Source organism: Salmo salar, chromosome ssa16, assembly GCF_905237065.1.
Source record: "Salmo salar chromosome ssa16, Ssal_v3.1, whole genome shotgun sequence".
NCBI classification, from domain to species: domain Eukaryota; kingdom Metazoa; phylum Chordata; class Actinopteri; order Salmoniformes; family Salmonidae; genus Salmo; species Salmo salar.
Genome location: NC_059457.1, coordinates 81938198 through 82004385, shown reverse-complemented (window position 1 = coordinate 82004385; position 66188 = coordinate 81938198). Strand labels below are relative to the sequence as shown.

At 45.8% G+C, this 66188-nt stretch overlaps 4 protein-coding genes and 1 pseudogene across 15 annotated transcripts; 2 read left to right on the top strand and 3 right to left on the bottom strand.

Moving 5' to 3' along the window:
- The window catches only part of LOC106574889 (potassium voltage-gated channel subfamily H member 3-like), a 35737-nt pseudogene extending 18406 nt beyond the window's left edge, over positions 1 to 17331 (bottom strand).
- A 15074-nt stretch (positions 17332 to 32405) lies between these two features.
- On the top strand, positions 32406 to 35926 carry LOC106574888 (frizzled-5). 2 transcript variants are annotated; one of them, XM_014151020.2, is made up of 3 exons: positions 32406 to 32467; positions 32611 to 32739; positions 32934 to 35926. In XM_014151020.2, exon 3 carries the CDS (start codon positions 32950 to 32952, stop codon positions 34741 to 34743), a length of 1794 nt encoding a protein of 597 aa, XP_014006495.2. In that variant the 5' UTR covers positions 32406 to 32467; positions 32611 to 32739; positions 32934 to 32949; the 3' UTR covers positions 34744 to 35926. The 2 variants fall into 2 exon arrangements, with proteins under 2 accessions (XP_014006495.2, XP_045554080.1); XM_045698124.1 differs by having other exon boundaries at positions 32410 to 32739.
- A 293-nt stretch (positions 35927 to 36219) lies between these two features.
- LOC106574885 (cyclin-Y-like protein 1) lies at positions 36220 to 43984 on the bottom strand. 8 transcript variants are annotated; one of them, XM_014151016.2, is made up of 10 exons: positions 43166 to 43984; positions 42403 to 42477; positions 41107 to 41147; positions 40874 to 40971; positions 40744 to 40779; positions 39180 to 39231; positions 38967 to 39086; positions 38301 to 38467; positions 37344 to 37506; positions 36220 to 37016 (listed from the first exon to the last, which is right to left on the bottom strand). In XM_014151016.2, exons 1-10 carry the CDS (start codon positions 43326 to 43328, stop codon positions 36900 to 36902), a joined length of 1032 nt encoding a protein of 343 aa, XP_014006491.1. In that variant the 5' UTR covers positions 43329 to 43984; the 3' UTR covers positions 36220 to 36899. The 8 variants fall into 8 exon arrangements, with proteins under 8 accessions (XP_014006491.1, XP_045554081.1, XP_045554086.1 ...); XM_045698125.1 differs by lacking the exon at positions 38967 to 39086; XM_045698130.1 differs by lacking the exons at positions 40744 to 40779; positions 40874 to 40971; positions 41107 to 41147; positions 42403 to 42477; positions 43166 to 43984 and adding an exon at positions 40313 to 40339 and having other exon boundaries at positions 39180 to 39308.
- Positions 43985 to 43998: 14 nt separating this feature from the next.
- On the top strand, positions 43999 to 49783 carry LOC106574887 (protein N-lysine methyltransferase METTL21A). 2 transcript variants are annotated; one of them, XM_014151019.2, is made up of 3 exons: positions 43999 to 44416; positions 44634 to 44745; positions 48979 to 49783. In XM_014151019.2, exons 1-3 carry the CDS (start codon positions 44270 to 44272, stop codon positions 49377 to 49379), a joined length of 660 nt encoding a protein of 219 aa, XP_014006494.2. In that variant the 5' UTR covers positions 43999 to 44269; the 3' UTR covers positions 49380 to 49783. The 2 variants fall into 2 exon arrangements, with proteins under 2 accessions (XP_014006494.2, XP_045554089.1); XM_045698133.1 differs by lacking the exon at positions 43999 to 44416 and adding an exon at positions 44459 to 44566.
- Positions 49654 to 61361, bottom strand: LOC106574945 (cyclic AMP-responsive element-binding protein 1). 3 transcript variants are annotated; one of them, XM_014151080.2, is made up of 8 exons: positions 61128 to 61361; positions 59535 to 59660; positions 57563 to 57709; positions 54385 to 54488; positions 53244 to 53389; positions 52601 to 52783; positions 52248 to 52404; positions 49654 to 51982 (listed from the first exon to the last, which is right to left on the bottom strand). In XM_014151080.2, the coding sequence occupies exons 2-8, from the start codon at positions 59619 to 59621 to the stop codon at positions 51838 to 51840; spliced, it is 969 nt and encodes a 322-aa protein (XP_014006555.1). In that variant the 5' UTR covers positions 59622 to 59660; positions 61128 to 61361; the 3' UTR covers positions 49654 to 51837. The 3 variants fall into 3 exon arrangements, with proteins under 3 accessions (XP_014006555.1, XP_014006554.1, XP_014006556.1); XM_014151079.2 differs by having other exon boundaries at positions 60975 to 61292; XM_014151081.2 differs by having other exon boundaries at positions 60984 to 61292.
- Positions 61362 to 66188: the final 4827 nt, after the last annotated feature.

The following is a 66188-nucleotide window of genomic DNA, read 5'->3' as shown; positions in this document are numbered from 1 at the left end:
CCCTACTTATGAAATCATTGAAATAAAAAGACTGATGACCTATGCCTTAGTATTTAACAACTGTTGATTTTGACTTAGTATTCAGTGTTCATTTATCCTGTACATGCAGAGCCAGACAGCACTGTCTCTCTAGTCCCTGGAGTTGTACATGGTGCTGAAGTATGTTCTGTATGCAGACCCTGTCCATGGTGCTGAAGTATGTTCTGTATGCAGACCCTGTCCATGGTGCTGAAGTATGTGCTGTATGCAGACCCTGTCCATTTGTGCTGAAGTATGATCTTTATGCAGACCCTGTCCATGGTGCTGAAGTATGTTCTGTATGCAGACCCTGTCCATGGTGCTGAAGTATGTTCTGTATGCAGACCCTGTACATGGTGTTGAAGTATGTTCTGTATGCAGACCCTGTCCATTGTGCTGCAGTATGTTCTGTATGCAGACCCTGTCCATGGTGCTGAAGTATGTTCTGTATGCAGACCCTGTCCATGGTGCTGAACCCCATGCTCTCTATGATACCTGAATCTCACAGAGCTGTGATTATCATGTAGAGACAGACAGAGACAGAGACAGACACACACAGAGAGAGAGAGAGCGAGAGTGGTCTACTGTCTCTCCCATGTAATCTACCTTCCAATAAACCCCTCAGACACCCTGTCTGTATCTCAATTCTCTAGCCCTTTGACTAGTGTGCACTGTTCCTTGGTTTCAAATACTATTTGAAATCATTTAAAATACTTTGGCTGTGCTTGACTGAGCTTGCCAGGTGCAATGGAACCAATAGAATAGTCACAAAAGTGCAAACCCCATTCATCCGACACTCCAGCCAGGCTAAAGCAAATGCTCAAAGTAATTGAACGATTTCAAATACTATTTGAACCCATGTCTGATATCCTGGTGTCTGTGAGTCTGAAGTGATATTAAGGTACATGTAGCCTTGGGGTCATTGAGGACAGTATTGCAGACACACACACACACACACACACACACACACACACACACACACACACACACAGAACCAGCTAACTGACAGACAGAGGACCAGCTAACTGACAGACAGAGGACCAGCTAACTGACAGACAGAGGACCAGCTAACTGACAGACAGAGGACCAGCTAACTGACAGACAGAGGACCAGCTAACTGACAGACAGAGGGCCAGCTAACTGACAGACAGAGGACCAGCTAATGGAGAGACAGAGGACCAGCTAACTGACAGACAGAGGACCAGCTAATGGAGAGACAGAGGACCAGCTAACTGACAGACAGAGGACCAGCTAACTGACAGACAGAGGACCAGCTAACTGACAGACAGAGGACCAGCTAACTGACAGACAGAGGACCAGCTAACTGACAGACAGAGGACCAGCTAACTGACAGACAGAGGACCAGCTAATGGAGAGACAGAGGACCAGCTAACTGACAGACAGAGGACCAGCTAACTGACAGAGGACCAGCTAACTGACAGACAGAGGACCAGCTAACTGACAGACAGAGGACCAGCTAACTGACAGACAGAGGACCAGCTAACTGACAGACAGAGGACCAGCTAACTGACAGACAGAGGACCAGCTAACTGACAGACAGAGGACCAGCTAACTGACAGACAGAGGACCAGCTAACTGACAGACAGAGGACCAGCTAACTGACAGACAGAGGACCAGCTAACTGACAGACAGAGGACAAGTCAATATTGAATGAGAGAGAAACAGTTCCAAGGACAAGAGAATAGAAAGGGAGAGTGGGATGGAGTGATATGTATGGAAGAGCACAAACTGATCATTGTTTGTTACAAGGTCATGTTGCTGGCTATGTGATGCTAATATATAACTGTAGAAAATAGAAAACAGCTATCCAAAGTCTTGTGGTTGGATATTGTCATTCTGGAATCAAGGCTGGAGAAACAGCTCAACACTGCTGTAGTTACCATCTGTGTCTTTACATGTATGGAGTTACCATCAAGGAGTCACTGTGTTTTTACGTGTGGAGTTACCATCAAGGAGTCACTGTGTCTTTACATGTGTGGAGTTACCATCAAGGAGTCACTGTGTCTTTACATGTGTGGAGTTACCATCAAGGAGTCACTGTGTTTTTACATGTGTGGAGTTACCATCAAGGAGTCACGGTGTCTTTACATGTGTGGAGTTACCATCAAGGAGTCACTGTGTCTTTACATGTGTGGAGTTACCATCAAGGAGTCACTGTGTCTTTACATGTGTGGAGTTACCATCAAGGAGTCACGGTGTCTTTACATGTGTGGAGTTACCATCAAGGAGTCACTGTGTCTTTACATGTGTGGAGTTACCATCAAGGAGTCACTGTGTCTTTACATGTATGGAGTTACCATCAAGGAGTCACTGTGTCTTTACATGTGTGGAGTTACCATCAAGGAGTCACTGTGTCTTTACATGTATGGAGTTACCATCAAGGAGTCACTGTGTCTTTACATGTGTGGAGTTACCATTAAGGAGTCACTGTGTTTTTACATGTGTGGAGTTACCATCAAGGAGTCACGGTGTCTTTACATGTGTGGAGTTACCATCAAGGAGTCACTGTGTCTTTACATGTGTGGAGTTACCATCAAGGAGTCACGGTGTCTTTACATGTGTGGAGTTACCATCAAGGAGTCACTGTGTCTTTACATGTGTGGAGTTACCATCAAGGAGTCACTGTGTCTTTACATGTGTGGAGTTACCATCAAGGAGTCACTGTGTCTTTACATGTGTGGAGTTACCATCAAGGAGTCACTGTGTCTTTACATGTATGGAGTTACCATCAAGGAGTCACGGTGTCTTTACATGTGTGGAGTTACCATCAAGGAGTCACTGTGTCTTTACATGTGTGGAGTTACCATCAAGGAGTCACTGTGTCTTTACATGTGTGGAGTTACCATCAAGGAGTCACTGTGTCTTTACATGTGTGGAGTTACCATCAAGGAGTCACTGTGTCTTTACATGTGTGGAGTTACCATCAAGGAGTCACTGTGTCTTTGCATGTGTGGGAAGTTACTAACTATCCAATGTCCCAATAGCTCTTCATTATCATTGAACTCATAACTCAATAAAATACCATTTAATAGGGATTTAGTGTGTGCGTGCATGTGTGTGTGAGTGTGTGTGTTTATTTTGTTGCCAGGTTTACTCACCATTATCCCAGGAGCTCAGGCTGTTGCTCTCGATCTCCTTGCGTCCGATGAAGTACCAGACGCAGGCCATCCAGTGGGCCAGCAGGGCGAAAGTAGACATGAGCAGGGTGAGAACCACGGCGCTGTACTCAGAGTAACGCTCCAGCTTCTGGAGCAGCCTCAGGAGACGGAGTAACCGCACTGTCTTCAGCAGGTGGACCCCAAAGTACTGCACAGGGGAAGAGGAGGGGAGGGAGGGGACATGAAAGCAGAGGTCAGTGGTCATTGGTATTGACAGACTGTGTGTGATGTGTGTGTGTGTGTGCATAGGTGTGTGTGTGTTCTTGAAAGTTGGAAAGTTTGACAGTTGAGTGATGCCTTTAAGGTGTTGTTCTGAGAAATGTTCTTGGTTCGGGGATCGATGAGACAGCAGGAGGCTGGTATTGATACATCACTGGACACCATTAAAGCCTGGGGAGACTCGGTATGACTGACGGCTCAATACGTCTCACACAAACATGACCTATACTCACACACAGACAGACACACCCCAGTCCCTGGCTGGCTGCACCCCCATGTCTCTATGAAGCCCTTTGGCCAAAGAACAAAGTGATCAGTCACCATTCTGCGTGTGTGTTTCTATGTACAGTACCAGTAAAATGTTTGGACACACCTACTCATTCAAGTGTTTTTCTTTATTTTTACAATTTTCTACATTGTAGAATAATAGTGAAGACATCCAAACTATGAAATAGCACATATGGAATCATGTAGTAACCAAAAAAGGGTTAAACAAATCAAAATATATTTTATATTTGAGATTCTTCAAATAGCCACCCTTTGCCTTGATGGCAGCTTTGCACACTCTTGGCATTCTCTCAACCAGCTTCATGAGGTAGTCACCTGGAATGCATTCCAATTAACAGGTGTGTCTTGTTAAAAGTTAATTTGTGGAATTTATTTCCTTCTTAATGCGTTTGAGCAAATCAGTTGTTTTGTGACAAGGTAGGGGGGTATACAGAAGATAGCCCTATTGGGTAAAAGACCAAGTCCATATTATGGCAAGAACAGCTCAAATAAGCAAAGAGAAATGACAGTCCATCATTACTTTAAGACATGAAGGTCAGTCAATGCGGAAAATGTCAAGAACTTTTAAAGTTTCTTCAAGTGATGTTGCAAAAACCATCAAGCGCTATGATGAAACTGGCTCTCATGTGGACCGCCACAGGAAAGGAAGACCCAGAGTTCCCTCTGCTGCAGAGGATAAGTTTCATTAGAACCTCAGATTGTAGCCCAAATAAATTCTTCACAGAGTTCAAGTAACAGACACATCTCAACATCAACTGTTCAGAGGAGACTGCGTGAATCGGGCTTTCATGGTCGAATTGCTGCAAAGAAACCACTACTAAAGGACACCAATAAGAAGAAGAGACTTGCTTGGGCCAAACAACACAAGCAATGAACATTAGACCAATGGAAATCTGTCCTTTGGTCTCATGAGTCCAAATTTGAGAATTTTGGTTCAATCCGCCGTGTCTTTTTGAGATGCAGTGTAGGTGACCGGATGATCTCCCCATGTGCATTTCCCACTGTGAAGCATGGAGGAGGAGATGTGATGGTGTGGGGGTGCTTTGCTGGTGACACTGTCTGTGATTTATTTAGAATTCAAGGCACACTTAACCAGCATGGCTAACACAGCATTCTGCAGCGATACGCTATCCCATCTGGTTTGCGCATAGTCGGACTATCATTTGTTTTTCAATAGGACAATGACACAAAAAACACCTCCAGGCTGTGTAAGGGCTATTTGAGTGATGAAGTGCTGCATCAGATGACCTGGCCTCCACAATCACCTGATCTCAACCCAATTGAGATGGTTTGGGATGAGTTGGACCACAGAGTGAAGGAAAAGAAGCCAACAAGTGCTCAGCATATGTGGGAACTCCTTCAAGACTGTTGGAAAAGCATTCCTTATTAAGCTGTTTGAGAGAAGGCCGAGAGTGTGCAAAGCTGTCATCAAGTGAAAAGGGTGGCTCCTTTGAATAATCTAAAAAATATTTTAATTTGTTTAACACTTTTTTGGTTACTACATGGTTTCATATGTGTTATTTCATCGTTTTGACGTCTTCACTATTATTCTAAAATGTAGAAAATAGTAAAAATAAAGAAAAACCCTTGAATGAGTAGGTTTGTCCAAACTTTTGACTGGTACTGTATGTGTGTGTGTGTAAAGTATGTGTGCTTGTGTATGTATGTGTCTTCACATATGTCTGTGCATGCCTGCGTTGCGTGAACGTGCCGCACACCCACCACGCTGATATTGAAGGCGTAGAGCAGGTCAAAGGGCAGGGCGGCGATCAGGTCAACAAACAGCCAGGAGGTGGCGTAGTGTACAAAGATAGAGCGGGCTTCATAAACCACCTGACCAGTTGTACTCACATAGGTGGTGCGGAAGTTAAGTGCAATGTCTGTCACAGAAAACACATGGTGAGATAGAATAGGACAAAGGGGACATTTGATTGGACCAGCCAACACATAGAACACCAATAAATACCCAATAAAACCACAACAGAGGACACACAGACAGCAGTTAAAAAGGATCGCTCAATCATCATTCAACCCAGCAAGCAACATTTGACATGGGACGTCATAATGATGTTGTTCCTGGTCATAAATCGGTTGTAGAGATGTCAGATTACAACCAGGTTAAGACATTTATTTTCATGTCAACATCAATATGTCTGGGAAAGACGTAGAATTTTGGCTGTTATCTTGTCAGATAAATGGGATTACAACCATTAGAAAACCAGTGGAGGCTGCTGATGGGAGGACAGCTCATAATAATGGCTGGAACGGAGTCAATGGAATGGTATCAGACACATCAAAGACGTGGTTTCCAGGTGGTTGATACCATTCCACTGACTCCATTCCAGCCATTATTATGAGCCGTTCTCCCCTCAGCAGCCTCCACTGTTGAAAACATACTTTACTGTTTTTTAAAGGGACTAGGGTTGCAAAATTCAGGTAACTCCCAAAATTCACAGCTTTCTAGAAATCCCGGCTGGAAGATTCCTGGACACGGAAAGGAATAAGCAGGAAATCCGGAATCCTTCAACCAGGACCTCTGGAAGATCTGGGAATTTGGGGAAAGTTTGCTGAATTTTGCAACCCTAAACAGGACATCAAAAAGAATGTAAACAATCAGTATACAATTTAACCATGATGTGACATTGCAACCAGTTGTGCCTGCTGGGTAACAGAGGAAGCCTTTTGGTATTTATCTTAGTTATTATAACCATAATCCCTCACAGTTAACAGTTTGTAAACAAGAGGTGGAAATATAATCAGTCTGTTTAATCAAATACAGAAGTGCTCATTGATCTCCTCAAACAATTGGCTGGATGTTAATTAGATGAGGAAGTGCCTGGGATGTGGATTAATATTGGCTGTTATGATGATCGCGACGTGAATGATGCAATTGTTTATTAAATCAATGGGTGTGGGGCCGACTGAGGGGTTGAACCCATGTCTCCAGGGCCACAAGACTTTGTTAGCCTGCTGAGATAAGGCCTAGGCATTATCTCTGGGAGCTAACGGAAGTCTTCAGGTTAATCATCGCTCCGTTACAGGTGGGGTAAAATTCTTGGGTGTGGGAGGGGTAACATTCTGAGGTGGGACAGGGGTAACCTTCTGGGGTGGGGGTGGGGTAACATTCTGGGGTGGGGGAGGGGTAACATTCTGGGGTGGGGGTGGGGGTGGGGTAACATTCTGGGGTGGGGGAGGGGTAACATTCTGGGGTGGGGTAACATTCTGGGGTGAGGGTGGGGTAACATTCTGGGGTGGGGGTGTGGGATGGGTAACATTCTGGGGTGGGGGTGGGGTAACTTTATGGGGTGGGGGGTGGGGGAGGGGTAACATTATGGGGTGGGGGTGGGGTAACATTATGGGGTGGGGGTGGGGTAACATTATGGGGTGGGGGTGGGGGAGGGGTAACATTCTGGGGTGGGGGTGGGGTAACATTATGGGGTGGGGGTGGGGTAAGATTCTGGGGTGGGGGTGAGGTAACATTCTGGGGTGGGGGTGGGGGTGGGGTAACATTCTGGGGTGGGGTGGGGGAGGGGTAACATTCTGGGGTGGGGGAGGAGTAACATTCTGGAGTGGGGGTGAGGGTGGGGTAACATTCTGGGGTGGGGGTGAGGGTGGAGTAACATTCTGGGGTTGGGGGTGAGTGAGGGGTTTTTCACTCGTACCAATGATGAACAGAATCTCCACCAAGATGTCGCTGTAACTTGGGGGGTTGCGAGCCCCAGAGCCGCCCCCCTCGTCCCGCCCCTCCACCACGGTGAAGCAAACGTTATAGGGCACGGTGATGGCCACATAGAAAGTGGCCAGGAGGATCAGCCAATCCCAGCCCGCCTTGAAGGTCCCGTAGTGTAGCAGGATGAAGCGAGACTTTGGGGTGGCAGCCACCTTGTACTCAGGGATAGGGTTGGTGGTCGCCCCAAACATACTCTGGAGAATAAAATTACACATCATAACAACATGAAGGCAAACACCAAGACAATATCATAGAGGTAAATAAAAATGATATACTGAATGAATAAAGTCCATGTGGGATCTTGAGACAGATACAAAAAGAACCGGGATTGGATGGAAGGATCTGGAGAAGACGGCCCAGAACAAAAAGAACCGGTATATGATGGAAGGATCTGGAGAAGACGGCCCAGAACAAAAAGGACCGGTATAGGATGGAAGGATCTGGAGAAGACGGCCCAGAACAAAAAGAACCGGGATAGGATGGAAGGATCTGGAGAAGACGGCCCAGAACAAAAAGAACCGGTATAGGATGGAAGGATCTGGAGAAGACGGCCCAGAACAAAAAGAACCGTTATAGGATGGAAGGATCTGGAGAAGACGGCCCAGAACAAAAATAACCGGTATAGGATGGAAGGATCTGGAGAAGACGGCCAAGAAGAAAAATAACCGGTATAGGATGGAAGGATCTGGAGAAGACGGCCCAGAACAAAAAGAACCCGTATAGGATGGAAGGATCTGGAGAAGACGGCCCAGAACAAAAAGAACCAGGATAGGATGGAAGGATCTGGAGAAGACGGCCCAGAATAAAAAGAACCGTTATAGGATGGAAGGATCTGGAGAAGACGGCCCAGAACAAAAAGAACCGGGATAGGATGGAAGGATCTGGAGAAGACGGCCCAGAACAAAAATAACCGGTATAGGATGGAAGGATCTGGAGAAGACGGCACAGAACAAAAAGAACCGGGATAGGATGGAAGGATCTGGAGAAGACGGCCGAGAACAAAAATAACCGGTATAGGATGGAAGGATCTGGAGAAGACGGCCAAGAAGAAAAATAACCGGTATAGGATGGAAGGATCTGGAGAAGACGGCCCAGAACAAAAAGAACCCGTATAGGATGGAAGGATCTGGAGAAGACGGCCCAGAACAAAAAGAACCAGGATAGGATGGAAGGATCTGGAGAAGACGGCCCAGAACAAAAAGAACCGTTATAGGATGGAAGGATCTGGAGAAGACGGCCCAGAACAAAAAGAACCGTTATAGGATGGAAGGATCTGGAGAAGACGGCCCAGAATAAAAAGAACCGTTATAGGATGGAAGGATCTGGAGAAGACGGCCCAGAACAAAAAGAACCAGGATAGGATGGAAGGATCTGGAGAAGACGGCCCAGAATAAAAAGAACCGTTATTGGATGGAAAGATCTGGAGAAGACGGCCCAGAACAAAAAGAACCGGGATAGGATGGAAGGATCTGGAGAAGACGGCCAAGAAGAAAAATAACCGGTATAGGATGGAAGGATCTGGAGAAGACGGCCCAGAACAAAAAGAACCCGTATAGGATGGAAGGATCTGGAGAAGACGGCCCAGAACAAAAAGAACCAGGATAGGATGGAAGGATCTGGAGAAGACGGCCCAGAATAAAAAGAACCGTTATAGGATGGAAGGATCTGGAGAAGACGGCCCAGAACAAAAAGAACCGTTATAGGATGGAAGGATCTGGAGAAGACGGCCCAGAATAAAAAGAACCGTTATAGGATGGAAGGATCTGGAGAAGACGGCCCAGAACAAAAAGAACCAGGATAGGATGGAAGGATCTGGAGAAGACGGCCCAGAATAAAAAGAACCGTTATTGGATGGAAAGATCTGGAGAAGACGGCCCAGAACAAAAAGAACCGGGATAGGATGGAAGGATCTGGAGAAGACGGCCCAGAATAAAAAGAACCGTTATAGGATGGAAGGATCTGGAGAAGACGGCCCAGAACAAAAAGAACCGTTATAGGATGGAAGGATCTGGAGAAGACGGCCAAGAAAAAAAATAACCGGTATAGGATGGAAGGATCTGGAGAAGACGGCACAGAACAAAAAGAACTGGGATAGGATGGAAGGATCTGGAGAAGACTGCCAAGAACAGAAAGAACCCGTATAGGATGGAAGGATCTGGACAAGACGGCGCAGAATAAAAATAACCGGTATAGGATGGAAGGATCTGGAGAAGACGGCCCAGAACAAAAATAACCGGTATAAGATTGAAGGATCTGGAGAAGTGGGCCCAGAAGAAAAATAACCGGTATAGGATGGAAGGATCTGGAGAAGACGGCCCAGAACAAAAATAACCGGTATAGGATGGAAGGATCTGGAGAAGACGGCCCAGAACAAAAATAACCGGTATAGGATGGAAAGATCTGGAGAAGACGGCCCAGAACAGAGTGAGATGGACAGAAGCCCTGATGACCTCTGCTCCCAACGGAAGGATGGGCCTTTGTAATTAAGTAAGTCCATGACTGATAGAGGGTTTATCCTTACAAACAAGACTGATCCCAGAGCCATTGATTCTGTCTTAGTCACCAAACGGCCAGATAATAACCATAGGAGTTAGCTATACAGCACAAACAGATCTTGAACCACGGCTACTAACAAAAGGGTTATTATGATCCCATTCTAGCTCCAAGACGATGGCAGTTTGGAAAAAACTGATTTACTGGCACATTGAACCATATGGGGAGCCATAGTTTAAGAACTCTGTGGGTAGTGCTAAAAACAATGACGTCATTGTCTGAATTCCTACATCTTTATGCACCTTCGCCATTGAAATGTTGAGGAAGTGATTAGCCATAGGAGTGGTGGTTTGATGTTTATAGGTGCTTATATGGGCTGTATTGGACAATATAAGAGTGATGATAGGTTGAGATATGGCCTGTATTGGACAATATAAGAGTGTTGATAGGATGAGATATGGGATGTATTGGACAATATAAGAGTGATGATAGGATGAGATATCGGCTGTATTGGACAATATAAGAGTGTTGATAGGTTGAGATATGGGATGTATTGGACAATATAAGAGTGTTGATAGGATGAGATATGGGATGTATTGGACAATATAAGAGTGTTGATAGGATGAGATATGGGATGTATTGGACAATATAAGAGTGATGATAGGTTGAGATATGGGATGTATTGGAGAATATAAGAGTGATGATAGGATGGGATATGGGATGTATTGGAGAATATAAGAGGATGACGTGAGATGTATTGGGCAAACATGTTGCTAACTGGTTGATATTGGGACGTGTCGTGCGACGCAGAGCTCTAACAGACCCCCCATAATGCATCACTCTTTACAGTCCTATAATGTAATATATAATTCCAGTAGCTAACTGCAAAGATTTTTTTCTGTAATTGTCCATCCATGTGTTACAGTGTACTCACATTGTTGATCTTGAGCTTGCTCTTGTCCTGTTTCTGCAAGTGGCCAGACAACTGGTAGAGTACGGCCCGGCTACGCCGGCGGTTGTTGTCAAAGCCTGGGGGACGGGTGATCTTGTGCACCTCCAGACCTGTCTCCTCGTCTGGGGACAGGCAGGCCGAAGGGTGGGAGTGGAGGGAGACAAGATTCTTTTGATGTACTGTAACTAGCTTATTCATTGTTCATCAGGTAACTGCCAATGTATCTCTCTCCCTCTCCCTCCAACCCCTCTCTCCCATTTTCCCTTCAACTGAACCTCCCTCCCTCCCTCACCAGTGTCTGAGTCTTGTCCATGGTCCCCCTGGTCCTTCTGGTCCTTCTTGGTCTCCGTGATGTCCTTGTGGGAGACCAGGAACAGCACCACCTCCCCCTTCTCATTCTTGATGGGCACTATGTCCAGCAGACACCAGAACTGGTCTCCTGAGATACGGACAGACACACAGACAACCACAGGTCAGAGATAAGGAAAACATATAGGCTCTGTCTCAATGGCCTTGATCATCTGTCCTCTCCTTCATCTGCAATTATCTGAAAGAACTGACCAAGTGAAAACTAGACTAATGATTATGATGAAGGGGAAGAGATGCATTTGAGAAAGAGCCATAGAAACCCCTTGAGGGACCTGTGGAGGAAGTCTTACCAGACCACTGACTAATCTCTGTCAACTAGAACCAAGATGGTTCCCTTCCTTACCCCCCTTCTTGTACAGGATGCACTCAGTCTTAAATTCCTGCCGCTCGTCCAGAGCCTTTTGGATCTGAGTGGTTAGGCTCTCGCTGGTGTCCGAGCCGTACAGGAAGTGACACCTGCAGCTCTTTTGCATCAGCTCACCGCGGGCGAAGCCGGTCAGCTCGCAGAAGCCGTCCGAGCAGTAGACGATGGGGTAGAGCGACTGCACCTGGGCGTTACCCAGGACAAAGTTACTGTCTGAGAGAGAGAGAGAGAGAGAGAGAGAGAGAGAGAGAGAGAGAGAGAGAGAGAGAGAGAGAGAGAGAGAGAGAGAGAGAGAGAGAGAGAGAGAGAGAGAGAGAGAGAGAAAGATAGACGGGACGAGTTTCAAATGCTATTTGGGATAAAGAACATCAAAGAGACCTCCTTTGAACTTTGTATAAAAGTTGAATCATATTTTTCTCTGGATTACTTGCAAGACTTTGACTGAGTCTTTGTGATGGTAAGGGCGATGAGGGTGTTTTTGCCCCAAGCCGGGTCTCTGGCTGAGTATGACAGGGGGAACGAAAGAGCAAACCTAACAAATCCCATAGCTTGGCTTAAATTAAGGGCATCAGGGGCCAAAGGCAACAAACAGAACTGTGTTAATTCATGCATGAATGAAGTCAAGACATCAATTACATATAAATGCAGTTTCTGTTTGAGTCAAGGGTGGTAGGGGGATTTGAGTGGCTCTGCCTTGCGCTTGACGGAGATACGCCCTCTTGAATATTTCTATGGGTAATTTAGTTGTTTGATTAGAAGGCTTTATGGGCTCTACAGGAGAACAATTTACTCTGCAGGAGATGATTGAGTCCTTTACAGAAATAGGTCTGTAGGACTGGGGCACTCACTGTGAAGAATGTGTATAATATAGGGAGGGAGGGAGGGAGGGAGGAGAGGGAGGGAGAGGGAGGGAGGGAGGGAGGGAGGGAGGGAGGGAGGGAGGGAAAGAAAGAAATGGCCAAAAATGTAATGTTTTTAATCCCTGATGGGGATTGCTGCACAGCTGTGGTTCCCATCTCATCTCATCCATACTCAATGACTACCCCACCTCAGTAACCATGACAACATGTGATCCTAGACATGTCCATACTCAATGAGATGGACAGGACGCTGCAAGATAATCTGCTATAATCCATTCCTATCTCTGCACATGAATGGATTATCACAGATTATTTATGTGGTATCCATCTCATTTGCCTTGGACTTGAACACCAAGACCTAGAGATCTGTCAATCCAGGAGCCACCAACAGTAAGGTATCACAGGAAGAGAGGAGAGGAAGAGACTGTGCTGTGCTTATAGACAGCCATTCAGAAGCCCTGGTACACTGAGGCACGTGGCTCCTGATTTGATGTCAATGGATGGGATCATTATGCTTGATATTACAATGTTGCATCATCCAGGAGTTGGAAGCATGAGAGCGAGAGAGGGAGATGACATAAAGAATATATAGAGGTCCTGGATGGCAGGGAGCTCGGCCCCAGGGATGTACTGGGCTGTCCACACCACCCACTGTAGCGCTTTGCGGCTGAAGGCGGTGCATTTGCCATACCAAGCGGTGATGCAGCCAGTCAAGATGCTCTTGATGGTGCAGCTGTAGAACTTTTTGAGGATCCGAGGGCCCATGCCAAATCTTTTCAGCCTCCTGAGGAGGAAGAGGAGCTATCGTGCCCTCTTCACGACTGTGCGGGTGTGACTGGACCATGTAACGTCCTTAGTGATGTGTACGCCAAGGAACTTGAAGCTCTCGACCCGCTCCAGGCTTTGTCAATGTGGATGGGGGTGTGCTCTCCCCTCTTTCTCTTGTAGTCTACGATCAGCTCCTTGGTCTTACAGATGTTGAGGGACAGATTGTTGTCCTAGCACCACACTGACAGGTCTCTGAGTCTCTCTGTCTTACTCTCTCACACTCACTCTCTCCCTCGCTCTCCCTCTCTCTCCCTCTTATTCTGTTTTATCTCGCTGAGACAAACACAAACACAAACACACACACAGCCTCCTGGCTGCACATGTGAGGAATAGCAAGTACAACTTCAACCCTTCCCCAGCATGTGCAGTGTTGTGGAAAGCTGTCTCAGTGCTGCCATTACACTGGGCTTTGAAACGGTCCTGAGACTGTCTCAGTGCTGCCATTACACTGGGCTTTGAAACGGTCCTGAGACTGTCTCAGTGCTGCCATTACACTGGGCTTTGAAACGGTCCTGAGACTGTCTCAGTGCTGCCATTACACTGGGCTTTGAAACGGTCCTGAGACTGTCTCAGTGCTGCCATTACACTGGGCTTTGAAACGGTCCTGAGACTGTCTCAGTGCTGCCATTACACTGGGCTTTGAAACGGTCCTGAGACTGTCTCAGTGCTGCCATTACACTGGGCTTTGAAACGGTCCTGAGACTGTCTCAGTGCTGCCATTACACTGGGCTTTGAAACGGTCCTGAGACTGTCTCAGTGCTGCCATTACACTGGGCTTTGAAACGGTCCTGAGACTGTCTCAGTGCTGCCATTACACTGGGCTTTGAAACGGTCCTGAGACTGTCTCAGTGCTGCCATTACACTGGGCTTTGAAACGGTCCTGAGACTGTCTCAGTGCTGCCATTACACTGGGCTTTGAAACGGTCCTGAGACTGTCTCAGTGCTGCCATTACACTGGGCTTTGAAACGGTCCTGAGACTGTCTCAGTGCTGCCATTACACTGGGCTTTGAAACGGTCCTGAGACTGTCTCAGTGCTGCCATTACACTGGGCTTTGAAACCGTCCTGAGACTGTCTCAGTGCTGCCATTACGCTGGGCTTTGAAACCGTCCTGAGACTGTCATATTATGTCAGCACCTACCTACACCACCACCTCACCTGTCACACACTAATCACCCATAGACCAAAGGCCACACTTTGACACAAAGGAGTTATGGGAAATCAATCTCTCAATCTCACTGTTAGGCTGCTATATGGAGTTGATGGTGATGTTACCATGCCGTCATATAAGAGACTGCAAGGGAGGGGTACATATAGACACACACACACACACACACATACACACACACGCACACACAGACGCACACACACACCCTGTAATATTATGGAGTTTGAAAGCCATGGGGAAATCCAATGCACTCGACTTTGCTAATTAATTTACTGCAGTGGGCTAAACCAGGGTCACACAGAGTGTTTCTTGGTAGTCTTAAACACATCTACTTTGAAACAAAAGTATCCACCTCACACACATGGTTATGGGCTTAAAAATAGAAGACACCTTTACCATGTCACATATAGAGTTGAAATGTATTACATTTTGAGTTTGAGTTACAATATTACACTTTATATACACCACAGAAGACTGAAATATAACAAAACCATTTAACATAGAAACACCGTATTTCAGTCGTTTATAAAAAACAAACATTTATTGAATAATTATGAAATTATGAATAATGTGAATAATATTCCACCCATGAGGCCACTAGAGGGCGATTTGGTCACCTGACTGCAAGACAGGGCTACCTGGGAGACTGCATATCCCAGGTGATCTATCTTCAATACACCGCTAGTTCAGCTAGTCATCTATATGAATAGTTTTGGTAAGACACATTTATATGAGGATTAAGAGGATCTTGCCTCCTGGGATGTAATATATGGCCCTGTAGAACCAGGGGCGGAAATCCCGGGGGGGACGGGGGGGGACACGACCCCCCCATCCTGGGAAAAATATGATTTGTCCCCCCCAATATATCACTGAAACATAACTATGTAATTTAAATAATATTAATAATACGCAATGAAAGCAATTGTGCTGATTATAGACACTTAATAACGCGTTTTTAAGTTTCAAAAGATTGCGACCCCCCCCACCCTTTGCCTCACAATGGTTTGATCCACTGCCAGTTCCTTAGTTGGCAAGGTAACAGAGGGGTCGTATCTACTGTCTGAAAGGCACTCAATGAACGTAACTGACGTGAGGTTAATCCAGTCAATCGTGCACACACACTAGCTGAATATGCAGAGCTAGCGCGCAAATATTAACTATTAAGCTAGCTAGTACCTATTCCATTTATGTGGCCTCGTCAAAGATGGAATCTTTGCTATCGTCAATTTATTCCAAGATCAGCATGCAGATGATGTAAATTAGTGCTTCAAAGTCCCTGTGATAAGGTTAGCGATAAACTGAAGTCCAAACTGAACAGAACTACACTCTCTTCTACCATTGTCTTAAATATATTTAATGGTCTCGTTACAAAAGCTAAATTGTCGCAAGGCAACTTTTATTTATTTATTTTATTTCACCTTTATTTAACCCGGGTAGCAAAGATTATAGAAAACACCACTGAAACGGAATTGGTGCTCGCCAGCTTTGCAAATTCAGCTATTGTTGGAAGCCAGCCAATATGAAACAAACTATTAAAATTACAAAAGGTTGCAGCATATGTTTTGTAAATGGTGAACTCATACAGCTGTCAACTCTTGTCATTTTAATCCGTTTCACATTTGCTAGCTACCTTTTAGATCGAAGCCCAAATAGAATGATAAAAGATAAGATGATAGAAGCCCATCTCCTACTGTAAATAACCTACACACTGTGTGTGTGTGTAGCCAGCCAGCCAGCCAGGTAGAAAAATGGCAGAAAAATAAAAGACGGACATCAGAGTATTTTTCAGTACACCAAAACGCAAAGTAAGAACCCTAGTAGCCTAATATCTCAAAGACTAGTTGATAAAATGTTCATAAGAAAGAAATGAAATTCTAATGGAAATGTTTCACAATGATGTCATTAGGCAGAGCAGGCAACAGATGGCACACAGACAGCAGAGTTGGGGACAGATATGCAGGGACAGACTGGCAGAGACAGGGAGTCTCAGGTAAGTTTGTTGAGTCTTTGTTTTGCAACATTATGAAAGGTTCTCCATTTTTTTTACTTGTAAAATAGGAACATAATTGGAAAATGCCATGGATACCCCCACTCTCAACTTAAACTGGTGACTGAACTAAGGCAATGGTATTGCTGTTGTGATTAGTTGTGTAGTTTTGGGTACCGGTAGTTAGGAGTACGGCAAACACCTTATTTCTTTGGTTCCTCAATATACATTTACCATATTACAATGTAGGCTATGTGTTACAGCACTACTTTTGGTGTCCCCCTCAGGAATTGCTCTTGAGAAAATTTCATGTAATTGTCCCCTCCAAAGTTGATATCAGATTTTCGCCCCTGTGTAGAACTACAGTCATGTCAAATGAACATCGAAAAACGTCTAACTATGTGAATTAAGGAGAGCCCTGTCCTAGATAAACATCAACGCATCAGAACACCTCAGGTCCTTGAGACACGTTCTTATAATATAATGCTACATAAGGGTTGCATATTCTTATTTTATTTTTTTTACAATAAAATGTGTTTGAAAACATTTCCTAGACTTTACGCGCATAGCGTTTTGTGGGTATGCGCGTCACCTAGCTAAAAAGGCGCACGTGGAGTGGTTACTTACGGGTCCCATCAAAACGGTTTGCAATTGTGTCTAGGAAGGTGTTCTGTGGCGCCAGACGACCCCTCGTCGCTGGCGTCCTAGACCGTTGAGACCCTCTCCGGTCTCGGCGATTCGAGGCATCGGTCTCCGCTGCGACGAAACCGGGCAAAAATCTGGAAGCCCCAGGCGCGCCTCCGAGCCCCTGTAGGAGCGCGCCGATCCGAGATCCTCGGGGCTCCACTTTTAGACCGCGGGGTTGACCACTCAAATGGTCATAAACAAAGAGAAGATGGAAAGTAAAATCCGGTTGTTGTGGGTGGTTGAGAAATGATGAATGGTAGGCAATGCTTTGACTACATTTGTGAACTGGAACACACGAGGAATGTTAACGGCTGCAACGTGCGCATCGTGTTACATACCTAGCCTAGGGAGGCTTCTCTCTCTCTCTCTCTCTCTCTCTCTCTCTCTCTCTCTCTCTCTCTCTCTCTCTTCAGACACACAGGCAGGTATGAGGATAAGACCAATGAGCAGTGCAGTTCTCCATCAAAACACATGTGACTTTGAAGAAAGTTTCATTTACATTTTCACATTTAGTCGATTCTCTTATCTATCCAGAGCAAATTACAGTCAATTCATATACTATCATATACAATGAAAGGCTATGAAGGATTATCTGATTGTTTTTCCATGAGCATAAATCATTTCCAGACAACTGAATGTTCACGGCGTGTGATGTCTGCATTTCGTCATCTTATTATTTATTAGATGGAGTGGAGCGCCCTCTAGTGACTGTTGTTTGAAAGACCATAGGTCTCGATAGCGCTTTATCAAGCACTGGCTCTATTTACATCCAGATCGAGTCCATGTGCTGTGTATTTCCCGATAGAATGAATTGTGCCAAAAGCCTGTATTAAGCGGAAGGGTTCAATATCCCGCTTCATGTATGGCTCTCAAAAAGGAAGGGTTCAATATCCCGCTTCATGTATGGCTCTCAAAAAGGAAGCGTTCAATATCCCGCTTCATGTATGGCTATCAAAAAGGAAGGGTTCAATATCCTGCTTCATGTATGGCTATCAAAAAGGAAGGGTTCAATATCCCGCTTCATGTATGGCTCTCAAAAAGGTTCTAGTTCTATAAAGAACTGCAAAGAACCGTTATTGTTGTTGCACTGTACTATATTCGTTACACTTTACTTATATCAGATAATGCTAGTGAATAGTAGCATGTTTAAAATGTATATTTTGGAGATAATTTGTTATAAAATAAAACTAAGACTGTCTAACTGTCTGTCTGTCTGCTACTGGAGCTGTCGACAACTGATGGGGAATAAGAAGGGCAAGCCTGCCATCTAGTGGTGAAGATAAACTATACATGAATGATTCAACTAGCTGTAGAAGAAAACTATAAATGAATGATTCAACTATAAATAAAATACAACTGTAAATGGACAGCATAGTCAAATGACAGTCAGACTCAACTCATTTTACCTAAATTCCTCGCATTCAGCTCCCCGCCTCCTGCTTGAGCGTATAGGAGGAAGGGTTCCCTCCCTCCAGACCTTCTCCGATGCGTTTTGAGAAGGGTGCGAGGAGAGAGGACACAAAACGCGAGGGAATATTCATTGAGGAAGTGACTCAGTGATTCACAGTTTGATAAAAACGAGCTGTATAAAACCTGATAGACAACGAATTCAACTAACACTAGTTCGTCTTTCTTCATAAAAAAAAAAGTGAACTGCGCTAACAGATATGATTCAACTGAACAAGTGTTTAAAGTTGATTAGTTGAATATGATGAATTCTAAGTGGGTTGGAACAAGAGGAGCAGCTGACTACAGGACCGCCTCTGAGAGCAGTTCTTTCTGATCATTCTAAATAGCCAACAACTGACAGTTTTGGACTGGTAGATTATTGACCAGTGTGCTGCGTGTGCACCTTAATACCACACGGTGGAGCTGTTTGTTCATAGTCAGATCCATAGCCGTCACAGGGCATTGACAGCGGAAACTAGACGAGATAAGATAAGGTCTGTTGTGGAAGTCTGCCCCGCATCAAGAAATGGAAACACAGACGATTTAAAAAGCAAGAGAAAGGACTACATGAGACAATACGTGACAATATGTTTATATATGTAACTATTACAGTATTTAGTTATGCAAAATACAACATAACTGCAAACTGGCCCTCTGAAATATTTCTGTGTGTTAATTGACTTACTAGTAGATAACTTATACTCTTTCAACATATTAACAGTTGTGTTACACTGATACAATAAACATTCAGCACATCCTTACAAATCCCAAGGAGTGTGTGGTTGGCTTGTATTGTCTGTTACTCATGTGTGTGTGGTTGGCTTGTATTGTCTGTAACTCGTGTGTGTGGTTGGCTTGTATTGTCTGTTACTCATGTGTGTGTGGGTGTGTATTGTCTGTTACTCGTGTGTGTGTGTGTGTGTGTGTGTGTGTGCGCACCTTCAGTCAGGAACAGAGGAGGTTCCTGCACCTGTTTCTATGGAGACCCCTTCACAATTGGTGTACTCATCAAAACCAACCCAGAGGTGAGGTAGAGGAGCCTTTGTGCTGAAGAGCACAGAACATAAAAACACTGGACAGATGAAAGACTAGCCAGCCTACAAACAACACTAATGTAGACAGTGGAGATGGGCAGAATGAAAGACTAGGGGTAGCAGAGCGAGAGAGACAGAGAGAGAGAGACAGAGAGGTAGAGAGAGAAGAAGGTCTGGGAAGAGGGAGTAAGAAATGATAATAAGGTTAGTAGAAGGTAGGGGACTAAGGTAGGGAACACAGTGTCCAATTTCCCATCTTATTATATGTCCCAGTGTCCCACTTCATCCCGTTACTTCTTTTAACAACGCATTTACCTTCCTAAGCAACCTCAGTGTACACTACCCACCCCACCAACATCCCTCTCAACCTCTTGATTGTCATTGACTGTCAATACAAAAGAACCTTGTTTCAGCCCAATAGATTTGAATGTCATCCCCATTCACATGCATGTCCTCTACAGGCTCTACAGCTGGAGCCCCGGCAGCCGTTACAATACCAACAATACCCCAGGAGAGGAACTGAATTGGGGCCGAATCCCACCTATTAGCCCCTCATTAGAGACAGCTTTTCTTAAACACACCAAGACAATGAGAGTGGCGGGGGAGGGGTGGGGCGGGGGAGGGGCGAGATGATTATTGTATTGCTACTGTTTAGTTGTGTGTTTGTCTTCTCAAGCAGAAACCAGGGGGGCCAATGTTTCTCTTGGTGGTCAGTGAGACCACAGAAAAAAACATTCACTGTTGGAAAATGCTAGCCTCTCTCTCTCATGTCCTCTCTCATCCTGTCCTGTCATATCATCTCTTTCTCTCTCTCTCTTTCTCTCTCTCTCTCTCTCTCTCTCTCTCTCTCTCTCTCTCTCTCTCTCTCTCTCTCTTCAGACACACAGGCAGGTGTGACTTTGGAGAAAGTTTCATTTACATTTTCACATTTAGTCAATTCTCTTATCTTTCTAGAGCAAATTACAGTCAATTCATATACAATCAAATACAATGAAAGGCTATGAAGGCTTATCTGATTGTTATTCCATGATCATAAATCATTTCCAGATAGCTGAATATTCATAGTGTCTAGTGTATGTATTTCGTATTTTCTTTTTTATACTGAACAAAAATATTACCACAACATTTAACGTGTTGGTCCCATGTTCCATGAACTGAAATCCTCTCTCTCTCTCTCTCTCTCTCTCTCTCTCTCTCTCTCTCTCTCTCTCTCTCTCTCTCTCTCTCTCTCTCTCTCTCTCTCTCTCTCTCTCTCTCTCTCTCTCTCTCTCTCTCTCTCTCTCTCTCTCTCTCTCTCTCTCTCTCTCTCTCTGTCTCTTTCTCTCTCTCTCTCTCTCTCTCGATAACAATTCCCCAGGGAAAGAGAGAGGGAGAAAGGGGGAGAGTCCTGTGTGTCTAACACAGCCCCCACCCAGCCCCTCCACCCCCTGCCTGCAGCTGATTGGCAGTGACCATGTTTGCATTTAGGCCTCATTCAGGAGTGACCTGCTGCTCTTAATTACCACACTTGAGGAACTTGATGACACAGGAATTAGTAAAATGTCAAATTAGTACAACAACAACAAAACAAAGAGGGCCTTTCCCTGTCCTCCTCCTCCTCCTCCTCCTCCTCCTCCTCCTCCTCCTCCTCCTCCTCCCCCTGTCCTCCTCCCCTCTTCCTCCTCTCCTCCTCCCCCTATCCTCCTCTCCTCCTCCTCCTCCTCCCCCTGTCCTCCTCCCCTCTTCCTCCTCTCCTCCTCCCCCTGTCCTCCTCCCCTCTTCCTCCTCTCCTCCTCCCCCTATCCTCCTCTCCTCCTCCTCCTCCTCCCCCTGTCCTCCTCCCCTCTTCCTCCTCTCCTCCTCCCCCCTGTCCTCTTCCCCTCCTCCTCCTCTCCTTCTCCCCTGTCCTCCTCCTCTCCTCCTCCTCTCCTCCTCCCCCCTATCCTCCTCTCCTCCTCCTCCTCCCCCTGTCCTCCTCCCCTCTTCCTCCTCTCCTCCTCCCCCTGTCCTCTTCCCCTCCTCCTCCTCTCCTCCTCCCCTGTCCTCCTCCTCTCCTCCTCTCCTCCTCTCCCTGTCCTCTCCTCCTCTCCTCCTCCCCCTGTCCTCCTCCTCACCTCCTCACCTCCTCCCCCGTCCTTCTCCTCTCCTCCTGTCCTCCTCCCCCTGTCCTCCTCCCCCATGTCCTCCTCTGATCCCAGCATCAGGCAGGCCAGGTGAGTCCCCTTACTGAGGGGAGAGAGGCTGTAGGGGTTGTTGTCCTCCTCTCCTCCTCTGATCCCAGCATCAGGCAGGCCAGGTGAGTCCCCTTACTGAGGGGAGAGAGGCTGTAGGGGTTGTTGTCCTCCTCTCCTCCTCTGATCCCAGCATCAGGCAGGCCAGGTGAGTCCCCTTACTGAGGGGAGAGAGGCTGTAGGGGTTGTTGTCCTCCTCTCCTCCTCTGATCCCAGCATCAGGCAGGCCAGGTGAGTCCCCTTACTGAGGGGAGAGAGGCTGTAGGGGTTGTTGTCCTCCTCTCCTCCTCTGGTCCCAGCATCAGGCAGGCCAGGTGAGTCCCCTTACTGAGGGGAGAGAGGCTGTAGGGGTTGTTGTCCTCCTCTCCTCCTCTGATCCCAGCATCAGGCAGGCCAGGTGAGTCCCCTTACTGAGGGGAGAGAGGCTGTAGGGGTTGTTGTCCTCCTCTCCTCCTCTGATCCCAGCATCAGGCAGGCCAGGTGAGTCCCCTTACTGAGGGGAGAGAGGCTGTAGGGGTTGTTGCTGTTCTCTACTCAAGCTGAACCTTTGGGAAACTGATGACCGTTCCCATCTCTGTCAACATCTAATCACATCATTAGAAGCATTGAGAAAACAAATTAGAAGCACACATTTGCAACACCAAAAACACAGCGTTTTGTATGTGTGTGTGTGTGTGTGTGTGTGTGTGTGTGTCTGTTCATATGAGTGTGCATGTATGTTTATGTTCAAAGAAATATAAACCTTTTCAGATGTTATCAAAAGCAAACATTTCAGTGGTGAATCTATGCAGCTGATCAAACCATTTGTACAACACTATTGTCTAATGTTCCTGATGCCTTGCGTCTAATGGATGTCCCTGTACACATACAAACATGCATGTGATGTGGAACCTTTTACATAAATAACGGGATGCCGGATTTTAAGGCCTCATCAAAGATGAATTCAAAGGGTTCTTATTCATGGAGGCTTGATAAAAGAGAAGAGAGAAGAAAGGAGAAGCCACTTGAAGGGGGCTGGCCCTCCAACAAACAATGCTTAGACTAAGGTTGGATTGGAGGGGAATGGGGATGGAGGAAGTGGAACTGAAGGTAATGTATGGAACAGGTTTGGAGGGGAATGGGGATGGAGGAAGTGGTACTGAAGGTAAGGTATGGAACAGGATTGGAGGGGAATGGGAATGGAGGAAGTGGAACTGAAGGTAATGTATGGAACAGGATTGGAGGGGAATGGGAATGGAGGAAGTGGTACTGAAGGTAAGGTATGGAACAGGATTGGAGGGGAATGGGAATGGAGAAAGTGGAACTGAAGGTAAGGTATGGAACAGGATTGGAGGGGAATGGGGATGGAGGAAGTGGAACTGAAGGTAAGGTATGGAACAGGATTGGAGGGGAATGGGGATGGAGGAAGTGGTACTGAAGGTAATGTATGGAACAGGATTAGAGGGGAATGGGGATGGAGGAAGTGGAACTGAAGGTAAGGTATGGAACAGGATTGGAGGGGAATGGGAATGGAGGAAGTGGAACTGAAGGTAAGGTATGGAACAGGATTGGAGGGGAATGGGGATGGAGGAAGTGGAACTGAAGGTAAGGTATGGAACAGGATTGGAGGGGAATGGGGATGGAGGAAGTGGAACTGAAGGTAAGGTATGGAACAGGATTGGAGGGGAATGGGAATGGAGGAAGTGGTACTGAAGGTAAGGTATGGAACAGGATTAGAGGGGAATGGGGATGGAGGAAGTGGTACTGAAGGTAATGTATGGAACAGGATTGGGGGGAATGGGGATGGAGGAAGTGGAACTGAAGGTAATGTATGGAACAGGATTGGAGGGGAATGGGGATGGAGGAAGTGGTACTGAAGGTAATGTATGGAACAGGATTGGAGGGGAATGGGGATGCAGGAAGTGGAACTGAAGGTAAGGTATGGAACAGGATTGGAGGGGAATGGGGATGGAGGAAGTGGAACTGAAGGTAATGTATGGAACAGGTTTGGAGGGGAATGGGGATGGAGGAAGTGGTACTGAAGGTAAGGTATGGAACAGGATTGGAGGGGAATGGGAATGGAGGAAGTGGAACTGAAGGTAATGTATGGAACAGGATTGGAGGGGAATGGGGATGGAGGAAGTGGAACTGAAGGTAAGGTATGGAACAGGTTTGGAGGGGAATGGGAATGGAGGAAGTGGAACTGAAGGTAAGGTATGGAACATGATTGGAGGGGAATGGGGATGGAGGAAGTGGTACTGAAGGTAATGTATGGAACAGGATTAGAGGGGAATGGGGATGGAGGAAGTGGAACTGAAGGTAAGGTATGGAACAGGATTGGAGGGGAATGGGAATGGAGGAAGTGGAACTGAAGGTAAGGTATGGAACAGGATTGGAGGGGAATGAGGATGGAGGAAGTGGAACTGAAGGTAAGGTATGGAACAGGATTGGAGGGGAATGGGGATGGAGGAAGTGGTACTGAAGGTAATGTATGGAACAGGATTAGAGGGGAATGGGGATGGAGGAAGTGGAACTGAAGGTAAGGTATGGAACAGGATTGGAGGGGAATGGGGATGCAGGAAGTGGAACTGAAGGTAAGGTATGGAACAGGTTTGGAGGGGAATGGGGATGGAGGAAGTGGTACTGAAGGTAAGGTATGGAACAGGATTGGAGGGGAATGGGAATGGAGGAAGTGGAACTGAAGGTAAGGTATGGAACAGGATTGGAGGGGAATGGGGATGGAGGAAGTGGTACTGAAGGTAAGGTATGGAACAGGATTGGAGGGGAATGGGGAATGGAGGAAGTGGAACTGAAGGTAAGGTATGGAACAGGATTGGAGGGGAATGGGGATGGAGGAAGTGGAACTGAAGGTAATGTATGGAACAGGATTGGAGGGGAATGGGGATGGAGGAAGTGGTACTGAAGGTAATGTATGGAACAGGATTAGAGGGGAATGGGGATGGAGGAAGTGGAACTGAAGGTAAGGTATGGAACAGGATTGAAGGGGAATGGGAATGGAGGAAGTGGAACTGAAGGTAAGGTATGGAACAGGATTGGAGGGGAATGAGGATGGAGGAAGTGGAACTGAAGGTAAGGTATGGAACAGGATTGGAGGGGAATGGGGATGGAGGAAGTGGTACTGAAGGTAATGTATGGAACAGGATTGGAGGGGAATGGGAATGGAGGAAGTGGTACTGAAGGTAAGGTATGGAACAGGATTAGAGGGGAATGGGGATGGAGGAAGTGGTACTGAAGGTAATGTATGGAACAGGATTGGGGGGGAATGGGGATGGAGGAAGTGGAACTGAAGGTAATGTATGGAACAGGATTGGAGGGGAATGGGGATGGAGGAAGTGGTACTGAAGGTAATGTATGGAACAGGATTGGAGGGGAATGGGAATGGAGGAAGTGGAACTGAAGGTAATGTATGGAACAGGATTGGAGGGGAATGGGAATGGAGGAAGTGGTACTGAAGGTAAGGTATGGAACAGGATTGGAGGGGAATGGGAATGGAGGAAGTGGAACTGAAGGTAAGGTATGGAACAGGATTGGAGGGGAATGGGGATGGAGGAAGTGGTACTGAAGGTAATGTATGGAACAGGATTAGAGGGGAATGGGGATGGAGGAAGTGGAACTGAAGGTAAGGTATGGAACAGGATTGGAGGGGAATGGGAATGGAGGAAGTGGAACTGAAGGTAAGGTATGGAACAGGATTGGAGGGGAATGAGGATGGAGGAAGTGGAACTGAAGGTAAGGTATGGAACAGGATTGGAGGGGAATGGGGATGGAGGAAGTGGTACTGAAGGTAATGTATGGAACAGGATTAGAGGGGAATGGGGATGGAGGAAGTGGAACTGAAGGTAAGGTATGGAACAGGATTGGAGGGGAATGGGGATGGAGGAAGTGGTACTGAAGGTAATGTATGGAACAGGATTGGAGGGGAATGGGGATGGAGGAAGTGGTACTGAAGGTAAGGTATGGAACAGGATTGAAGGGGAATGGGGATGGAGGAAGTGGTACTGAAGGTAAGGTATGGAACAGGATTGGAGGGGAATGGGGATGGAGGAAGTGGTACTGAAGGTAATGTATGGAACAGGATTAGAGGGGAATGGGGATGGGGGAGTGGTACTGAAGGTAAGGTATGGAACAGGATTGAGGGGAATGGGAATGGGGGAAGTGGTACTGAAGGTAAGGTATGGAACAGGATTGGAGGGGAATGGGAATGGAGGAAGTGGAACTGAAGGTAAGGTATGGAACAGGATTGGAGGGGAATGGGGATGGAGGAAGTGGTACTGAAGGTAATGTATGGAACAGGATTGGAGGGGAATGGGGATGGAGGAAGTGGAACTGAAGGTAAGGTATGGAACAGGATTGGAGGGGAATGGAGATGGAGGAAGTGGTACTGAAGGTAAGGTATGGAACAGGATTGGAGGGGAATGGGGATGAAGGAAGTGGTACTGAAGGTAAGGTATGGAACAGGATTGGAGGGGAATGGGGATGGAGGAAGTGGTACTGAAGGTAAGGTATGGAAGGAGGAGGGGGGAGGATGGGAGTGAGCGAGTTGTTATGGTATACAGGGGATGTTTAAATCAAAGGTTTACACTACAGCATCGCTCCAACATCAAAGCTTGCCCTCTCTTCTCTCGTTACTCTGGGAAGTTCCCCCCCCCTTTTCCCTCCCTCTCCCTGCCAAACAGTTCCTCCTGTTCTTCAGTTAGAGCACAGTTGCATCACAGCGTCATCTTCGAGAAACTTCATTAGGTACTTTTATTTCAGTATTTCAGTGACCCTGGCATTGTGGCAGTCAGTGAGGTGTGTACACACTGCTGCTCTTCCAACAGAAAGACTGGACTACTGAGGGCTCAGTCCCCATGGCCTCTGGTTTAGAAAGACTGGACTACTGAGGGCTCAGTCCCCAGGGCCTCTGGTTTAGAAAGACTGGACTACTGAGGGCTCAGTCCCCAGGGCCTCTGGTTTAGAACGACTGGACTACTGAGGGCTCAGTCCCCAGGTCCTCTGGTTTGGAAAGACTGGACTACTGAGGGCTCAGTCCCCAGGGCCTCTGGTTTGGAAAGACTGGACTACTGAGGGCTCAGTCCCCAGGGCCTCTGGTTTGGAAAGTCTGGACTACTGAGGGCTCAGTCCCCAGGGCCTCTGGTTTGGAAAGACTGGACTACTGAGGGCTCAGTCCCCAGGGCCTCTGGTTTGGAAAGACTGGACTACTGAGGGCTCAGTCCCCAGGGCCTCTGGTTTGGAAAGTCTGGACTACTGAGGGCTCAGTCACCAGGGCCTCTGGTTTGGAAAGACTGGACTACTGAGGGCTCAGTCCCCAGGGCCTCTGGTTTGGAAAGTCTGGACTACTGAGGGCTCAGTCCCCAGGGCCTCTGGTTTGGAAAGACTGGACTACTGAGGGCTCAGTCCCCAGGGCCTCTGGTTTGGAAAGTCTGGACTACTGAGGGCTCAGTCCCCAGGGCCTCTGGTTTGGAAAGACTGGACTACTGAGGGCTCAGTCCCCAGGGCCTCTGGTTTAGGTCTGTCCTTTTGTCTACACAAATACTGTGTATGTGTGTGTGTGTGAAAGAGAGAGACAGCGAGGGAGAGAGAGAGAGAGAGCTGCATCTTACACAGTATGCTCCATGGGAAGGGACTGCTAGGACCTTTTCAGAGAGTCCTGGACCAGGCAATAACAAGTTATAGGTAAAATGTCAACCAGAAGGTTGCTGCTTTCTGAGGTACCGCCTCCTGCCGCTGTGCCCTGGAGCTTTCTGAGGTACCGTCTCCTGCCCTGGAGCTTTCTGAGGTACCGTCTCCTGCCCTGGAGCTTTCTGAGGTACCGTCTCCTGCCCTGGAGCTTTCTGAGGTACCGTCTCCTGCCGCTGTGCCATGGAGCTTTCTGAGGTACCGTCTCCTGCCCTGGAGCTTTCTGAGGTACCGTCTCCTGTCACTGTGCTCTGGAGCTTTCTGAGGTACCGTCTCCTGCCCTGGAGCTTTCTGAGGTACCGCCTCCTGCCACTGTGCTCTGGAGCTTTCTGAGGTACTGCCTCCTGCCGCTGTGCTCTGGAGCTTTCTGAGGTACCGTCTCCTGCCACTGTGCTCTGGAGCTTTCTGAGGTACCGTCTCCTGCCCTGGAGCTTTCTGAGGTACTGTCTCCTGCCGCTGTGCCCTGGAGCTTTCTGTGGTACCGCCTCCTGCCGCTGTGCTCTGGAGCTTTCTGAGGTACCGTCTCCTGCCGCTGTGCCCTGGAGCTTTCTGAGGTACCGTCCCCTGCCCTGGAGCTTTCTGAGGTACCGTCTCCTGCCCTGGAGCTTTCTGAGGTACCGTCTCCTGCCACTGTGCTCTGGAGCTTTCTGAGGTACCGTCTCCTGCCACTGTGCTCTGGAGCTTTCTGAGGTACCGTCTCCTGTCACTGTGCTCTGGAGCTTTCAGAGGTACTGCCTCCTGCCGCTGTGCCCTGGAGCTTTCTGAGGTACCGTCTCCTGCCACTGTGCTCTGGAGCTTTCTGAGGTACTGCCTCCTGCCGCTGTGCTCTGGAGCTTTCTGAGGTACTGCCTCCTGCCGCTGTGCCCTGGAGCTTTCTGAGGTACCGTCTCCTGCCCTGGAGCTTTCTGATGTACCGTCTCCTGCCGCTGTGCTCTGGAGCTTTCTGAGGTACCGTCTCCTGCCCTGGAGCTTTCTGAGGTACCGCCTCCTGCCGCTGTGCCCTGGAGCTTTCTGAGGTACCGTCTCCTGCCGCTGTGCTCTGGAGCTTTCTGAGGTACTGCCTCCTGCCGCTGTGCTCTGGAGCTTTCTGAGGTACCGTCTCCTGCCGCTGTGCCCTGGAGCTTTCTGAGGTACCGTCTCCTGCCACTGTGCTCTGGAGACAAGAAGTAGAAGACTAATAAAGTCCTATTCTATTGTATTCTATCAGCTGATGTCCAGGATGTGGATTTGTTGAATGAGTAATAGCATACAGTACTTGCGTCAGACACACCCTAGAGACATAAATAAATAGCCCACTAATCACACCAACGCTGGCATTGGCTGCAGAGTAGACTTGTCTGCATCCCAAATAGCACCCTACTCCCTACACAGTGAACTACTTTTGACCAGAGCCCTATGGGGCCCTATGGGTCCTGGTCAAAACTAGTGCACTATATAGGGAATCATTTGGGTCGCCACCATGGGCAATACACTGTACAGTACCCATAAATCAGTCAGAATGGCATGAGGGCATTGTTGCTCGCTTGTTAGACCTCAAGTTCCACCTTTGAACCTCTTTGCTAAATGATATCACCATGTTCCAAGCAGACTTGAACACAATGGATGGCTTTGTGTGAATGTTTCAACTGAATCCATACTCATGTTTACTGTAGTTCCGTTCCCTGTGAACACTGAGACTGTCCCTCAATCACCTACAGCTGTCACGTCATGATGTCAGACAGCTACCACACTTTGATCATACAAGCCTTCCTTACTGCAGGTTGAGATAAATACTGGTTTTACTACTGCTCACAGCACTCCAGTCTTCACTGTGGCCTGTTGTGGGATTTCACCTCACTGAACAGTACATAGATTTTTCAACGATGCACAGTGTGTGTGTGTGTGTGTGTGTGTGTGTGTGTGTGTGTGTGTGTGTGTGTGTGTGTGTGTGTGTGTGTGTGTGTGTGTGTGTGTGTGTGTGTGTGTGTGTGTGTGTGTGTGTGTGTGTGTTTTGTGTCGGCTTGTGTGTATACTGTACTGCATGTACTGAACTGTCTGACTCAGCCCATTTTCCCTCCTTCCTCTGCTGAGAAAACGGACCTTGTATTCCAACATCATTAATTGTCAATGCCAATTAGTCCAGGGGCCGTGTCCACAATGGCTCAACTGTTGCGAGCTGCAAAGCCGTCTTTGTGATTGTCCAGTGGCCCGCGGAGCAATCAGGCGCTCATCTAGTCTCCTAACGACAAGAGGCCTGAGAGATGCCATCAGAAACAGAAAACAAAAGAGCCTTGGACAATGAGGGCAGCAGGGGACACAGAGAGACAGCGACGAACCAGCGCGGCCCACAGCGTCGTCCTTTCACAGATAGACACACATACGTGTATACCAGAGGAGGCTGGTGGGAGGAGCTATAGGAGGACGGGCTGGATTGGAATTGATGGAACGGAGTCAAACAGGTGGTTTCCAGGTGTTTCATGTGTTTAACTCAGTTCCATTCACTCCATTCCAGCCATTACAATGAGCCTGTCCTCCTTTAGTTCCTCCCACCAGCCTCCTCTGGTGCATACAAACGCACGTACAAGCAAGCATGTACACACACCTACATTCACATGTACGTAACAGAGTAGATTCTATCCATCCCTCACTGGGCTCCAGACAGCAGTCTTCTGCTCCCAACAATAACTTTTAACTCAACACAGTGTAACTCAACCTGAGATAGGACATGTAACCAACAGTTTTTCATTTCTTATTGATTTGTCATTTTATTTGTATAGGACTTTATCTTCAGTTCTGATCTGAATAACCTCAGAACACCAGTATATTTACTTTGGCAATCTAGGTAACTAGGCAATGAGGCCAAATCTATGAAAGGAAGAACCATGTCAGGACAGGTCCAAGCACCTATAGTGGCACCAACCATTCCTCCCACAAACACACAGGTTAATTATAGGAGTATATCACACACAGGACAAACACACAGGTTAATTATAGGAGTATATCACACACAGGACAAACACACAGGTTAATTATAGGAGTATATCACACACAGGACAAACACACAGGTTAATTATAGGAGTATATCCCACACAGGACAAACACACAGGTTAATTATAGGAGTATATCACACACAGGACAAACACACAGGTTAATTATAGGAGTATATCACACACAGGACAAACACACAGGTTAATTATAGGAGTATATCCCACACAGGACAAACACACAGGTTAATTATAGGAGTATATACCACACAGGACAAACACACAGGTTAATTATAGGAGTATATCACACACAGGACAAACACACAGGTTAATTATAGGAGTATATCACACACAGGACAAACACACAGGTTAATTATAGGAGTATATCACACACAGGACAAACACACAGGTTAATTATAGGAGTATATCACACACAGGACAAACACACAGGTTAATTATAGGAGTATATCACACACAGGACAAACACACAGGTTAATTATAGGAGTATATCCCACACAGGACAAACACACAGGTTAATTATAGGAGTATATCACACACAGGACAAACACACAGGTTAATTATAGGAGTATATCACACACAGGACAAACACACAGGTTAATTATAGGAGTATATCCCACACAGGACAAACACACAGGTTAATTATAGGAGTATATCACACACAGGACAAACACACAGGTTAATTATAGGAGTATATCACACACAGGACAAACACACAGGTTAATTATAGGAGTATATCACACACAGGACAAACACACAGGTTAATTATAGGAGTATATCACACACAGGACAAACACACAGGTTAATTATAGGAGTATATCACACACAGGACACACACACAGGTTAATTATAGGAGTATATCACACACAGGACAAACACACAGGTTAATTATAGGAGTATATCCCACACAGGACAAACACACAGGTTAATTATAGGAGTATATCACACACAGGACAAACACACAGGTTAATTATAGGAGTATATCACACACAGGACAAACACACAGGTTAATTATAGGAGTATATCACACACAGGACAAACACACAGGTTAATTATAGGAGTATATCACACACAGGACAAACACACAGGTTAATTATAGAAGTATATCACACACAGGACAAACACACAGGTTAATTATAGGAGTATATCACACACAGGACAAACACACAGGTTAATTATAGGAGTATATCACACACAGGACAAGTGTTCAAGTAGACCTACCTGTTTGATATTCTGTCTGTAGTTTAGGACAAAGATATATGTCTGATTAGGTGCAGAGTTGAACTGGCACACTGCAGTCCACATACACCGAGTATACAAAACATTTAAGTGCCTTTGAACAGGGTATGGTTGTAGGTGCCAGGCTTGTGTCAAGAACTGCAACGCTGCTGGATTTTTCACGCTCAATAATTTCCTATGTGTGCCAAAGGACTTCCAGCCAACTGTGAGAAGCATTGGAGTCAACATGACATCCATGTGGAACTCTTTCGACACCTTGTAGAGTCCATTCCCTGAATAATTGAGGCTGTTCTGAGGGCAAAAGTGTGTGGGGGGGGGCTTGCAACTCAATACTAGGAAGGTGTTTATCTAAATTGAAATTCACATTAACTAGTATTTTTGATAAAACATTGTAGGTGTGAGGTCATATAGAATGTATTCAGTTGTCTGATAAGGTTATGGTAAAAGAAATGAATGGTTTGAGTTGGTCACAACACTACTTTAAACATTGTCTATCTTTACTGGTGATGTTACATAGATTGTAGGCCTATAAAAATAAGGAATGATATTACTTTATGTGATAAGTAGGTTATGGGTAAGGAATGTAGTGATTGAGTCGTTCAGGGTGTGAGCAGATTCCTATTGGAGAGGACGCAGCCCTGTGGGCGTGGCTGTCCAGAGTAAGCGGCTAAGGTGTAGTTAGTCAGTATGGTTTGGAGCCGGAGCGAGAAGACGCACAAGGGAAGACAATCGTGGTGTGTATATTTTCTTTCAGAAAATAGGAGGCTGTTTCACTAAATATTGTTGAAAGACAAAGTGTGGCGCAAGGATTACGCGTTGCTGCCTGAAAATTCCGTCTGTATTATCGAGTCGAAATTGACTTTATTTGATTGCGCAGGAGGCGCGTTTCCTAAAGGTACACTGGGAGTGAATTTCAGTGGTGGCAAGATTATCAGATGGCGCTTCTCTCATTGATTGGCATTGGATATTGATGAGGTAGCTTCCATTTTCCCGTGCGATCGACTTGGTGAGTTATCAATTTTTATCAACTTGCTTCATCACTGTATTTCTTAGCCTTTACGTGTGAGTGAATAAGCGCACACCCGAAAGTGCATTGGATGTATTATTGATAGAACATAGAAACAGTAATACAATGTTTCAAATGTTCAGAGCGCAGTTCCTATCCAATAACCTCAATTTTCTTTGTGTGGAAATCCCCAGCGTTGGAGGAGCTTCCATGGCGACCATGACGCACAACTGCCCTTTTTACATCAGCCTTCTGTGCCTGCTCCTGCTGATGCGCGCACAACCGGTGCGCGCTGCCTCCAAGGCCATCGTGTGTGAACCCATCACGGTCCCCATGTGCAAGGGCATCGGCTACAACCTCACCTACACTCCCAACCAGTTTAACCACGACACTCAGGACGAGGTGGGGCTGGAGGTGCACCAGTTCTGGCCACTGGTGCGCATTCACTGTTCCCCTGACCTGCTCTTCTTCCTCTGCAGCATGTACACACCTATCTGCATCCCGGACTATCGCAAGCCTCTGCCCCCGTGCCGCTCCGTGTGCGACCGGGCCAAGCGCGGCTGCTCCCCCCTGATGAGCCAGTATGGTTTTGAATGGCCCGAGAGGATGAGCTGCGAGGGGCTGCCAGAGCTGGGTGATGCTGACCGCCTCTGTATGGACCGGAACAGCAGTGACGCCACAACTCTGTCCCCAGGCCCAGCCTTCCCCCCGAAGCCTACCTCCAAGGCCCCCCACCGCAACCCAGCCCGCCGCAGGCCGCCTCTCCTGCCCAAACCCCACCACAGTCAATACCACCACCAGGACTGTGAACAACGTGGCTGCCGCTGTCGCCACCCCCTGGTATCCGTCAAGACTGAGGCCCGCTCACTGTACGGCCAAGGCGTCCACACAGGCCCCGTGGAGAACTGTGCCCAGCCCTGCCATCAGCCCTACTTCACCCCGGACGAACACGCCTTCACCTCCCTCTGGATCGGCCTGTGGTCGATCCTCTGCTTCGTCTCAACCTTAACTACGGTGGTCACGTTCCTGATTGACCGCGACCGCTTCTCCTACCCCGAGCTGCCTATCGTCTACCTGGCTGCCTGCTACCTCTTCATCTCCCTGGGATACATGGTGCGGCTGGCGGCGGGCCACGAGCGTGTGGCGTGCTCCGAGGATGGCGGGCACGTGCTGTACGACGCTTCGGGCCCTGCTGGCCTGTGCACCTTGGTGTTCCTGCTGGTCTACTTCTTTGGCATGGCTGGCGCAATCTGGTGGGTGGTGCTCTCGCTCACCTGGTTCCTGGCGGCGGGCATGAAGTGGGGCAACGAGGCCATCGCTGGGTACTCGCAGTACTTCCACCTGGCTGCCTGGCTGGTGCCCAGCGTCAAGACCATCGCTGTGCTGGCCCTGAGCGCTGCAGACGGAGACCCTGTGGCAGGGATATGCTACGTGGGCAACCAGAGTGTGGAGAGCCTGCGGGGCTTTGTGCTTGCGCCCCTGGTGGTCTACCTCTTCACAGGCTCCCTCTTCCTCCTAGCTGGGTTTGTATCATTGTTCCGCATCCGCAGCGTCATCAAGCAGGGGGGGACCAAGACGGACAAGCTGGAGAAGCTGATGTTAAGGCTGGGCCTCTTTACCGTCCTCTACACGGTCCCTGCCGCGGTGGTGGTGGCCTGTCTGGTGTACGAGCAGCACCTCAGGCCCCAGTGGGACAGGGGCCTTTCCTGCTCCTGCCAGGCTGAGAGAGAGAGGCTAGGCCTAGGGCCAGACCACGCCATCTTCATGCTGAAGTACTTTATGAGCCTGGTGGTGGGGATCACCTCAGGGGTGTGGGTGTGGTCTGGGAAGACACTGGAGTCGTGGAGGAGGTTCCTGGGGAGGTGCTGTTGTTCATGTCCCTGCTGGGGCCACAAACCGTCCAGCGCGTCAGTGTACAGCGAGGCCAGCACATCCCTTACGACACGCACCGGGCTGCTCCCCTCGCAGTCTGAGCACAAGTCCCTGTCGCACCCATCTGTGTGACCAGACTGGCTGGACTCTTGTCAGACTCATGGTGCTCCACATAGTGGCTGTTGGAAGAAACTAGATGGATGCTAATTTAACTTATTGAACGGATTGTAAATTATGTAAACTATTGTCTTCACATAAGGACATGTTTAAAGCAAATTGTGGAAGTATAAAAAAAACCCGTTTTGTTTTTGTATTATATTTCCTAGTTCTCATTCTAGACTCACTGCAGGAGATTTCCCCTGAAGTACACTTCAATGTGTCTCTAGGATTTTTAAATGACATGTTTTGCTAGTATGTCCTTAACCAGAAACGTAATGGTCAGGAATCCAATCAACAGTTATGTCATTAACCTGGATAACTGAGTGGCATGGTATTCTTCTATACGTAATAAAGATGGAGAATTACTATTTGTCATTTTATTTAAAGTAGCCATCCTAAAAGGACATTTCACTCTGGAAATGTTTATGGACACAGTAATGCCTTGTTAGGAGGGGGGAATGTCACTACCCATTTATGCTTATGTGCAGAATTTAATATGAAGTCTGTTTAAAAAAAACATTGTCTTAATCTGTATCGGATGAATTGAAGTGTCATCACTCAATGTCTTTGTTTTACTCTTCCTGTTAAATTCATATCCCAAGTATACACAAGGGGTGAAAATGAGGAAAAAAGTGTTTTAACTTTAAGGCATTCAAGGAGTTGGTCTGATTGGAATCCATGTCATCGTTCTTCCCCTTGCTTGAGGAGCAATATAGATCCCCCACACTTGTGCTATGTCATTACTTACCTGGACCACCTATTGAGACGTGCCTTTAAATCAGGTGAAAGGAGACTGGAGTGCCCCTAAAAGGTACAACTTCCCACTGTTGTAGCGTCTTCTGCCTCCATGTGGTGGGTTCTAGTAATTACAGCAGCACTTAAATATTGTGAAAGGACAATCTTGTTTTTCTCTGCAAATGTGTTAGCCATAATCTACCTCTTAGTAAAACTACACTGGGATTTCATTTTTTCCACTACTTCAAGGGTTGTATTATCGTCCCATTTATCAAATGGCCTTAAGTCTTATACCTAATAAATCAACTGAATGGATCAGTGTACATGCAGGTCTCCTTCAAAAAAGTGCCTTGTCTAATTTTGGCATGTTAAAGTACGTAGCCTGTAACCCAGGTAGAGAATAAAAGCCTGTTGGAACATGTTCTGTCGTGCCGTGGGTTGGTCTGATTCTAAAAACCATCAACGCTTATGGAGCATACGCTTCTCCAGCCTAGTCCTGTCAGATCTATGAAAAACCAATGGGAAAATAAAACCAGCCCAATTTATTTGAAATAATTTCAAATACAGGGCTTGATTGAGCTTAACCTGGCACATGAAACCAATAAAATAGCTGCAAAACTGCCAACCCCGCTCATCTGGCACTCCTGGCAGGCTGAAGTAAACCCAGGACTGACACCATGAATCTTATCTAGAAATGGGACACCATACACAGAATTTATAGTTTATTACAGTTTATTTGAAATAAACAGCAACTGAAAATATGTTCAATTAAAAACTGATACATTTCACAGCTAAAGGGCCTACACAGTAAGCAAAGAAAACCGTCCTACGTCACTATCTGTCCGTCCGTGTGCCAAACTACACCACAGGGTAGAGGCTTCGTCACCATGGTCAGTGTGTGTGTCAGTCACTCTAACCCTTTGATTTTTACAGATCTAGAGTGTATGAGTAGGTGTCAGTGGTGGAGCTGCCACCATACAGATCTGGAGTGTATGAGTAGGTATCAGTGGTGGAGCTGCCACCATACAGATCTGGAGTGTATGAGTAGGTATCAGTGGTGGAGCTGCCACCATACAGATCTGGAGTGTATGAGTAGGTATCAGTGGTGGAGCTGCCACCATACAGATCTGGAGTGTATGAGTAGGTATCAGTGGTGGAGCTGCCACCATACAGATCTGGGGTGTATGAGTAGGTATCAGTGGTGGAGCTGCCACCATACAGATCTGGGGTGTATGAGTAGGTATCAGTGGTGGAGCTGCCACCATACAGATCTGGAGGTGGGGGTGATTTGGGACCCGCTGTGTGTGTCGATGGTGCCAGTGAGTGTCTAGTTTAGGAAGGCCTTCGGTGCATCCTCATCCTCCGCCTGTCCTGTGTGTGTAGCAGGTCCAGCTTTACGACAGCACGGCGTGGGTGGTTCGGACACCCACCAGATTGTCTGCGCTGAGGGACCTCCTTATGGTCACCTTGCCCAGATCCTTGTATCTGTCCTCACACAGTCTGGAGATAGCCTGGGAACGCCACAACACTGAATATAGACTAGGAACAACACGTATGTAACCCCAAGGTCACTCAACAGTTAAATCATAACATAAAGACAAGATATTGGCCCCTCCCACCTAGGCACTTGTGTAGATAGGTGTACATTCCCCCTAGCCAATCAGAAGGCAGAGTGGATCTACCTAATTTCTAACACCTATGCAATTGTTTAGTATCTACATGATCATAGGGGCTGGGGTTGTTTCTGAACAGGACTAAGTCAACCAGGACTATCATTAAACTCTCCTCTTGCCAAGTAGCAGTGTTTTCATTCCTGCTGTACTAGAAGCTCTCCTCACCTCCAGTTTAGTGGCTCGCTGGTTGTCAAGTGGCTCCAGGGGGAAGTTGAGGTTGTTGTCGTCGGCCAGGGAGCGCAGGTCAAAGTAGTACTTGGCGTAGACGCTGGCTGGCACGTTGATGTTGAACTGAAGCAGCTCCAGGAAGTGCCTCTCCATCTCGTTCCTGTGAGCGGTAGAGAGAGCGGTACAGGTAGAGAGAGAGGGTGGTAGAGCATGAATCTCAGCAGTCTTATCCTCCATACTCTCCAAGCATCCTTTTCAAAACGTCAAGATTGAGGATGCAATTAATCGAGGGAAGACTTTGAGATGTACCTGGCCAGCCAGGCAAAATCTAATTTTATTGATTACATAAGACGATGAGTTTTGACCCACATGGCAACGTTCCAATTTAACGATGCACCTCCTAATATTGATTTATATGAGGATGTTGACAGTTCAGTCTTGGGTGAGACAAAACTAATTCCTGCACACTTCTATGGAGACCTTTGTCAGCAGCATCAATCTATTAAACTGTATTAATATAGTCCTTTGAACAAGGGTGTGCCACAAAGAGCCCTGTAGCCTGTCCTACAGCCAGTAAGAAGCCCACAGCCTGAATCCTAAAAGTACCCCGACACCCCCCAAATTCAACTGGACTTCCAAGCCACCTCCCACTGCTTTTTTATATTCTTCTCTCCAAATCAGGGACTGATTAAGACCTGGGACACCAGATGGGTGCAATTAATGATCAGATAGAACAGAATATCAGCAGGCTCCGGGACCTCGTAGGGTCAGAGTTGAATACCCCTGCCCTAAGCACTTAGATATGAGAGGATTGGAGAGCTGAAAGGATGATGGTAGTTGTCCCTATTGCTTACACCTATCCAACCCTCAGATCTAATGCCTAAAGGTTGGGGTGACTTGTAAAGGTGAGCAGTCATGGGGACAGGTGAGTGGACAGGACAGAGGGACACTGACATGTCCTCCACGGTGATGTCCTTGAGGATCTGGCAGTAGTCTACGTTCCACACGGCCTGGTCGTCCCACACCTTGGACGCCAGCAGGATGGCGCCCAGTACGATACGCTTCCAGTTGCACGGACAGATGTCCATCTCTGCATAGGTCAGCAGACGCTCCAGGTACACCTTGGGAAAGGATGGACACACAGTAAATGAGACTCATCTGACACTGCTGGACACACAGGAACACCGTTACCAGGGCCAGGTGTTCAGCAGGAGACAATAGATTATTATGCAGAACAACGTCAGCTTTCAACACGCCACAACATTTAACTACTAAACATGCCCAGAGTGAAACTCCCTGTGATAGGGCAGCTGACTGGTGGCCTCCTGCCATAGGGCAGCTGACTGGTGGCCTCCTGCCATAGGGCAGCTGACTGGTGGCCTCCTGCCATAGGGCAACTGACTGGTGGCCTCCTGCCATAGGGCAACTGACTGGTGGCCTCCTGCCATAGGGCAACTGACTGGTGGCCTCCTGCCATAGGGCAACTGACTGGTGGCCTCCTGCCATAGGGCAACTGACTGGTGGCCTCCTGCCATAGGGCAACTGACTGGTGGCCTCCTGCCATAGGGCAACTGACTGGTGGCCTCCTGCCATAGGGCAACTGACTGGTGGCATACGTACCAGGGTGACGATGGCACACTCAGCAGTCAGCTGGGCCGAGCTGAAGAGCGTGCGGACAAAGCGGTAGATGAGCTTGTGTTCAGGGTCCACGCTGTAGTAGTCTTCTGGAACCTTCTCTCTCTGAGGAAGAGGAGGCCTGGCCAGTCAGTCTGACAGGAGGCTTGGTGTGCACACACACACATGGACATACAGTATCTACTTCCACCTACTCACCGTTAATGGGTGGATCTTCTCATCGAAAATGTCCAGAGAACGGTTTGAATCCCTGATGAGGGGGAAAAAAGACTGAAGACTACTGCTACATGCCCACACCTTCATTACCATGTTACTATGACAACACACCTTCATTACCATGTCACACAAATCAAAACACCTTCATTACCATGTTACCATGTCACCACACCTTCCTTACCATGTTACCGCGTCACCACACCTTCCTTACCATGTTACCGCGTCACCACACCTTCCTTACCATGTTACCGCGTCACCACACCTTCCTTACCATGTTACCGCGTCACACACCTTCATTACCATGTTACCACACCTTCATTACCATGTCACCACACCTTCATTACCATGTTACCGTGTCACCACACCTTCATTACCATGTTACCGTGTCACCACACCTTCATTACCATGTTACCGTGTCACCACACCTTCATTACCATGTTACCGTGTCACCACACCTTCATTACCATGTTACCGTGTCACCACACCTTCATTACCATGTTACCGTGTCACCACACCTTCATTACCATGTTACCGTGTCACCACACCTTCATTACCATGTTACCGTGTCACCACACCTTCATTACCATGTTACCGTGTCACCACACCTTCATTACCATGTTACCGTGTCACCACACCTTCATTACCATGTTACCGTGTCACCACACCTTCATTACCATGTTACCGTGTCACCACACCTTCATTACCATGTTACCGTGTCACCACACCTTCATTACCATGTTACCGTGTCACCACACCTTCATTACCATGTTACCGTGTCACCACACCTTCATTACCATGTTACCGTGTCACCACACCTTCATTACCATGTTACCGTGTCACCACACCTTCATTACCATGTTACCGTGTCACCACACCTTCATTACCATGTTACCGTGTCACCACACCTTCATTACCATGTTACTATGTCACCACACCTTCATTACCATGTTACTATGTCACCACACCTTCATTACCATGTTACTATGTCACCACACCTTCATTACCATGTTACTATGTCACCACACCTTCATTACCATGTTACTATGTCACCACACCTTCATTACCATGTTACTATGTCACCACACCTTCATTACCATGTTACTATATCACCACACCTTCATTACCATGTTACTATGTCACCACACCTTCATTACCATGTTACTGTATCACCACACCTTCATTACCATGTTACTGTGTCACCACACCTTCATTACCATGTTACTGTGTCACCACACCTTCATTACCATGTTACTGTGTCACCACACCTTCATTACCATGTTACTGTGTCACCACACCTTCATTACCATGTTACTATGGTCAAACAAATCAACACACCATTATCATGTTACTATGGGCAAACAAATCAACACACCATTACCATGTTATATGTCACCACACCTCCATTACCATGTTACTATGTCACCACACCATTACCATGTTACTATATCACCACAAATCAACACAAAACTCCTCCATTTACCTCACCATGTCTCTACATCATTTTTCTCACTGTTTTTCTCATAAATCAATGACAGATAGAACCTACCTGTTTTTTATGTGATAGTATATAGCCAACGTGACACTGGAACAGAGAGAGACAAGACGGTGAGTTCTTACAATGACCGCCTCTTTTCTGCTCTGTCGTGTGTGTGTGTGTGGAGGTAAGGAGGACTCACCATTTGACCGTACTCTTCAGGTTGGGCAGGCTGACCGTGCTATCATCAAGGAATATTGTGGAGCAGGAGCTGTACTTTTTAGATAACCCAGGAGACGTCTAGGAAAAGGGATTAGTTGTTAGTCAATGGAACAGGGAAAACATAGCATCACTTCCTGACATCTCTGCACTAGTATCAGTGGATGTCCATGGGTAGCCATAGTAACGCACGCCTGGAAAGATGAATTTACTCACGTGATGATTACTTAAGTAGTTACTTCTCCTTTTCTCCCGCACTGGAGGAAAAAAAGTCAGACAAATCTTAGGTCAGTGTTGAATAACTATCTGACTGACCATTAGACAGACTCTTCTGTTGTCCATACCACACCTGGGACATGATCTGCATGGCACAACGTTGTGGGACGTTCAGATAAAGAAATATATTACGTAGAACAAGCGTGCCCCTCTGACATGTAGAATAAGAAAGCACGTCAACTCTATTCATGATATTTCTATCTGCGCTGTTCCATGATAAGCAGAGGATACAGCCACGAGAAGGAGAAGATCCCCATGCCACTTGTGGCGACATGCTGCACGGAGCCTTCACCGTGCACTGCCACTTTAAGAGCGCATCAGCAGTCAGGAAGGGGGAGATAAAGATAGCTCTTCCGGTGCTCTGTGGAGAGCTCTCGGTTGGCGCGGCAGTTTGACAGTGTGTGCAACTCTGCAGAAGTCTTGTTTATTTTCAGCATACTTAGTAAAGTGTTGAAGTGGAACTCCGGTGTTTGCGCTCTAGGTGGTGGGTGCATCTCTTGGGAGCGCTCCTGTCATTGATCACATGGAGTGGTAGCAACATTGTTGCGAAACTTTGACAAACAAACCAACCATCAGGTGTATCCGACGGACAGTCAGTGCAACTGCAAGCCTGAAGTCAACAGCTAAGATCCCTTTCTCTCTGTGCTTTACACTGCAGTACTCTTCTCTCTCCCCCCCAATACACTCCCTTTGATGTTCAGTGTCCCTGGACTATTATTGCTCCGCCAGATGTGTTCGGGTTGACATTTTAGTTAAAGGGAGGTTGCGTGCGAGTTTATTGTTGTTTGAACTGTATTGATTTGGTACCATTGACATTTTGCCGAGAATAGTTGACATTTTAAGGCCTTTGTTTTGCCTATGAATACACCCCCCCTCCCTGGGAGGTAATACCGAATATTGCACATTTTCTAAGGGTTATGAGTGGGTTCTTTCTTGTCAATTGTTTCTATGAACTTGCCTTTTCAATAGCTCTGCACATTATTATTGTAGGAGGTATTATTGGTTGGGTTACCCCTGTGCTGTGACATGTGTTTTATATGGTGTGTCTTACCCTTTCCACTTGCTATCTGGCCAACAGTCTACACTCTAGACAGTCTCTCCTGCTGATGTGTGTTTCTGGTAGCAGAACTCCATCTATCCTACTCTTTACCTTTCAGCAGGGTTAATACCGGCCTGCCTGGCGCCAGAACAAAATGTATTTTATTTACCCCTCTAACAATACCGCTACACACTTACCATCAGTCTGCGACTTGTTGAGGAAGATTGTGCTGGCTCTGGCATTATCGGATGGGTTGGACTCCTGTGCCAATTCTGAAAGAAACAAGAAATACACACTTAGCCTCTTATCACGAACACCATAAGAATGCACACGTATCCCAACTATATGCACCATTTGTATCTTAAAACGGCAGAGTGAGATACAGTATAATACTGACTGATTACAGATCAGAACTTCCGGGGGTGCACCTTGTGACTTGACATTATGACACTCACTATACTCTGGGAAAGGGGGATACCTAGTCAGTTGTCCAACTGTATGTATTCAACTGAAATGTGTCTTCCGCATTTCACTCAACCCCTCTGAATCAGAGAGGTGCTGGGGGCTGTCATAATCGACATCCACATCTTCGGAGCCCGGGGAACAGTGGGTTAACTGCCTTGCTCAGGGGCAGAACGACAGATTGACCTTGTCAGGTCAGGGATTCGATCCAGCAACCTTTCGGTTACTGGCCCAACGCTCTAACCACTAAGCTACCTGGCTATAGCCGAAGCATAAACAATGCTGGATACTCTGCAGGATCTCTTGGAATAGCTGAACCAATATGACGACTGCACAATCAATAGTGCAACAGGTCATATGCTGATGTGTGATGTATGCATTGTGCGTTAACAGCAAGCAATATCTTCCTTTCCCCTTTCATGCATGTCTTGGCTGTTCAGAGAGGTGTGACCATGACGTATACCCGTCCACTCCAGCTTATCCGAAAAGTACACCTACCATCCGGGACCTCTCTATCGCTGATGTGCTGCAGATAGGTGCCCGTGTCCTCGCTTACGTCGTCGCCAGTGGTGGTTATTGGGTAGTCGTCGAGCTCGACTGCTCTCCTCGCAATCTTTGGACTCCCACCGGGGGACATGCAGCATGACACTGTAGCCCCCATGATTGAACAATTAGCTAAAGTCCTACCACTGACTACACCCCAGAAATCTGAAAGAACCGTCCACTCGTCTATAACATCAGACAGAACCTCTGTCAGTGATGTCTGGTCTCAAAATGACACATTCAATTTTAAATACATGAGTAGCAGCCACATATCGGGGTTCATATCTACAACACACCATTCAAACTGAACAGTTGAATCCCTATATTTTTCAGGGCGTGTGCGCAAAGGCATGGCGAGTAGCGCATTGATACGTCGGCCAGATACAGGCTTGACCACTAATCTAATGGCTGGCAACGCTAGGACGCCGGTTTAACCGTTAATGGCAACACGAAATACTCGGTTTTAAAAAGCCTAGCTGCTAGACAGCTGATACAACGTTACAAAATATTAATCTGGTCTTCATAAACCAGACGTAGTTTGCTAGCAACTAGCTGGCAAGCTATTGCTAGCTAGCCCTGCACCCGGCTAACACTAATCCAGGCTTCAGCTAACTGGCTACTTATGCCGGTCCACTTGATTTAGCTATTCTTGCAATGCATTGCAGTCAGAGAATATGCCGAATTCCTTCGTCTCAGCAAAAGTTCCCGGTATGGTCGTTCACCGTACACAGAAATGTATAATGCTCAGATTTGACACGACTAGCTAGCCTGCTAACAGCTGATTCCCACGCCAGCCAAAGCCAACTAGGAAGGAACGCCCTCAAGAACGGCCCATTTTGACGCACGTCAATTACCATTGGCTGTTTATCAAGATTAATAATCGTTATTTGACAGAGATTGGTGAACATTGTCATTTGACAAGTGTCAGCGCTACGATTTTATTATCGCGAGAATATAGACTTTTTCCACTTCCTCATAAGAAATCGTTCAGCGCTGTATGAATTTCAATATAACTAAAAGTTATATATTATATTACATTTCCATGGTATTCTTTGGACTATGGCGCTTGTACCATATGATGGGAATTATTTGCCCGTGTTCTCCAAACTACATAAATCGTCTGCCGAGTTCCATTTTGCTGACCACAATGTCAGACTAACCCAGGACTGGAATCAACTCGGAGTAGCTGCTGTCGTTTGGGATGCAGTGAGTGATCATCGTTGGTGTACGACTGTACATGCTTTGCTGCATTTTAAAAAAAAAATCGTGTCAATTTTAATTCCAATATGAATTATTCAATCACCTGTTGAATGACAGGTCGTCGTCTTGAGTGTGACAAAGATGGAGCCAACTATGGTACGATTGATTCTGCCACAATTTACCGATACTGTTCTCTCCTTACATCTGTTTTTCTTTCTGTCAGGCGGTAGTGATGTGTATGTACCTGGAGCTGGGACAGGTCGAGCTGACGGGGAAGGTTGCGATCGAGCTGGGGGCAGGGACTGGACTGGTGGGCATCGTGGCAGCTCTTCTAGGTAAGAACTCACAGGGGAAACTGGTAGGAGACTTGCACTACAGGGCCAAACCAAGCTGAAGTGGGTTGGCCTCTCTACTATATAGTTGAGTTGATGTGGGCTGGCTTGATTACTATATAGTTGAGCTGATGTGGGCTGGCCTGACTACTATATAGTTGAGCTGATGTGGGCTGGCCTGACTACTATATAGTTGAGCTGATGTGGGCTGGCCTGACTACTATATAGTTGAGCTGATGTGGGCTGGCCTGACTACTATATAGTTGAGCTGATGTGGGCTGGCCTGACTACTATATAGTTGAGCTGATGTGGGCTGGCCTGACTACTATATAGTTGAGCTGATGTGAGTTGGCCTGACTACTATATAGTTGAGCTGATGTGGGCTGGCCTGACTACTATATAGTTGAGCTGATGTGGGCTGGCCTGACTACTATATAGTTGAGCTGATGTGGGCTGGCCTGATTACTATATAGTTGAGCTGATGTGGGCTGGCCTGATTACTATATAGTTGAGCTGATGTGGGCTGGCCTGACTACTATATAGTTGAGCTGATGTGGGCTGGCCTGATTACTATATAGTTGAGCTGATGTGGGTTGGCCTGATTACTATATAGTTGAGTTGATGTGGGCTGGCCTGACTACTATATAGTTGAGCTGATGTGGGCTGGCCTGATTACTATATAGTTGAGCTGATGTGGGCTGGCCTGACTACTATATAGTTGAGCTGATGTGGGCTGGCTTGATTACTATATAGTTGAGCTGATGTGAGTTGGCCTGACTACTATATAGTTGAGCTGATGTGGGCTGGCTTGATTACTATATAGTTGAGCTGATGTGAGTTGGCCTGACTACTATATAGTTGAGCTGATGTGAGTTGGCCTGACTACTATATAGTTGAGCTGATGTGGGCTGGCCTGACTACTATATAGTTGAGCTGATGTGAGTTGGCCTGACTACTATATAGTTGAGCTGATGTGAGTTGGCCTGACTACTATATAGTTGAGCTGATGTGGGCTGGCTTGATTATTATATAGTTGAGCTGATGTGAGTTGGCCTGACTACTATATAGTTGAGCTGATGTGAGTTGGCCTGATTACTATATAGTTGAGCTGATGTGGGCTGGCCTGATTACTATATAGTTGAGCTGATGTGAGTTGGCCTGACTACTATATAGTTGAGCTGATGTGAGTTGGCCTGACTACTATATAGTTGAGCTGATGTGGGCTGGCCTGACTACTATATAGTTGAGCTGATGTGAGTTGGCCTGACTACTATATAGTTGAGCTGATGTGAGTTGGCCTGACTACTATATAGTTGAGCTGATGTGAGTTGGCCTGACTACTATATAGTTGAGCTGATGTGAGTTGGCCTGACTACTATATAGTTGAGCTGATGTGAGTTGGCCTGACTACTATATAGTTGAGCTGATGTGGGCTGGCCTGACTACTATATAGTTGAGCTGATGTGTGCTGGCCTGACTACTATATAGTTGAGCTGATGTGAGTTGGCCTGACTACTATATAGTTGAGCTGATGTGAGTTGGCCTGACTACTATATAGTTGAGCTGATGTGAGTTGGCCTGACTACTATATAGTTGAGCTGATGTGGGCTGGCCTGACTACTATATAGTTGAGCTGATGTGAGTTGGCCTGACTACTATATAGTTGAGCTGATGTGAGTTGGCCTGACTACTATATAGTTGAGCTGATGTGAGTTGGCCTGACTACTATATAGTTGAGCTGATGTGAGTTGGCCTGACTACTATATAGTTGAGCTGATGTGAGTTGGCCTGACTACTATATAGTTGAGCTGATGTGGGCTGGCCTGACTACTATATAGTTGAGCTGATGTGTGCTGGCCTGACTACTATATAGTTGAGCTGATGTGAGTTGGCCTGACTACTATATAGTTGAGCTGATGTGAGTTGGCCTGACTACTATATAGTTGAGCTGATGTGGGCTGGCCTGACTACTATATAGTTGAGCTGATGTGAGTTGGCCTGACTACTATATAGTTGAGCTGATGTGGGCTGGCCTGACTACTATATAGTTGAGCTGATGTGAGTTGGCCTGACTACTATATAGTTGAGCTGATGTGAGTTGGCCTGACTACTATATAGTTGAGCTGATGTGGGCTGGCCTGACTACTATATAGTTGAGCTGATGTGGGCTGGCCTGACTACTATATAGTTGAGCTGATGTGGGCTGGCCTGACTACTATATAGTTGAGCTGATGTGAGCTGGCCTGACTACTATATAGTTGAGCTGATGTGGGCTGGCCTGACTACTATATAGTTGAGCTGATGTGGGCTGGCCTGACTACTATATAGTTGAGCTGATGTGAGTTGGCCTGACTACTATATAGTTGAGCTGATGTGAGTTGGCCTGATTACTATATAGTTGAGCTGATGTGGGCTGGCCTGATTACTATATAGTTGAGCTGATGTGAGTTGGCCTGACTACTATATAGTTGAGCTGATGTGAGTTGGCCTGACTACTATATAGTTGAGCTGATGTGAGCTGGCCTGATTACTATATAGTTGAGCTGATGTGGGCTGGCCTGACTACTATATAGTTGAGCTGATGTGGGCTGGCCTGATTACTATATAGTTGAGCTGATGTGAGTTGGCCTGACTACTATATAGTTGAGCTGATGTGAGTTGGCCTGATTACTATATAGTTGAGCTGATGTGAGTTGGCCTGACTACTATATAGTTGAGCTGATGTGAGTTGGCCTGACTACTATATAGTTGAGCTGATGTGTGCTGGCCTGACTACTATATAGTTGAGCTGATGTGAGTTGGCCTGACTACTATATAGTTGAGCTGATGTGGGCTGGCCTGACTACTATATAGTTGAGCTGATGTGGGCTGGCCTGACTACTATATAGTTGAGCTGATGTGGGCTGGCCTGACTACTATATAGTTGAGCTGATGTGGGCTGGCCTGACTACTATATAGTTGAGCTGATGTGGGCTGGCCTGACTACTATATAGTTGAGCTGATGTGGGCTGGCCTGACTACTATATAGTTGAGCTGATGTGAGTTGGCCTGACTACTATATAGTTGAGCTGATGTGGGCTGGCCTGACTACTATATAGTTGAGCTGATGTGGGCTGGCCTGACTACTATATAGTTGAGCTGATGTGAGTTGGCCTGACTACTATATAGTTGAGCTGATGTGAGCTGGCCTGACTACTATATAGTTGAGCTGATGTGAGCTGGCCTGACTACTATATAGTTGAGCTGATGTGGGCTGGCCTGACTACTATATAGTTGAGCTGATGTGAGCTGGCCTGACTACTATATAGTTGAGCTGATGTGAGTTGGCCTGACTACTATATAGTTGAGCTGATGTGAGTTGGCCTGACTACTATATAGTTGAGCTGATGTGGGCTGGCCTGACTACTATATAGTTGAGCTGATGTGAGCTGGCCTGACTACTATATAGTTGAGCTGATGTGAGCTGGCCTGACTACTATATAGTTGAGCTGATGTGAGCTGGCCTGACTACTATATAGTTGAGCTGATGTGGGCTGGCCTGACTACTATATAGTTGAGCTGATGTGGGCTGGCCTGACTACTATATAGTTGAGCTGATGTGGGCTGGCCTGACTACTATATAGTTGAGCTGATGTGAGCTGGCCTGACTACTATATAGTTGAGCTGATGTGAGTTGGCCTGACTACTATATAGTTGAGCTGATGTGAGTTGGCCTGACTACTATATAGTTGAGCTGATGTGGGCTGGCCTGACTACTATATAGTTGAGCTGATGTGGGCTGGCCTGACTACTATATAGTTGAGCTGATGTGGGCTGGCCTGACTACTATATAGTTGAGCTGATGTGGGCTGGCCTGACTACTATATAGTTGAGCTGATGTGGGCTGGCCTGACTACTATATAGTTGAGCTGATGTGGGCTGGCCTGACTACTATATAGTTGAGCTGATGTGTGCTGGCCTGACTACTATATAGTTGAGCTGATGTGGGCTGGCCTGACTACTATATAGTTGAGCTGATGTGTGCTGGCCTGACTACTATATAGTTGAGCTGATGTGAGTTGGCCTGACTACTATATAGTTGCTGTAACCATTCTGGAAAGGACAATGTGAAAATAAACCATCAGAGCCAGGACTGTTTGGGTTGGCCCTACAGTGTGGATCAGGCTCAACTGTTAGAACTACTAACTGTTAGTCACATTTTTACATGTGCTAACCGTGCAAGCCTTCTCTCCAAAGGTGCCAAAAAAGTGACCATCACAGACCGTGAGCCTGCCTTGGGCTTCCTTGCAGCCAATGTGAAAGAGAACATTCCCCCGGATCAGCTAGGAGCAGTGGAGGTCTCAGAACTGACCTGGGGCCAGGGATTGGAGCGCTATCCCACAGGAGGCTTTGACATAGTGCTGGGAGCAGACATTGTTTACCTGGAAGACACATTTCCATCATTACTGCAAACGATGGAACACCTCAGCTCAGAGAGTAGTGTAGTGCTACTGGCCTGCAAGATCCGCTACGAGCGAGACACTAACTTCCTGAGCATGCTGAAGCAGCGCTTCACAGTACACGAGGTGCACTATGACAAGGAAAGAGACATTCACATCTACAAGGCTGTGAAGCTTCCAGCAAGGAGAGATCTGTAGGAACCAGTGATTGATGGGGGATGTGAGGAGTTTGAATCACAGTGGATGGATCAATGTGCTGTCAATCATTGATGGTTCAGGGAGCTACTACTCATGAATGGACAGCCAGTAAGATGGTTCATGGAGGATGGTTTTGTTTCATGCAGGGTTGTGTCCAGTAGGGAGAAAATATGGAGCCACAACCCAGCTACTATGGGTGACTGTAATTGTCTTAATTTCATTCATCCTTTTTTGATAAAATGGATTTAAACAAATTAAGGCATCTGAAAAATAATACCAGAAACACATTTATTAACAGCTGCCAAAAACAAATAGTAGAATCTGTAATATAATTGTTTTTGCTTTTTTCATACAAGTGAATGCTGACATTAAGAAATACAATGTTTACAAAATATGAACAGAAATGGCAAGTGTTTTAAAAATAAGATGCATATACGTTATTTATGACAGCTGGCTACGTAAAAACAAAATAATACAATATGGCATTCCGTTATCCAATCAAACAGAAGACCAGGTTCAGGAAGCAAATGTTATGGAACATTGCCGATAGAAATATAGTGAATAGAGCTGACATGAATCCTTATTTTACATGTCAGAAAGGCATGTCTGTTCTACAAAACAGTTCTAGCTGAACATTTTTATCTGTTCCATATTGTTGTGAGCTGCTGAACGCGCCCCTGGTGTAATCCCACGTTTGTTGACTGAGTTGTCAATCTAAATGGATCCCAAAATCCAGGTCTACGACGTCACTGCAGACCCAAGCAAACGATCCCTTTTAAATACATGATAGAAAATGCTTCTTCCATTGTCCTATCAGAAGTGTTTGAGGCACAACAGATGAAAAAGTGTGATTGTGGGGCTAATCCTAACTTTCACTCTACAATCCCATTGATGTCAATGCATGATGATTAAGTTAAGTGGAAGTTAGGATATCCTCCAATATGATTATGCCTTACGCCTGTTCAGGCCATGGAGAAACAAACACACACACTGCCTCAGACATCATATACATTACATGAATGCCTAAAAGCACACTATACAACACCCATAGTCTACCCTTCAGTCATATTTCACAACTCCTCCTGTCAGCTGCGTGGTAGCTCAGTTTACATTAGCACAACTCTTTAAAAAAGGTGCTCAGCGAAATTACTTTGCCCCGAGCAGCACCGGAGATATTGAGATGAGCGAGATGCAACACTTTGCTCTCACACAGTATCTGCGCATGTGCACAGGTTCGCTTCACGTTGTAGTGGTAGCCACAGCACCAAAACAGCAGAGAAGTTGAGCCTCTCGCTTCAACGCTCTTAGTTGTTGTGGAAATTGACCCACTATGCTGTTTACATTCTGCATCTACGTCATATTGCTGAGGTTACCTTTTAATGCCTGTTAGTTGATGCAGACAATCCACCCACAATCCATCTCTTACCCCTACCCCAAAACAGCCACCAGATGTCTTTTCCCGACTTAGCAATGCTGAAAAACAAAAGTTTGCAAGCAGAAAAATTCAATACATGATAACCCAACTCAAGCATAATACATTTCATCTGACAGTGGTTGGGATCTACAGTCCACAAAGTGTTAGTAAGTAACAGAAGAGTTAAAGCAATCAGCCTAAATACTGAATAGTGTAGCACTCCAAAATATGCCAATTTTTCCAAAATAATTTTCAACGTGTGTTGCCGGTGACGGTCCAAACTCAATAGTTGTATAGGGTAGTTCATGGTGGGCAGAGGGGTCCTAGTCCTCCACGGCTGGTGTTCTCCTGGTATCTGACATCTTGAGACTGGGGACTACTGGTTAGTTAGCAGCAGTGGTGTCGTGGATATACACGATACCTACCACTGTAAGATTCCACTAGGGGCTCCATTCTATTGGTGGAGAGAGTGTGTGCTCCACCTCATCCTTTTAGGGCTACTCATGATGGAAGGTACTCATGTCATCCTTTTTAGGGGTACTCATCTCATCCTTTTAAAGGGGTACTCATCTCATCCTTTTTAGGGGTACTCATCTCATCCTTTTAAAGGGGTACTCATCTCATCCTTTTAAAGGGGTACTCATCTCATCCTTTTAAAGGGGTACTCATCTCATCCTTTTAAAGGGGTACTCATCTCATCCTTTTAAAGGGGTACTCATCTCATCCTTTTAAAGGGGTACTCATCTCATCCTTTTAAAGGGGTACTCATCTCATCCTTTTAAAGGGGTACTCATCTCATCCTTTTAAAGGGGTACTCATCTCATCCTTTTAAAGGGGTACTCATGATGGAAGGTACTCATCTCATCCTTTTAAAGGGGTACTTGTGAAAAAGTGGAGAAATTGTGAGGTTTTCCTTGTTCTTTTTCCTCTTTCTGTAGGTCCTATAGACTGGTAGAGCTTTTTAAAAAGAAAAAGATAGAAATGGGGGAGGGTGCTGCCAGATGCATGGCTCTGTGGTGAGTCTCTGTACATGGGGGGGGGGCACTATTCTGATTTGTGGCAGTACAAGTCTTTAAGTGACTTCAGTTCCTCGATGAGGGTTTTGTTTTGGTTCTCCAGAACGGCCACACGGTTCTCCAGACACTTGACGTACTCCTTCTTCTTCCGGCGACACTCCCGGGCCGCCTCCCTGTCACACACAGGTATGGACAGTCAGTACTGTATGTCAGCCTCAGCAAAGCAAATCTTAACACGATCATCATGTTACTCATCTTTTCTCTTAGCATTACCTCAGCTTTATTATGTAGGTATAGAAATAGGAGTTCCATATCAACAACCTGCTAAATGTACACCTACGTTATAGGTCTACCATTCCACCCAACAGCCTTCATTAAAGTGATCAACATAACCCTAGCTAACAATGCTACAGTATCTATAGCCTCTACTCCACCTACCTGTTCTTCATCAGTCTGACCTCCCTCTTACGGGTGACTACAACCTCTGGGCCTTCCTGGCCGGACAGGGCGGGAGAGGAGGCCATCACCATCCCAGGAGTCATGCTGCTGGTGTTGGCCGTACGGATCTGGTAGGTCTGCACTTCTCCAGAGGCAGCTGGGAAACGGAAGGGATCGTAGCGTTACGTGTTGGTGTTTACGTCAAGAAATTGTGGACATACAGGAGTTGTTTGTTGTGTGACTGCATATGCAGGAAAGAGGTTCTGTTTAGAATGTACGAGCAGAACAACTGACCCTGTAAGAACTAAAACTTGATTGAGGCTGGGGCCTCCCATGGTCCAAGACTTTCTCACCTTGCATTACCACCTGGTTGCTGGGCACCAGGATTTGCTGTCCATCGGAGGTCTGGGCATACTGCAGGATGGTGGTGCCCTGCTGGGCGCCCGCCGCGTTGGTCATGGTCAGGGTCTGCATCCCCTGCATGCCATCCGTACCGTTATTGGCCAGTTGGATGGCGCCGCCCTGGGTGATGGCGACTGCAGAGGAGGAGGCGGGGTTAATGGATGATGGATAGGTTAGGAACATTGCAATGGTCTGCTCAGTCATGTTCAGCAAGGCAAACCATAGCGAAACGTTTTGAAATGGAAAATTAACATCTGTCATTATTGGACATGTTCAGGTAGAACCTTCGTTTCATCCAGATTTAAAACATTTCTCCCTACTGAACATGACCCTATTTCCACTATAGTCATTGACCATACACTACTCATCAAATATAAAGTAAGTAAGCCAACTAAGCTTGTCCAAACCAGAACAAGCAGGCAGTCTTCACATATGTCCATGATGAAACTGGAGTACGGGTGAAGTTGTCCCTAGATGCTGATCTTGGGTCAGTTTAGCATTTGATTGGTGGAGGGGAAGCTGATCCTAGATCTGTACCTACAGGACCCCCCCGGAGCGATAAAACAGAGGATTGAATAGGGAGGGGTTACGTACTGTACTGGCCGCTGGCCGTCTGATAGATGGGGCATGATGTGGGCATGGCAACGGTGGTGATGGCGGGGGTCGAGTCGTCCTCCGATTTCTCCTCCTCGATCGGCGGGACCGCAGACACGTCAGACGACAGGTCGTTCAGGATCTTCCTGCAAGGTATACCAAACACAATCCCAATCAATGTCAAGGTATACCAAACACAATCCCAATCAATGTCAAGGGATACCAAACACAATCCCAATCAATGTCAAGGGATACCAAACACAATCCCAATCAATGTCAAGGTATACCAAACACAATCCCAATCAATGTCAAGGGATACCAAACACAATCCCAATCAATGTCAAGGGATACCAAACACAATCCCAATCAATGTCAAGGGATACCAAACACAATCCCAATCAATGTCAAGGGATACCAAACACAATCCCAATCAATGTCAAGGGATACCAAACACAATCCCAATCAATGTCAAGGGATACCAAACACAATCCCAATCAATGTCAAGGTATAACAAACACAATCCCAATCAATGTCAAGGTATAACAAACACAATCCCAATCAATGTCAAGGGATACCAAACACAATCCCAATCAATGTCAAGGGATACCAAACACAATCCCAATCAATGTCAAGGTATACCAAACACAATCCCAATCAATGTCAAGGTATACCAAACACAATCCCAATCAATGTCAAGGGATACCAAACACAATCCCAATCAATGTCAAGGGATACCAAACACAATCCCAATCAATGTCAAGGGATACCAAACACAATCCCAATCAATGTCAAGGTATAACAAACACAATCCCAATCAATGTCAAGGGATACCAAACACAATCCCAATCAATGTCAAGGGATACCAAACACAATCCCAATCAATGTCAAGGGATACCAAACACAATCCCAATCAATGTCAAGGGATACCAAACACAATCCCAATCAATGTCTCGGACTCTCAGCCAACAACGCGTCATCAGATTTCATTCACAGCCCAATCAGATCCAAAATTGCACCCGATCTGCAATAAAAAAATAATCCCAATTTGGCAACACTGAGTCAACATGACAGTCATGTTGCGATTGGGATTCTTTTCCTGCCACCCTGAGGCTGTGACAGTGGCCCTGTGGAGGAGCGGTACCTGTAGGAAGGACGTCTGGACAGAATCTCCCTCCTCTTCTGAGAGTCTGTCACACTGTCCACCGACTCCTGGGAGTCCTGGGAATCCTCTGCAACTGTTGAAATCTGACAGGGTCAAACACAAGCGTTGCAGTTTATAGGGTGTCCAATCAAAAACATTTTTTTTTTTTTTACCAATGGGTAAAATAATATCATAATCCATTCGAAGGTTTTTACCCTTGTAGGATGGTCAGAATTAGGGTGACTAAATCAATCGAGGCCAGAGAAAAAAAAAGCTGAAAAATCACTTTCCTGTTGAACTGATCTTTCTTCTAGAATCCAAAGGACATGAAACAATAGAGGTAAGATGGATATCCACTTTTCATATTCATTCAAAATTCCTGTAATTTCCCCAAGATATCTCACAAAAACAAGCGTACCTCTGAAATGTCAGAGCAATTTTGTTTTTTACCAAAGCCTTTTACATTTATTTCAGCTCGTGCCATGCTAATTTAGCTTTTTGCGACCCACGGAAACAACTTTGACCACAAAACGTAAAATTCTCAAAAGTCATTACAGGAAACTTGCACCGCTATGTGAACAGAGCTTGGTGATTATTAGATGTATTAGGTTCTGAAATCCAACTTTTTAGATATCATTAACATGTTAGACAAAGACCCAACCGAACGATTCAGAACATGAAGAATCATACTTGTCTTGGTAAAATTGATTTTTATAACTTAAGTCTAATAAAAAGCATAGCTGGCACACACCCAGAAAAAAATATTTTTTGTGGAGGTGCTGACTAACGGCGAATAAACTATAGGCTATGAAAATAAATAAAGTCAGACACACATACACACACACATTGGGTAAAGTAATTCATTGGGTAAAACAAACTTTTTGGCATCACTGTGCCTTCTTTATTTTGACCCAATAAATTACAGGGATATAACACAAGTGAAATTTCATCACAAAAAGCACATTGACACCCTACAGTTTATTGGAAATGCAGTAGCACCTATACAACATCCAATAATGTTCCATTGATTTTAGAGGTCGACCGATTAATTAAGGCCGATTTCAAGTTTTCATAAGAATCAGAAATCGGTATTTTTGGACGCCGATTAAAAAAATGTAAAAAATAAATGTACACCTCTATTTAACTAGGCAAGTCAGTTAAGAACACATTCTTATTTTCAATGACGGCTTAGGAACTAGAGGTCGACCGATTAATCGGAATGGGCGATTTAATTAGGGCCGATTTCAAGTTTTCATAACAATCGGTAATCGGTATTTTTTATTTTTACACCTTTATTTAACTAGGCAAGTCAGATTAAGAACACATTCTTATTTTCAATGACAGCCTAGGAACTGCCTTGTTCAGGGGGGATTCGATTTTGCAACCTTCCGGTTACTAGTCCAACGCTCTAACCACCTGCCTTACATAGCACTCCACGAGGAGCCTGCATGGCAGGCTGACTACCTGTTACGCGAGGGCAGCAAGAAGCCAAAGTAAGTTGCTAGCTAGCATTAAACTTATCTTATAAAAAAACTATCAATCTTAACATAATCACTAGTTAAACTAGTAATATCATCAACCATGTGTAGTTATTTAACGTGTCCTGCGTTGCATATAATCGATGCGGTGCCTGTTAATTTATCATTGAATCATAGCCTACTTCGCCAAACGGGTGTTGATTTAACAAGCGCATTTGCGAAAAAAGCACTGTCGTTGCACCAATGTACCTAACCATAAACATCAATGCCTTTCTTTAAAATCAATAAACAAGTATATATTTTTAAACCTGCATATTTAGTTAATATTGCCTGCTAACATGAAATTGTGTCACATCTCTAGCGTTCATTGCACGCAGAGTCAGGGTATATGCAACAGTTTGGGCCGCCTGGCTTGTTGCTAACTAATTTGCCAGAATTTTACGTAATTATGACATAACATTGAAGGTTGGGCAATGTAACAGGAATATTTAGACTTAGGGATGCCACCCGTTAGATAAAATACAGAACAGTTCCGTATTTCACCGACAGGAAAAACGTTTTGTTTTCGAGATGATAGTTTCCGGATTCGACCATATTAATAACCTAAGGCTCGTATTTCTGTGTGTTATTATGTTATAATTAAGTCTATGATTTGATAGGGCAGTCTGACTGAGCGGTGGTAGGCAGCAGCAGGCTCGTAAGCATTCATTCAAACAGCTCTTCGCTCTGCTTCAAGCATTGCGCTGTTTTGACTTCAAGCCTATCAACTCCCAAGATTTGGCTGGTGTAACCGATGTGAAATGGCTAGCTAGTTAGCGGGTGCGCGCTAATAGCGTTTCAAGCGTCACTCGCTCTGAGACTTGGAGCAGTTGTTCCCCTTGCTCTGCGTGGGTAACGCTGCTTCGAGGGTGGCTGTTGTCGATGTGTTCCTGGTTCGAGCCCAGGTAGGAGCGAGGAGAGGGACGGAAGCTATTACACTGGCAATACTAAAGTGCCTATAAGAACATCCAATAGTCAAATCGTATAGAGAGAAATAGTCCTATTATTACTATAATAACTACAACCTAAAACTTACCTGGGAATATTGAAGACTCATGTTAAAAGGAACCACCAGCTTTCATATGTTCTCATGTTCTGAGCAAGGAACTTAAACGTTAGCTTTCTTACATGGCACATATTGCACTTTTACAACACTTTGTTTTTGCATTATTTAAACCAAATTGAACATGTTTCATCATTTATTTGAGGCTAAATTGATTGTATTGATGTATTATATTAAGTTAAAATAAGTGTTCATTCAGTATTGTTGTAATTGTCATTATTACAAAAACATTATTATTATTATTTTTTTTAAATCGTCCGATTAATCGGTAGCGGTTTTTCTTGGGTCCTCCAATAATCGGCATCGGTGTTAAAATCATAATCGGTCGACCTCTAATCGATTTGCTATATTACTGTATGTGACCCACACCAACCCTCAAATAGCTGCCATCTGAGAGATTCTCTGCTATAGATTAGATCAGTTCATTAGTCACATGCAGAGGGTCACTCATGTAATTGAACGATACAGTGAAATTCTTAAAAGCTCCAACAGTGCAGGTCAAATATACCTGTTGCTGCCTACTACCAAGGCCTATTGCATGTACCTTCCTATGTATATCACAATAGACTACTGTTATGGAGGGAGGAATGGGGCTCACCTGAACAGTCTGCACTTGAGGCGACTGGATGACTGAAGGCTGGGCGGCCTGGATGACCCCGTGGACCTGAACCGTCTGACCGTTGGGTAGCTGCACCAGGGTGACTGTGGGGCCGCTGGAGGAGACCTGTCCTGCTGCCATAGACACCTGCAGCAGAGACGCAGATTTAGAAACGGCTTATGAATGTGGGCTATACATGCACCTTCCAGGGCCTGGTTTCCCAAAAGCATCTTAACTTCTTCGGGGTAGGGGGCAGTATTCGGATGTTTGGATGACTGCTACTCAGGCCTAGAAGCTAGGATATGCATATAATTGGTAGTATTTGATAGAAACTTCAGCGTGTTTTCTAAAACTGTTTGAATGATGTCTGTGAGTATAACAGAACTTATTTGGCAGGCGAAACCCCGAGGACAAACCATCCAGGATTTTTTTTTTTGAGGTCACTCTTTTTAATGAGTTTTCTATGGGGATCTAGATTTCTAAGGCACTTGCTTGCAGTTCCTATCACTTCCACTGCATGTCAACAGTCTTTAGAAATTGGTTGATGTTTTTCCTTTGAGAAATGAAGAAGTAGCCTTGTTCAGAACGAGGGTCGAGTCTAGTGTACTGTTGTGGTTGGGGCGCGTGACCTGAAAGCTCGCGCCACTTTTTTTTTTTAAATCCGCTATTGAACGCAGTTTATCACGTCTTAAATTTTATCGATTATTTACATAAAAAAATACCTAAACTTGTATTAGGAAAGTTGTTTGAAATGTTTGGACAAAGATTACAGGTAACTTATGAGATATTTTGTAGTCATGTTGCGTGAGTTGGAACCGGTGTTTTTCTGGATCAAATGCGCCAAATAAATTGACATTTTGGAGATATAACGACGAAATTAATCGAAAAGGACCATTTGTGATGTTTATGGGACATATTGGAGTGCCAACAGAAGAAGCTCTTCAAAGGTAAGGCATGAATTATATCGTTATTTCTGAGTTTTGTGTCGCGCCTGGCGGGATGAAATATGATTGTCTGTTTGTTTGATGGGGTGCTGTCCTCAGATAATCGCATGGGTTGCTTTCGCTGGAAAGCCTTTTTGAAATCTGACACTGTGGCTGGATTAACAAGAAGTCAAGCTTTAATTTGACATATTGCATGTGTATTGTCAAGAATGTTAAATATTTTCAATTCTGTAGTTTGAATTTCGTGCTCTGCAATTTCACTGGATGTTGGCCAGGTGGGACACTACCGTCCCACGTACCCTAAAGAGGTTTTTAAGGCCAAGTTCACTTTAGCACAATATGGCTCTAACGATGGACTTAGCATCAAGATGCTTTTGGGAAACTGGTCCATCTTTTTAACCTTTATATAACTAGGCAAGTCAGTTAAGAACAAATTCTTATTTACAATGACGGCCTACCCCAGCCAAACCCTAACCCAGATGACGCTGGGCCAATTGTGCGCCGCCCTATGGGGCTCCCAATCATGTCCGGTTGTGATACAGCCTGGAATCGAATCAGGGTCTGTAGCGACGCCTCTAGCACTGAGATGCAGTGCCTTAGACCGCTGCGCCAATCCACATAATGGTTACAATCAAAGACCATGAATAGAAGTGATTGATTATTCTTCATGTCAGAGAACAGTTCTGCTCTTCTACATAACATATTTATTTCTGAACATTCTACAATGTTGTGCCCTGCTGAACGCAGCCCACATATGGAGGCTCCCTACACGCATAGGCTGCATTTACACAGGCAGCCCGATTCTGAGATTTCTTTAGACCAATCATATCAGCTCTAAAAAGATATGACGTGATTGGTCAAGATAAATTGGTGGGGAAAACATCAGAATTGGGCTGCCAGTGTAAACGCAGACATACAGACACATTAATGTACACAAGATGTAGGGCCTCGTAAAGAATTTCTACCAGAGGATCAATAAAGTTAAATTTGATTCAAAGTGTCTGGCAACGTTGATGAGGGTACTGTACCTGGGCCAGTGTGATCTGCTGGGCCTCAGACTCAGAAACAGCTGTGTCACCACCCTGCTGTGTATCGGCTCCCGCTTCCATGGTCATTTAGTTGGCTGGATTGGCGGGTGGAGAACTCTGGAGAGCCTGTGAATGTAAGTTTTTACACAAAATGTCAAATATTGGTATGGGTGTGGATTTAATTCAGGGCTCTCCAACCCTGTTTCTGGAGAGATAAAGTTGTGTAGGTTCACGCCAATCCTGTTCCTGGAGAGATACCATCCTGTAGGTTTTCGCTCCAACCCCAGTTGTAACTAACCTGATTCAGCTTATCAACCAGCTATTAGAATCAGGTGCATTAGATTACGGTTGGAGCGAAAACCTACAGGACAATAGCTCTCCAGGAAGAAGCTTGGTGTGAAACCCTACAGGATGGTAGCTCTCCAGGAACAGGGTTGGAGAGCCCTGATTAAGTGATGTTTCAGGTCGTGGCGTTTGTGCCCCTGTCTATTCATACCAGACCAGGTTTGTTTAAGTGATTGTAGGCTACACCAGACATGCAGTATTATGTGTGAATATCTGAAAGTATGGGAGATACTATCCCAAACCATAAGTAACGTTCCTAAGGTAAAAATGTGTTCGTCATTGAGTGTGTTGCTCAATGTTTATCAAATAAGTTCCAACATTGTATCAACGTAATGATTTTATGACAACACTAGTTTTAAAAGTGCATTTTCAATTTACAGTATAATATGCAGTACATCATCATTTCCTAACACGATACCCTGTTATTGCCGCCTTTTTCCAAGTAGTTAGTTAGCAAAAGTATATAGCATTGTTAGCTACAAAGATAACAGTAGCTAGCTGACACTTGCCTAGCTATACTAATAGATAAGAAAAAAATACATTTTCAACCAAATGGTACGAAATGTATCCATGTTCATATTGTTGCTCGATATTAAAGCTTTGTGGTAGCTAGCTAATATCGACAACCTGGCTAACTAGCTATAGCTGCTAGCTAGCTAACGTAAATATACAAATGTTTCCCATGCGGTAAAAATCAAGTTTTAGCTTAATTAATTTTCATCTGGTTAATTTAACGTTGGCTAACTATGGCACTTGAATCGATGTCTTTATCTAAGTCTGCTAATATAGTATGCTTATTCAAGACAACCACGCTGTGTTTGTAGACGGACTATCTTGCAAGCTAACGTTAGCTAGTTCTTTGGGAGGGAAATGTCTGTAGCTAAGCCAAATATACTTGGGCTGGGCTAACATTCTATACCGCTAGTTAGCTTAGCAAGTTAGGCATTCGAACGTACATGTTTTTTTTTGTGGTTGCCAGCTGGCTATGTAGCTAGATGGCCAAACTAGGTCTGCTAGCCAACATGCTGATGCTATAATTACTGTGGTTGCAATCTTTACTCGAGGACTCAAGCCTCACTCCCATTTTTCCAGTACCATTCTCACATAGCTGGCTGGCTAGCTTTGTAGACTGACTCAACATCGTGTGGCTCTGCAACACCGCCGCCATGATCTCTTTGTTAGATTTGGAGCGATTTCTCCAACACACCAGGGCTTTCTTCTATCCCCCTCTCCGCATCGGATGCTTACCCGACACAGACTCGCTTCGTCACTCCCGGGTCCTCCGAGCTCCACTTTTATTCAGACCGACACGTAAGAGACCGCGTCAGGCTACACCTCTGTCGCGTCACCGAGATGAACAACAACACGGAGAACGAGGGAGACGACGAAAATCAGTTCTATCGACAGGGCTCGAATTTGAACGAAAAATGACGAAATGCACACGAAGAATACCGACAAGTACGAACATTGGCGGAAGTGTACGAAATGTAGGCCTACATAAAAGTGCGCTTGTGCGACATGTCAGTCGAGCACATGAACAGCTGTCAATCAAAGACGTCGTATAAACAGAAACGAGAACATCTTTGTTATATATTAGGAAGCATGAGCAGTAAGTATGCTAAAAACAGCATTGTATTGCCAGTAGAACTGATTCTAAAATCTTAAATATACTATTTTGTACATAATTGTCACCAGTGATAAATCAACAGGTATATTCCAAATGTTCCCTAACCAATTTGCTCATAGGCTAGATATATTTAAGTATTTTTGTGAGGGATACATTTGTGTGAGGCTGTTGGAAATGATTAAATGAAACCAAAGACTGTGCTTTGCCATATGATTACATTGGAAGGGTAACCAGCTTCTTAGCCCAGATGGGGGCGAGGTTTCCCTAAAAACGTACCACTTCTTTTTATTTCTTTATATTTTTGTATTTCACCTTTATTTAACCAGGTAGACCAGTTGAGAACAAGTTCTCATTTACAACTGCAACCTGGCCAAGATTAAGCAAAGCAGTGCGATACAAACAACAACAGAGTTACACATGGAGTAAACAAACATACAGTCAATAATACAATAGAAAAGTCTATATGCAGTGTGTACAAATGAGGTAGGATAAGGGAGGTAAGGCAATAAATAGGCCACAGTGGCAAAATAATTACAATATAGCAATTTAAAAGCTGGGGTGATAGATGTGCAGAAGATGAGTGTGCAAGTAGAGATACTGGGGTGCAAAGGAGGAAAATAAATAACAGTATGGGGATGAGGTAGTTGGATGGGCTATTTACAGATGGGCTATGTACAGGTGCAGTGCTCTGTGAGCTGCTCTGACAGCTGGTGCTTAAAGTTAGTGAGGGAGATATGAGGCTTCAGTGATTTTTGCAGTTCATTCCAGTCATTGGCAGCAGAGAACTGTAAGGAAAGGCGGCCAAAGGAGGACTTGGCTTTGGAGGTGACCAGTGGAATATACCTGCTGGAGCGCGTGCTACGGGTGGGTGCTGCTATGGTGACCAGTGAGCTGAGAAAAGGTAGGGCTTTACCTAGCAAAGACTTATAGATGACCTGGAGCCAGTGGGTTTGGCGACGAATATGAAGTGAGGGCCAGCCAACGAGAGCATACAGGTCGCAGTGGTGGGTAGTATATGGGGCTTTGGTGACAAAATGGATGGCACTGTGATAGACTGCATCCAATTTACTGAGTAGAGTGTTGGAGGCTATTTTGTAAATGACTTCGCCGAAGTCAAGGATCGGTAGGATAGTCAGTTTTACGAGGGTATGTTTGGCAGCATGAGTGAAGGATGCTTTGTTGCAAAATAGGAAGCCGATTCTAGATTTAATTTTGGATTGGAGATGCTTAATGTGAGTCTGGAAGGAGAGTTTACAGTCTAGCCAGACACCTAGAATAGGTGGACAACTACAAATACCTAAGTCAGAACCGTCCAGAGTAGTGATGCTGGATGGGCGGGCAGGTGCGGGAAGCGATCGGTTGAAGAACATGCATTTAGTTTTACTTGCATTTAAGAGCAGTTGGAGGCCACGGAAGGAGAGTTGTATGGCATTGAAGCTCGTCTGGAGGTTAGTTAACACAGTGTCCAAAGAAGGGCCAGAAGTATACAGAATGGTGTTGTCTGCGTAGAAGTGTATCAGAGAATCACCAGCAGCAAGAGCGACATCATTAATGTATACAGAGAAAAGAGTCGGCCTGAGAATTGAACCCTGTGGCACCCCCATAGAGACTGCCAGAGGTCCGGACAACAGGCCCTCTGATTTGACACACTGAACTCTGTCTGAGAAGTAGTTGGTGAACCAGGCGAGGCAGTCATTTGAGAAACCAAGGCTGTTGAGTCTGCCGATAAGAATGCGTTGATTGACAGAGTCGAAAGCCTTGGCCAGGTCGATGAATACAGCTGCACAGTATTGTCTCTTATCGATGGCGGTTATGATGTCGTTTAGGACCTTGAGCGTGGCTGAGGTGCACCCATGACCAGCTCGGAAACCATATTGCATAGCGGAGAAGGTACGGTGGGATTCGAAATGGTCGGTGATCTGTTTGTTAACTTGGCTTTCGAAGACCTTAGAAAGGCAGGGTAGGATAGATATAGGTCTGTAGCAGTTTGGGTCTAGAGTGTCTCCCCCTTTGAAGAGGGGATCTCTCTTTGGGGATTTCAGACGATACGAAAGAGAGGTTGAACAGGCTAGTAATAGGGGTTGCAACAATTTTGGCAGATAATTTTAGAAAGAGAGGGTCCAGATTGTCTAGCCCGGCTGATTTGTAGGGGTCCAGATGAACATCAGCTATCTGGATTTGGGTGAAGGAGAAATGTGGGAGGCTTGGGCAAGTTGCTGTGGGGCGTGCAGGGCTGTTGACTGGGGTAGGGGTAGCCAGGTGGAAAGCATGGCCAGCCGTAGAAAAATGCTTATTGAAATTCTCAATTATCGTGGATTTATCGGTGGTGACAGTGTTTCCTAGCCTTAGTGCAGTGGGAAGCTGGGAGGAGGTGCTTTTATTCTCCATGGACTTTACAGTGTCCCAGAACCTTTTGGAGTTTGTGCTACAGGATGCAAATTTCTGTTTGAAAAAGCTAGCCGTTGCTTTCCTACTGCCTGTGTATATTGGTTCCTAACTTCCCTGAAAAGTTGCATATCGCGGGGGCTTTTCGATGCTAATGCTGTACGCCACAGGATGTTTTTGTGCTGGTCAAGGGCAGTCAGGTCTGGAGTTAACCAAGGGCTATATCTGTTCCTGGTTCTACGTTTTTTGAGTGGGGCATGCTTATTTAAGATGGTGAGGAAAGCACTTTTATAGAATAACCAGGCATCCTCTACTGATGGAATGAGGTCAATATCTTTCCAGGATACCCGGGCCAGGTCGATTAGAAAGGCCTGCTCGCTGAAGTGTTTTAGGGAGCGTTTGACAGTGATGAGGGGTGGTCGTTTGACCGCAGACCCATTACGGACGCAGGCAATGAGGCAGTGATCGCTGAGATCCTGGTTGAAGACAGCAGAGGTGTATTTGGAGGACAGGTGGGTTGGGATGATCTCTATGAGGGTGCTATACAGCTACAAACGGAAGTTACTTTTTCATTGCAGGTTAAGAGAACGTACGCAGCCGGTTAGGATAATTAACATAGCAGGTTAGGAGAATTTGGTTAAGGTTAGGACTTTTCATCCTAACTTGCTACGAGAAGTCACTTCTGGTCGTAGCTGTATCGAAGGGGCGTGTTTTTAGGGAGTCTCAGGTGGGGGCAGTAGAACACTGTCTGTGAGCATGCTGTATAGATCTGCTGCCACACTCAAGCTGCAAATCAGCAATAGGAAGCTTCTACAATCTGGGCACTGTTGGAATACATACAAAAATACATACGTCCATTTTCCCTTTTGAAAGAAAGGGATAGGTTTTGATTAAGGTCTCCACTAAAGCAATACCCAATATAGTGTTATTGTAATTATTGGCTAGGTACTTTCAGTTATCTAATCTCTGATTAGTGATCCGGTTGAGGGAGAAAGGAGGCATGTTTTGGTATTCCAACAGAGAAGACCCTGATCTTGTATTGTGGGAAATGCTGTGCTGGGGTTATTGAGTTTCTGTTCATTTTATAATGCTCAAGATGCCCATTTCATTTGCTTTATCTGTCTAGTATTCCTCTCCAACTTACACAAGCCATAAAAAAAACATCCCTTTATTGCAGACACAAAATTATCTGTGTTATAAAATAAATTAACCCTCAGCTTTGGCAGCTGGTGCAAATCCTAAGGGAAACTTACACTTCAAACCAATTTATGACAATCATCTTTATTAGTTTTAAAACATTTTGTTTTTAATAGATCGAACCATATAATCTATACACCCCCACACGCATTCAGCAAACAGTGACTGACCTTGAGCTGGCAGTGAGTGGAAGACTGGAGTGTTTCTCCGACAAGCCCCCCCACTGTGCAACTCCTCCAGGAGGGCGTGTTTGTGTTCGTGTGAACTCCCTCTAGCCTTCACTCCAACACTCAGCAATACTGTATCCTTCAGCATGAAGCCAGTCTGCTCTTTTTATCTGTGCTGTTAGACTTTGCCTACTGTGCAAAGTACACTCATTGTAAAAAGAGGAGCCTACAGGAAATGAAACGTTTACCTTAAAAATAACTTCACTTTATTGTTTGGATGATGCTTGAAATCTTAAATCCATAAATTGTTGTCAAATTTTCCACATTCGCTTCATTTGGAACACACACACACAAACGTGTGCATGCTTTACCTAATAACGCTACAAGAATGCAGAGAAGAAATGACCACAATCACCTAGCTCTTGAGGTAGGCCTAACAGCCATAGCCTGCTACACCTGAGAAAGAGTCATGACAGAGGTGGTGGGAGAAAAAGACAGTCGCTGATCTATTTTTACTGCAGAGAGACAGAGGGAGAGGTGGTGAGATGGCGACAGAGTCCTACATAATGCATGAAGGCCAGGCATCCCCACAGTGCAGCAGCACTGCCGTGTCTTCATCCACCAACCCACCAGCTCTCCTACTGCAGATCCAGCTGGCTACCATCTCCTACTGCAGATCCAGCTGGCTACCATCTCCTACTGCAGATCCAGCTGGCTACCATCTCCTACTGCAGATCCAGCTGGCTACCATCTCCTACTGCAGATCCAGCTGGCTACCATCTCCTACTGCACATCCAGCTGGCTACCACCTACTACTGCACATCCAGGTGGCTACCACCTCCTACTTCACATCCAGGTGGCTACCACCTCCTACTGCACATCCAGGTGGCTACCACCTCCTACTGCACATTCAGGTGGCTACCATCTCCTACT

What these genes read in the sequence shown, in the direction of transcription:
- LOC106574888 (XM_014151020.2), top strand. Translation starts at nt 32,950, where the DNA reads ATGGCGACCATGACGCACAACTGCCCTTTTTACATCAGCCTTCTGTGC.
- LOC106574885 (XM_014151016.2), bottom strand. Translation starts at nt 43,328, where the DNA reads ATGGGGGCTACAGTGTCATGCTGCATGTCCCCCGGTGGGAGTCCAAAG. An exon ending in CTGAAGAGTACGGTCAAATG is followed by an intron (nt 40,780 to 40,873) that starts GTGAGTCCTCCT and finishes TCTCTGTTCCAG; the next exon opens with TGTCACGTTGGCTATATACT. An exon ending in AGCGAGCCACTAAACTGGAG is followed by an intron (nt 37,017 to 37,343) that starts GTGAGGAGAGCT and finishes TGGCGTTCCCAG; the next exon opens with GCTATCTCCAGACTGTGTGA.
- LOC106574887 (XM_014151019.2), top strand. Translation starts at nt 44,270, where the DNA reads ATGGCGCTTGTACCATATGATGGGAATTATTTGCCCGTGTTCTCCAAA. An exon ending in CTGCTGTCGTTTGGGATGCA is followed by an intron (nt 44,417 to 44,633) that starts GTGAGTGATCAT and finishes TCTTTCTGTCAG; the next exon opens with GCGGTAGTGATGTGTATGTA. An exon ending in CATCGTGGCAGCTCTTCTAG is followed by an intron (nt 44,746 to 48,978) that starts GTAAGAACTCAC and finishes TTCTCTCCAAAG; the next exon opens with GTGCCAAAAAAGTGACCATC.
- LOC106574945 (XM_014151080.2), bottom strand. Translation starts at nt 59,621, where the DNA reads ATGACCATGGAAGCGGGAGCCGATACACAGCAGGGTGGTGACACAGCT. An exon ending in AGCAGATCACACTGGCCCAG is followed by an intron (nt 57,710 to 59,534) that starts GTACAGTACCCT and finishes TCTCTGCTGCAG; the next exon opens with GTGTCTATGGCAGCAGGACA. An exon ending in TCCAGACGTCCTTCCTACAG is followed by an intron (nt 53,390 to 54,384) that starts GTACCGCTCCTC and finishes TATACCTTGCAG; the next exon opens with GAAGATCCTGAACGACCTGT.